Raw genomic sequence first — 72,089 nt, 5'->3', positions numbered from 1 at the left:
CAATTATAGCATGGATAATAAACGATTATCTTGATACAGGAATTATAATAATAACTATATTTATTATTGCCTCTAGGGCATAATTCCAACAGATACCAGATCTTGAGATCTCCACCATGCTTGCCAACTACACTTTTAAAGGTGTAACTCCTAAGAAACTTGGCGATCCCGGAGTGCCCACTATACCTTGCTCAATTAAAGGAAACTACGTAAGAACTGCCTTATGTGACCTTGGGGCCGGTCTTAGTGTTATGTCGCTCTCTCTTTATCGTAGACTTGAGTTGGATAAGTTGACACCCACTGAAATTTCTCTGCAAATGGCCGACAAATCAACTACTTTCCCTATCGGCGTTTGCGAGGATGTGCCTGTTGTGGTTGCTAATACCACTATCTTAACAGACTTTGTTATCTTGGATATCCCCGAGGACGATGCCATGGCTATCATTCTCGGAAGACCCTTTTTAAACACTGCAGGGGCTGTTATAGATTGCAACAAAAGCAATGTCACTTTCCATGTCAATAGTAATGAGCACACAGTGCACTTTCCAAAGAAATGATATCCAGTACATTGCATCAACGCTATCGAAAAGACTTCATCGATTCTCATTGGGAGCTTTGAATGCCCTATTCCTCGTGTCAAGATGAAGTATGATTTGCTTGTTGGGGAGATACATATCCCCATTGAGGTGACTTACTGGCTATTCGAAAATTCTCCGTTCTCTCTTGCGATTCGAGAAGGTCTTGTCATAAGGACTTGATCAACCCCATTGACGGATTTCTTCCGATGACCATGAAACGGATGAATCAAAAAGTCACATACCTCCGTTTTGAGCTTTCCTTTTCTGTTGCTTAGAAGAAAAATGATGAAATTAGTTTAGCTTTTCCTGTTTTCTGTTTTAGCGTCCCGGAGAAAAATACCTCGAAAATAAAAGTTCTCCGATGGTCTTGAAAATTTAGTATGATTTTTTCTGGAATTTTTGAAAATTTCTGGGCCTGAGAGCTGGCCTGGGCCCCTAACTAGTGGGCCACAAGTCCCCCCCCCCCACCGCCACCTACCCCCCTGGTGGCCGGGTGCAAGCTTGTGGGGCCCACAGGCACCCCCTCCACTCATTCCAGCTCCCAGCCTCTTCTTCCACCTCCAGAAAAAATTGTTTCGCAGCTCAAACCCGTGTTCTTGCTCTTTTGGCTGTGATTTTCGATCTCATTGCTCAAAGCACCATTCTCCGAACTGTTTTGGGGAAATTGCTCCTTGGTAAGTGACTCCTCCATTGGTCCAATTAGTTTTTTCTCTAGTGCTTTATCCTTCACGAATTCTTGCTACCTTGGTGACCCTGTTCTTGAGCTATAAATGTTGATTCTAGCTGGTTCCAAGTAGTTTTAGCGCGTGATACGGTCTCTAGGCACTAGTAGGAGTAGTTGCTACAATTTGGGTTGATCCTTGTTCACTTTTCTTTCGAAGTCTCTAAAAATTTTAGAATTTTTCAGAGCTAGAAAAAGGAAAAGATGAGGAGGTTCTTGAGAGGCTCTTCAAGCCATGACCACAAGGAGGATGAGAAGAACCACCCCAAGTACGTAGTACCTCGAGTCACATAAGTTCGAGCGTGCGAGTGGCCAAGTGATGAATTTTTGCGCGCCGCCGAACTTTATGAAGACTTTTCTTACTTGGTGGAGAACGCAGGTCTTACTGCGTTCGTTGAAGATAAGTGCCCACAATATCTCCTCCTCACCAATATTTTCATTCAAAGCTTCAACTTTTATCTGAGGAAGAATCCTCCCATGGTAGAGTTCATGATATACGATGTCCCCCAGTGCATGACGCTGCAGGATTTTTGCAATGTATGCAAATTACCTTATGTTGGGGATATCCGTGACCCTCGTCCACGGGACTTGGAGGATCTCATTGGTTCCATTGTTGTTGGAGAGGAGAGAGGAGTGTCTCGCGGTAGAATTGCTAGCATACATTTTCCTGTGCTTCGGTACTTCTCACTATTTGTGGGAAAATGTTTGATTCTCTGTGGGGAGGCTGCATCACTTAGTTCTCCAGACCTTGCGGTTTTGCGCGAAGGCCTTTATAACGATAAGACTTATAGCTTGGGCGCTATAGTCGCTCAACGGTTGAACCTGAACCATTCCAAGGGTGTTTTCTATGGAGGTATCTATGCTGCCCGTCTTGCGAGACACTTTGAGATTCCCATTAGACTAGGAGAGGAAGGAGAGATGCTTCTCCCTGAGAGATATCTAGATTATGACAGCATGGTTCGCCATGATTTTCTGGATAGATATGCTAGTAGACGGATGATTTATAACCTGGTGTTTAGTCAGGGTACTCGGGAGACTATTACTTTGCCTGCTCCTTCTTTGTTTGATCTTCATGCAGGAAGGTACACTATTATGCCCGCGGATATCTACGCATATTGGGGCTTGGCCCAACCACAGGCGCCCGCGCCCGAGCCGCCAGTCGAGTACCAGACGCCAGCTTATCAGTGGGAGCCAGAGGAGCTTACACACCAGTGGCATCCGCAGTCTGCTCCGGAGTATCCTGGAGCTGGTTATTTCCCAGCATGGGAGTAGACCAAGCTAGGCCAAAAGCCTAAGCTTGGGGGAGTACGTGTTCTCACCGACTTTATATTCATGCTTATGCTTTCGCTTTGTTAGCCGGTGTTTACACTTTGCCACTGTATTATCCATGGTAGTTTCTTTTTGTTTTCTTGTTTTGTGCCCTTTTGAGAAAACCCAAAAAGATTTTTCTTTCTTCTTTTGCTTGTTGGGAGCTTTCCCGTGTAAATAGTTTTCTTTTTTCTTTGTGTCAAGGTAGAAGATATTGGTTACAATGCTTATTGGTTCTTGCATGCTTACATGTTTAGCTTTCAAAGAGCCATATTATTTTGTCTTCTCTTTTGTGTTTGCCTGCAGATTCAGTTTAGTCCAATGCGCTTATTATGGTTTTCATCGTTCGATCGTGCAAATGAAAGGCAACAATGATGGTATATGATGAAGTGACTGAGACTGAAAAGTTGGTATGAACTCTATCTATTTTGTTTTTGTAAATATGACTAGCTTGTCGACCCAGATTTAGCTTTGTTGTGAGAGAACCATGTTTGCAATGAGAACTTAGAGATCATAGTTTCTGATGACATGCTTATTTAGCTGAGAGCTTATAATGGTTTGTCTTGAATGCCAACATAGATTTTGAGATGACTATGATGTAGTATGATAGGATGGTATTCTCCTTTGAATGTTTGAAGTGGCTTGACTTGGCGCATGTTCATGCATGTAGTTGAAACAAAATCAACATAGCCTCTATGATGTTCGTGTTCATGGTGATTTATATCCTGATCATGCTTGCATTCAATGTTAGTCAAACTCATTGCATATTGATGACTGTTGTCGCTCTCTAGTTGGTCGCTTCCCAGTCTTTTGCTAGCCTTCACTTTTACTAAGCGGGAATACTTCTTGTGCATCCACTCCCATAAACCCAAAAGTTTTTCCATGAGAGTCCACCATACCTACCTATTTGCGGTATCTACCTGCCGTTCCAAGTAAATTTGCATCTGCCACTCTCTAAACCTTCAAGAAATAAATCTGTTTTGCATGCCCGAACCGCTCATGTGGTGACATAGGGCTATTGGTATCTTCCATGCTAGGAGTGTTATCCTCGACATGTGTTTATTCACAGTCATTCACGAGAAAGGGGCCGGTATTTGGGATGCCTAGGTCCATGCTTAAATCGAAAACATAACTGTAAAACAAGACTCCCCCCGGATTGATGTTAGTATGGACGGTACCCGAGGATTCGGCTAGCCGTGGAGTGTGATTGATTGGTGGTGGGGGAGTTAAAACTTTACTTTTCTGTTCGGGAACCGCCTATAGCATGAGTAGCATGGAAGATATTGAGAACTCTTGGTCATTGCGTTGACAATGAAAGCATGCCACCCAAAATTATTATCTCTGTTTTCAAAGCTTGAGCTCTAGCACCTCTGCAAATCCATGCTTCCCTCTGCGAAGGGCATGTCTATTTATTTTCCTGTCGAGTCATCCTCCTCTTTTATAAGCACCAATTAGAGAGCACCGCTATCATTTTTATGCTTCGCTTTTGATTGATATTGAGTATGACTATGACTGGATCTTCGTTGCTATGAATTACAATGTTTAGTCAGCCCTTGATCTTTGAAAGTGCTCTGCATTTATGTTTTGCGGTCTCAGAAAGAGCTAGCGAGATACCACTTATTCATACTGCTTCATGCTTGTTTTGATTGAAGTGTTGGTATTTGAAACTCATTATTATTTGCTCGTTAGCTGATTATGCCATTGATACTAGTTTACCGTGAGACCTTTGTGTCATTTGCTTATATGGTTAACTTGTGATCTTGCTGAAATTCTGGTTATGAGTTAGACATAGTTGCAACAACAAGATCAAACAGAGTTTGTCAAAGTTTTTCTTTCTCTCTCAGTTTGTCAACTGAGTTGCTTGAGGACAAGCAAGGTTTTAAGCTTGGGGGAGTTGATACGTCTCCATCGTATCTACTTTTCCAAACTCTTTTGCCCTTGTTTTGGACTCTAATTTGCATGATTTGAATGGAACTAACCTGGACTGACGCTGTTTTCAGCAGAATTGCCTTGGTGTTATTTTTGTGCAGAAATCAAAGTTCTCCAAACGTACTGAAAATTTACGGGGAGCGGTTCTGGAAAATATCAAAAATATCTGCGCCAAGTTCCACCTCAGGGTGTGGGCCAGTGGGCCACAAGCCCCTGCTCCGCCACCACCCCCTGGTGGCGGTGGGCACGCTTATGGGGGCCACAGGCACCTGCCGCCCCCAACTCCAGCTCTATAAGTTGTCTTTCGTCCCAGAAAAAAATAAAAAAGAGAAGTTTTTGTCGCGTTTTCAATACGGAGGCGCCGCCACCACCTGTTCTTCATCTGGAGGGCAGATCTGGAGTCCGTCTTGGGCTCCGGAGAGGGGAAATCGTCGCCATCGTCATCATCAACCTTCTTCCCTCTCCAATTCCATGAAGCTCTTCGTCGTTCGTGAGTAATCTATTCGTAGGCTCGCTGGGCGGTGATGAGTAGGATGAGATCTATCATGTAATCGAGTTAGTTTTGATGGGGATTGATCCCTAGTATCCACTATGTTCTGAGATTTGATGTTGCTACTACCTTGCCATGCTTAATGCTTGTCACTAGGGCCCGAGTGCCATGATTTCAGATCTGAAAATATTATGTTGTCACCAATATATGTGTGTTTTAGATCCGATCTTGCAAGTTGTAGTTACCTACTATGTGTTATGATCCGGCAACCCCGGAGTGATAATAACCGGAACCACTCCCGGTGATGACCATAGTTTGAGGAGTTCATGTGTTCACCAAGTGCTAATGCGTTGGTCCGGTTCTTTATTAAAAGGAGAACCTTAATATCACGTAGTTTCCTTTTGGACCCCGCTGCCACGGGAGGGATGGACAATAGATGTCATGCAAGTTCTTTTCCCTAAGCACGTATGACGACACACGGAATGCATGTCTACACCACATTGACGAACGGGAGCTAGCCACTTATCTCTCCGTGTTATAGTTGTTGCATGATGAATATCATCCAAACAAATCACCGACCCATTGCCTACGAGTTTGTCCTACTGCTGCTACTGTTGTTACTTGTCTTGCTCTGCTGCTGCCACTAATGTTGCTACTTTTGTCACTTGTTTTGCTCTGCTGTTGCTGCTACTACTGTTGCTACTGCTGTCGCTTGCTACTGTTGTCACTACTGTTGTTCCTTGCCACTGCTATTGCTCCTTACACTGCTACTACCTGCTACACTTTTGATTCGCCAGATCGTTGACGGGAATTGACAACTTCCGTCAACGCGGCAACGGAAGCGCCATTGATACAATCGTTAGGAATAGTCTGCTGTCAAAATATCGTTTCTGACACCGTTGTTATCATATTACTTTGTTGTTACTACTGTGCTTGCAGATACTAATCTTTCAGGTGTGGTTGAATCCGACAAATTCAGCTGCTAATACTTGAGAGTATACTCTCACCTCCCGACGGGATTATCAACAAATTGGGTCGAATACTCTACCCTCGAAAACTGTTGCGAACCCACGCGCTGGTGGGTCATCAACAACATTCTTCCAGTTTCATTGCCGGGGATTGCTACCAGCATTCTTCGGGTGCCGTTGCAGGAGAAGGTTTGTTGTTATAAGCATTCGTCTAGTTAACGCCAGAGATTGCGCGATCACTCATGCATCAACGTGTAGCCTAGTTACAGCATCTCTAGTGGAAGGTGTAAATTTGGACGTGTATATCTCCATATACACGTCCATATACACCTTGCTAAATTATACACCTTCTAGTTTTCGGTGGAACGTGTAAATTAGGACGTGTATATTCCAATGGCTATATTTTCAGACGGGTATATTTCCAACGGCTATATTTTCAAACTGCTATATTTCCAACGGCCATATTTCTGACCTATATAAACCACCCCTATAACATTTCTTCCAGCATACTTCTACCTGTGACTTCTCTTCTCACCTAGATTTCTCTATCGTCTCTCACGCAACACAATGAACACATCCACTTGGGACATGAGTTCTTCGTCACCTTCATCTGGCGACGATGAACTCATACTTGCAGCATTCGTCGAGCGCGAGGAGGAAGAGAGGAAGAATGCTCGACGCCATGGCGGTTCCAAGCATGGACGTCAGTCAATCGATCGAGGAAGAGATGCCAGATTTCTTCCTCTGTGGAACGACTACTTCAAAGAAGTTCCTCGCTTTCCCGAACATTTGTTTCGACGAAGGTTCGTAATTAGTACACTTCTCTGCTTTGGTCCATTTTTCATTTCCCTGTCTCATTGACTTTTTATGCATAGATTTAGGATGTCACGTACTTTGTTCAACCGCATAGCTGATGGTATACTTGATCATGACTATGATGGTTATTTTACGCAAAAAAGAAGTGCTTCTGGAGCTCTTGGGTTACATCCTCTACAAAAGATGACCGCGGCAATGCGGATCCTCACATATGGAATAGCAACTGATGGTGTTGATGAGTACATCCGGTCCGCTGAGGCTACTAATTTAGAGTCTTGCAAGAAATTTGTGATCAAAGTTTGTGAAGTTTTTGGGAAAAAGTACCTGAGATCTCCAAATGAAGAAGAGATTGCTAGGTTACTTGCAATAGGGGAGGAAATAGGATTTCCCGGTATGTTAGGGAGCATAGATTGCATGCACTCGTGGTGGAAAATTGCCCCAAAAATGGCATGGCATGTTTAGAGGCCATGTGAACGAGCCCACTATGATCTTGGAAGCAGTTGCTTCACAAGATCTTTGGATTTTGCATGCTTATTTTGGTTTACCACGATCTCCGAATGATATAAATGTTCTTCAACGTTCTCCTGTTTTTACAAAGCTAGCCGAAGGCCACACTCCTCCAGTGAATTATAGCATCAATGGCCGTCAGTACACACCGGGGTATTACCTTGCAAATGGTATCTATCCACGGCGGGCAACATTTGTGAAGAGCATACTGCTATCCCACAGACAACAGCGCCAGAACTTGACACGTTGACAGAGGCTGGGCTTGCGTTGGTTTTTCCCTTGAAGAGGAAAGGGTGATGCAGCACAGGAGCAGTAAGTTTTTCCCTCAGTTTGAGAACCAAGGTATCGATCCAGAAGGAGGGTCTCGTCAAGTCCAGAGTACCTGCGCAAACACAAACAAGCTTGCACCCAACGCTTCAAAGGGTTTGTCAATCCCTTCAAGATTGTTTGCAAAGTGAGATCTGAAGGCGGAAAGTGCAACAAAGTAAAAAGTGTAAGGCTGAAAATATGGTGTGGAGTAGACCCCAGGGGCCATAGTGTTCACTAGAGGCTTCTCTCAAAATAGCAAGTATTACGGTGGGTGAACAAATTACTGCCGAGCAATTGATAGAACCGCGCAAAGTCATGACGATATCTAAGGCAATGATCATACATATAGGCATCACGTCCGAGACAAGTAGACTGATACTTTCTGCATCTACTACTATTACTCCACACATCGACCGCTATCCAGCATGCATCTAGTGTATTGAGTTCATGACGAACAGAGTAACGCTTTAAGCAAGATGACATGATGTAGAGGGATAATCTCAAACCAATGATGAAAACCCCATCTTTTTACCCTTGATGGCAACAAGACGATGCGTGCCTCGCTACCCCTTCTGTCACTGGGTGAGGTCACCGCTCGGTATGAACCCAAAACCAAGCACTTCTCCCATTGCAAGAATCATAGATCTAGTTGGCCAGACAAAAACCACAAATCGAAGAGAATTACAAGGATATGAAATCATGCATAAGAGAGATCAGAAGAAACTCAAATAAGATTCATAGATAATCTGATCATAAATCCACAATTCATCGGATCTCGACAAACACACCGCAAAAGAAGATTACATCGGATAGATCTCCATGAAGATCATGAAGAACTTTGTATTGAAGATCCAAGAGAGAGAAGAAGCCATCTAGTTACTAACTATGGACCCGTAGGTCTATGGTGAACTACTCACGCATCATCAGAGAGGTCATGGTGTTGATGGAGAAGCCCTCCGTGTCCGAATCCCCCCTCCGGCAGGGCACCAGAACATGCCCCAGATGGGATCTTGCCGAGACAGAAGCTTGCGGCGGCGAAAAAGTACTTTCGATGATCTCCTGATTATTTTTCTGGAATTTATGGTAATATATAGGCGAAAGACCTAGGGCAAAGGGCGTCCAGGGGGCCCACAAGCCTGGATGGCGTGGCCTCCCCCTGGCAGCGGGGTGGGGGCTTGTGGGGCCCCTGAGGCTCCCCTGCCTTGGCTCCCAAGCTTCCCGATCTTCTACTGTTCCAGAAAAAATCTTTTCGGGGATTTTTTCTTCCGTTTGGACTCTGTTTCAAAATCTCCTCTGAAAGGGGTCAAAAATATGGAGAAAACAAGAACTGGCACTTGGCACTGAGTTAATAAGTTAGTCCCAAAAAATATATATAAGTCATGCAAAACATCCAAAGTTTGACAAGATAATAACATGAGACCATCAAAAATTATAGATACGTTGGAGACGTATCAAGCATCCCCAAGCTTAACTCATGCTCGTCCTCGAGTAGGGAAGTGATAAAGAATGAATAGGTCATAGGAACAAATACTTGACACGCAGAAAACAATAGCAATAAAACGACATGATCAATATGCTACATTCATAGTTTGGGTCTAGTCCATCACATGATTCTCCTAATGATGTGATCCAGTTATCAAGCAACAACACTTGCACATAGTCAGAAAACCTTGACTATCCTTGATCAACTGGCTTGCCAACTAGAGGCTTGCTAGGGACATTGTTTTGTCTATGTATCCACACATGTATCTATGTTTTCATTCAATACAATTATAGCATGGATAATAAACGATTATCTTGTAACAAGAAATATAATAATAACTATTTATTATTGCCTCGAGGGCATATTTCCAACAATCGAACGGCTCACGTTCGGACCTAGGGTTAGGCGAAACCCCGTGGGGTTTAGAGGTGTTTTGAGCTGGTCAACGGGGTTTCAAAGGCTTTGACTGAGCATAACTAATTTAAAAAAATCGAAAAAATATGAAACCTTCGCCGTTCGTTGTTTTATAAGACACACTAACGAGGAAAATACTAAACTTGGTCTATGGTCATTTTCATGAAAAAAAAACTAGCTGGCACAATCGAGGTAAAATGAGCACCATTAATTTAAAAAAATCAAAAAAATATGAAACCTGCGCACAATGTTGTCTTGTGTGACATGTTACCAACCAAAAATCATAAACTTTGTCTATGGACATTTTCATTGAAAAACCTTCACACATATGAGCTATCAAGTACAACGTTTCATAGAAACCAAGGAGAGGAGGTAGGGTTTCCCTTCGGTTTTTGAAAATTTAAAAAAAAATCAAAAAATCACGAAAGCTTGATTTCAAAGTGAATAAGAAGGATCTGAACTTAGTTTTCCATTTTCATATTGTAAACTTGTTTTTAATGGTTTTTCTATTAAAGTATATTTTTTTGAAAAAAAAGTACAAATAGAAAGATTAATTCAATAAATAGTGATTCTTCGAACCTACACTATATAGATTGATTTGGTGTTAATGAAAAATATTTGGCTCATTTGGAGTAGGTCCAAAAAAAACTTGATTACAACTGGGGTTGTTTACCCTAGCTTGGGAGCTCATTTGGAGTACATTTCTCATGACTACAAGTTTTGTAGACGCAAAAGAGAACGGATTGATCACCTAACTCACACCACACGGGAATGGACTCAAGTGTTGGTTCAAATTCAAAGTTTACCTAAAATTCAAAGTTTGCCTCAGTAGTTCAAACTCGAAGTTTACATATAGAATTATTACACCTTACAAGTTTTCACAGTACTTCAAATTGACGACAAAATCCTTATTACAAATCTTTAAAGTTCAAAGTTTATGACTTGCATTCAAGTTCAAATTCAAATCTTTGTCTTGCTCCTTGTGTTCCGGGATGGGTTAACCGTCTTGCTTCTGGTTTCCCTGGCTGGGATATTTTGTGCTTTTGAAAGCTTTGTCTTGTTGGTTCTGATCTTCACTTCTGATGGTGGCGGTTTTGTTGATCTTTGACTGATCAAGCAAGTGATGACCAGTTGACGGCCATCTGTGGGCTCACTAATCTTTAAAGGAACTTCACACAAAATAACTTCCTCCTCTCTTATAGCTTCAAAACCTTCGTAAGCCATGGATTCAACTTCCGCATCAGATGATGGTTCAACCGAAGTTTCTTCCTCTCTAGGTCTTTTCTCTCTTATAGACAAAATAACTTCCTCCTCTCTTATAGTTACTTCAGTTGCTTCATTCTCTAAACTTGCTGCATTCTCCTCTACTGCTTCATTATCCTCTAAACTTGTTGCATTCTCCTCTGCTGCTGCATGCTCCTCTGCATTTGCTGCTGCCCATTGTTCCTCTTCTCCAAATGATGCATCAACTGGATTGGTACAACGCCTATCAATATGCCCTAAGATACCACATCTTTTGCACTTACACTGTTTTTTTACACGGCCCTCTTCACCAGCTCTTATCCTATTTTTCCTTGGTCTTCCTGGTGGTCTAGTCAGTACAGGAGAATGGAGTTTGAACCCTAGGTCTACTATGTTCCATTGGTCTTTTCCCAAGAGTGTAGGCACAATTTCAGCATAAGCAACCCTAAATTTGGCAACAGAGAAATATTCAGAGCAATACTGATCAACTTCACCATCTTCACCTCCAATAACAGTCATGAGATGTAGGGCATGTATGCACGGCTTCCCACGGATCTGCCATTGCCTACAGCTGCATTCATTGGTTGCAAGGTTCACTGGATATCTCCATTCCCTATTTTTATTATCAGTGTATGTCACCTCAGCCTCGTATGTTGATGGTCGAATGCATTTCATTCTTAGTCCTCTTGCCTTGGCATGCAATGCATCAATCAGAGATGGGAGCATAAGATGGCCAACATATTGTGTTTCTGCAATTCTTTTACGTAGAGCCATCTTTACCATGATCATCTGCCTGATCTTATCAAATGCTTGCCACAACAAAAGCTCTTTCACTGACTTGAACTTTGCATTGAAACACTCAGCGAGGTTATTGGTCACATAGTCTACTTTGCAGATTTCATTGAATTTGCTTCTTGACCATAGCTTTCCATGATGATCATCCATGTACTCCTTCACCAAAGGATTAGGAGCATACAACACTCTCAAATGGTACTCATGCTTCCTCAAGCTGCATGTGTATGATGCTGGCCATAGATTCTCATCATAAACTTTGCCTTTGAATTTCTTTTTAAAATTATGCGCTAGGTGTCGCATACATTCCCTATGTTCCACTCGAGGGAATACAATTTCTACTGCAGTTTCTAAACCCTTGCAAGCATCTGTGTGTATAACTAAACCTGAGGGTGTACCTATAATGTTGCGCAACTGCTGCAGAAACCAGACCCAACTATCCTCACTCTCTACCTCCAATACACCAAATGCAACTGCGAATAGCCAGTTGTGTCCATCAACTGCAGAAGCTGGTGCTAGATGGCCTCTCCATCTTCCATTCAAAGCAGTCGCATCGACAGCCAAATAGGGCCTACAACCATTCAGAAACCCCTTCCAGCAAGACTTGAAACAAACGAAAGCCCTCCTCAAGCACTCCTTCTCCATTGTCTTCCCTTTTAATTTGTACTTAACTGTATGCTTGTCAATCTCTACAACACTCCCTGGACTAGCCGTCTCCACTTCAACTTTGAAGGTGTAAAGCAACTGAAAACTCTCATTCCATAGACGATTAATCCTATCAAGAGCCCTTTCCTTAGCATAGAAAATCTTCATGTATTGTACATTAATCTTGTACTTCTCAAATAGCTTCACATGGAGTGTTGTTGGACCAATTGTTGGTGTTTCCCTCACCCAATCCAAGATTGCATCTGCCACTCACCTAGTATTTGCAAGCTTAGATTTGTCCTTTCCCCTCCCCCTCCAGGTGGTCAAGTGTGCCCGTGTGGGTTGCTTTTTATCTGAAACAAAATGAAAAATGATGTCAAATACAATTAATAAACAATACAGTTAATATTCAGTTGTAATACGTGAATCAATTTGCTCTTTCGCATAGTGCATGCATGCAACCTCCACCTACACCTATCATAAGGGAAATGAATAGTGAATCTTCCTGGCTCACTCCTATCAACCTTATAAGAGTTTTCAGTGACAATGCAATATGTAGTCACTGCATTACGACAGTCCACCATCGATTCGAATACGGTTCCTGGAGTAAGGTCAGGATTCTCCCTGTTCCACTCAATTGTTGGCATGTCCTCACCATAATATTCTTGTAAAACTAAGGAGTCGATGTTCTCCTCCCTCTCTTCATCATCAGTGTCATCAAATCTAGCACGGCTGCTAGGCTCCTCTGCATATTCATCTTCCACTGCTTGTTGACTGACTCTATCTACCAGTTCAGGGAATAGAATCTCATCCTCATCATCATGTCGAGGCACTTCCTCGTCAGGCTCTGCATCTACTTCTACATCAGGTGCAGAAGGGAGAGGAGAAGTGGAAGAATTAGCGGCAGCCGACATGTTGTGGCTTTCAGAACCACTAGGTTTACTTGGTCTCGACCTACAAGGAGTGCGAGGACGCTCGCTATTAGCACAGACAAATGGTGTCTGAACACCCTTCGCGATACGTTGTTTGCGTGCCTGAAGCACACGGATATGGATTTTACCGAAACGGTTGTCAGCATTCAAACTAAATAGCAATCCCAGATGCTGATCACAAGTTAATGGGAGAAATCTCTGCTCGGTACTGTCGAAATATCTCAGTTCAACAGCATCGGCAGGGCTCCACGTATACTCACAGTAGAGTGCCTCACGGAAATCTTTGAACGAAATGGTGGTTTCTACCACTTTAGGATAGAAAAATCCAGAAATTGCATACGGTTTAGTTGTTGGAGCACGTAGCATAAATTCAAAAAAATTCCTACGCATGTTCAGATCTTCCTATGGAGAGACCAGCAACGAGAGAGGGGTAAGAGCATCTTCGTACCTTTGAAGATCGCTAAGCGGAAGCGTTGCTAGAACGCGGTTGATGGAGTCGTACTCGCAGCGATTCCGATCTAGTGCCGAACAACGGCACCTCCGCGTTCAACACACGTGCAGCCCGGTGACGTCTCCCGCACCTTGATCCAGCAAGGAGGAGGGAGAGGTTGGGGAAGAAGACCAGCAACACGACGGCGTGGTGTTGGTGGAGAGACGAGGTCTCCCGGCAGGGCTTCGCCAAGCGCCGGCAGAGAGGAGGAGGAAGAAGTGCAGGGCTGCGCCGAGGGAGAGGGAAAACTGTGTCCTCCAAAGGCCAAAAGTGCCCACTATATATAGGGGAAGGGGAGAGGGGGTGCCACCCCTAGGGTTCCCACCCTAGGGGGTGCGGCAGCCCTCCCAGATGGGGTTTGTGGCGGCCAGATGGGGAGGAGGGGCTGGCGCACCCCTCTGGTGGGCCTAAGGCCCACCTAAGTTAGGGTTCCCCCCCTCTTTTTCTTTCCCCTGCGCCATGGGCTGAGTGGGGAGGCGCACCAGCCCAACTAGGGGCTGGTTCCCACCCCCACTTAGCCCATCTTACCTCTTGGGGTCGCAGCCCCCCTTCGGTGGTCCCCCGGGACCACCTCCGGTGGTCCCGGTGGTCCCGGGACGTTACCGGTGATGCCCGAAACACTTCCGGTGTCCGAAACCATCCGTCCTATATATCAATCTTTACCTCCGGACCATTCCGGAGCTCCTCGTGACGTCCTGGATCTCATCCGGGACTCCGAACAACTTTCGGTAATCTCGTATAACAATTCCCTATAACCCTAGCGTCATCGAACCTTAAGTGTGTAGACCCTACGGGTTCGGGAGACAGGCAGACATGACCGAGACACCTCTCTGGCCAATAACCATCAGCGGGGTCTGGATACCCATGGTGGCTCCCACTAGCTCCACGATGATCTCATCGGATGAACCACGATGTCAAGGATTCAATCAATCCCGTATACGATTCCCTTTGTCTGTCGGTATAGAACTTGCCCGAGATTCGATCGTCGGTATACCTATACCTTGTTCAATCTCGTTACCGGTAAGTCTCTTTACTCGTTCCGTAGCACGTCATCGTGTGACTAACTCCTTAGTCACATTGAGCTCATGATGATGTTCTACCGAGTGGGCCCAGAGATACCTCTCCGTCACACGGAGTGACAAATCCCGATCTCGATTCGTGCCAACCCAACAGCCACTTTCGGAGGTACCCGTAGTGCACCTTTATAGTCACCCAGTTACGTTGTGACGTTTGATACACCCAAAGCACTCCTACGGTATCCGGGAGTTGCACAATCTCACGATCGAAGGAAAAGATACTTGACATTAGAAAAGCATTAGCATACGAACAACACGATCTAGTGCTAGGCTTAGGATTGGGTCTTGTCCACCACATCATTCTCCCAATGATGTGATCCCGTTATCAATGACATCCAATGTCCATGATCAGGAAACCATGATCATCTATTGACTAACGAGCTAGCTAACTAGAGGCTTGCTAGGGACACATTGTGATCTATTCATTCACACATGTATTACTGTTTCCTGTTAATACAATTATATGAACGATAGACGATTATCATGAACAAGGAAATATGATAATAACCATTTTATTATTGCCTCTAGGGCATATTTCCAACAGTCTCCCACTTGCACTAGAGTCAATAATCTAGTTACATTGTGATGTATCGAACACCCATAGCATCATGGTGTTGATCATGTTTTGCTCGTGGAAGAGGTTTAGTCAACGGGTCTGCAATATTCAGATCTGTGTGTACTTTACAAATATCTATCACTCCAGTTTGGACATGGTCCTGGATGGAGTTGTAGCGGCGCTTGATGTGCTTCGTCTTCCGGTGAAACCTGGGCTCCTTGGCTATGGCAATGGCTCCAGTGTTGTCACAGAAGAGTGTCATAGGACCCGACGCGCTTGGAACCACTCCAAGGTCGGTGATGAGCTCCTTCATCCAAATTCCTTCATGAGCCGCTTCTCAAGCAGCTATGTACTCCGCTTCACATGTAGATGCTGCCACGACTTCTTGCTTGCTGCTGCACCAGCTCACTGCCCCACCATTCAACACATATACGTATCCGGTTTGTGACTTAGAGTCATCCGGATCTGTGTTGAAGCTAGCGTCGACGTAACCCTTTACGACGAGCTCTTCGTCACCTCCATAAACGAGAAACATTTCCTTAGTCCTTTTCAGGTACTTAAGGATATTCTTGACCGCTGTCCAGTGTTCTGCACCGGGATTACTTTGGTACCTCCCTACCAAGCTTATCGCAAGGTTTATATCAGGTCTGGTACACAGCATGTCATACATTAGAGAGCCCACGGCTGAAGCGTAGGGGACAGAACTCATCTTCTCTCTATCTGTTGCCGTGGTCGGCGACTGAGTCTTACTCAATCTCATACCTTGCAAAACTGGCAAGAACCCTTTCTTTGAGTTTTCCATATTGAACTTCTTCAGTATCTTGTCAAGGTATGTACTTTGCGAAAGACCTATGAGGCGTCTCGATCTATCTCTATAGATCTTGATGCCTAATATGTATGCAGCTTCTCCAAGGTCCTTCATTGAAAAACTCTTGTTCAAATAGGCCTTTATGCTCTCCAACATCTCTATATCATTCCCCATCAACAATATGTCATCCACATATAGTACGAGGAAAGCTACAGAGCTCCCACTCACTTTCTTGTACAGACAGGCTTCTCCGTAAACCTGTATGAACCCAAACGCCTTAATCACCTCATTAAAGCGAATGTTCCAACTCCGAGATGCTTGCACCAGCCCATAGATGGAGCGCTGGAGCTTGCATACTTTGTTAGCACCTTTAGGATCGACAAAACCTTCTGGTTGCATCATATACAACTCTTCCTTAAGATTCCCGTTAAGGAACGCTGTTTTGACGTCCATTTGCCAAATTTCATAATCATAAAAGGCGGCAATTGCTAACATGATTCGGACTGATTTCAGCTTCGCTACGGGAGAGAAAGTCTCTTCATAGTCAACTCCTTGAATTTGTCGAAAACCCTTTGCGACAAGTCGAGCTTTGTAAACGGTTACATTACCGTTTGCATCAGTCTTCTTCTTGAAGATCCATTTATTTTCTATGGCTTGCCGTTCATCGGGCAAGTCCACCAAAGTCCATACTTTGTTCTCATACATGGATCCTATCTCGGATTTCATGGCCTCAAGCCATTTGTTGGAATCCGGGCCCGCCATCGCTTCTTCATAGTTCGAAGGTTCACCGTTGTCTAACAACATGATTTCCATCACAGGGTTGCCGTACCACTCTGGTGCGGAGCGTACCCTTGTGGACCTTCGTGGTTCAGTAGTAACTTGATCCGAAGCTTCATGATCATCATCATTAACTTCCTCTTCAGTCGGTGTAGGCACCACAGGAACAACTTCTTGCGCTGCGCTACTTTCCTGTTCGAGAGGGGGTGTAATTACCTCATCAAGTTCTACCTTCCTCCCACTTACTTCTTTCGAGAGAAACTCTTTCTCTAGAAAGGATCCGTTCTTGGCAACAAAGGTTTTACCTTCGGATCTAAGATAGAAGGTATACCCAATAGTTTCCTTAGGGTATCCTATGAATACGCATTTCTCCGCTTTGGGTTCGAGCTTTTCTGGTTGAAGTTTCTTCACATAAGCATCGCAGCCCCAAACTTTAAGAAACGACAACTTAGGTTTCTTGCCAAACCACAGTTCATACGGTGTCGTCTCAACGGATTTAGACGGTGCCCTATTTAAAGTGAATGCTGCAGTTTCTAATGCGTATCCCCAAAATGATAGCGGTAAGTCGGTGAGAGACATCATAGATCGTACCATATCTAATAAAGTGCGATTACGACGTTCAGACACTCCGTTGCGCTGCGGTGTGCCAGGCGGTGTTAGTTGTGAAACGATTCCATACTTCCTTAGGTGTGTGCCAAACTCATGACTCAAATATTCTCCTCCACGATCAGATCGTAGACATTTAATTTTTCTGTCACGTTGATTCTCCACCTCACTCTGAAATTCCTTGAACTTTTCAAACGTCTCAGATTTGTGCTTCATCAAGTAGATATACCCATACCTACTCAAATCATCGGTGAGAGTGAGAACATAACGATAACCACCGCGAGCTTCAACGTTCATTGGACCACACACATCAGTATGTATTATTTCCAAGAAGTCGGTGGCTCTCTCCATTATTCCTGAGAATGGAGTCTTAGTCATCTTGCCCATGAGGCACGGTTCGCATGTGTCAAATGATTCAAAGTCAAGAGACTCTAGCAGTCCATCAGTATGGAGCTTCTTCATGCGCTTAACGCCGATATGACCAAGGCGGCAGTGCCACAAGTATGTGGGACTATCATTATCAACTTTGCATCTTTTGGTACTCACACTATGAATATGTGTAACATCACGATCGAGATTCATCAAGAATAAACCATTCACCAGCGGAGCATGACCATAAAACATATCACTCATATAAATAGAACAACCATTATTCTCTGACTTAAATGAGTAGCCGTCTCGCATTAAGCAAGACCCTGATACAATGTTCATGCTTAAAGCTGGTACTAAATAACAATTATTGAGGTTCAAAACTAATCCCGACGGTAGATGTAGAGGTAGCGTGCCGACGGCGATCACATCGACTTTTGAACCATTCCCGACGCGCATCGTCACCTCGTCCTTGGCCAGTCTCCGCTTATTCCGCAGTTCCTGCTTTGAGTTGCAAATGTGAGCAACAGCACCGGTATCAAATACCCAGGAGCTACTACGAGCGCTGGTAAGGTACACATCAATAACATGTATATCAAATATACCTTTAACGTTGCCGGCCTTCTTGTCCGCTAAGTATTTGGGGCAGTTTCGCTTCCAGTGACCCTTTCCCTTGCAATAGAAGCACTCAGTCTCAGGCTTGGGTCCGTTCTTTTTCTTCTTCCCGGCATCTGGCTTACCGGGCGCGGCAACAACTTTGCCGTCTTTCTTGAAGTTCTTCTTACCCTTGCCTTTCTTGAAACTAGTGGTCTTGTTGACCATCAACACTTGATGCTCCTTCTTGATTTCTACTTCTGCAGACTTGAGCATCGAGTACAACTCGGGAATTGTTTTCTCCATCCCTTGCATGTTGTAGTTAAGCACAAAGCCTTTGTAGCTTGGTGGGAGAGACTGGAGGATTCTGTCAATGATAGCATCATCCGGAAGTTCGACTCCAAGTGAAGTCAAACGACCGTGTAACCCAGACATTTTGAGTATGTGCTCACTGACAGAACTGTTCTCCTCCATCTTACAGCTGAAGAACTTGTCGGAGACTTCATATCTCTCGACACGGGCATGAGCTTGAAAAACTAGCTTCAGCTCTTGGAACATCTCATATGCCCCGTGTTGCTCAAAACGTCTTTGGAGCCCCGTTTCTAAACTGTATAACATGCCACACCTGACCAGAGAGTAGTCATCACTCCGCGCTTGCCAGACGTTTAGAACGTCCTGGGCTGCTGCGGGAGCGGGAGGGTCACCTAGCGGCGCATTAAGGACATAAGCCTTTTTAGCTGCTTCAAGGATGAGCTTCAGGTTGCGAACCCAGTCCGCATAGTTGCTACCATCATCTTTCAGCTTGTTTTTCTCTAGGAATGCGTTGAAGTTGAGGTTGACGTTGGACATCTACAATATTTATAAAGACAACTTTTAGACTAAGTTCATGACAATTAAGTTCATTTAATCAAATTAAGTATGAACTCCCACTTAAATCGACATCCCTCTAGTCATCTAAGTGATACATGATCCATGTTGACTAACCCGTGTCCGATCATCACGTGAGACGGACTAGTCACCATGGTGAGCAACTTCATGCTGATCGTATTCAACCATACGACTCATGTTCGACCTTTCGGTCTCTTGTATTCGAGGTCATGTCTGTACATGCCAAGCTCGTCGAGTCAACCTAAGTGTTTTGCGTGTGTAAATCTGGCTTACACCCGTTGTATGCGAACGTTAGAATCTATCACACCCGATCATCACGTGGTGCTTCGAGACAACGAACCTTCGCAACGGTGCACACTTAGGGGAATACGTTCTCGAAATTTTAGGAGGGATCATCTTATTATGCTACCGTCGTTTTAAGCAATAAGATGTAAAACATGATAAACATCACAATGCAATCATATAGTGACATGATATGGCCATTATCATCTTTGCTCATTCGATCTCCATCTTCAGGCATCGCATGATCATCATCGTCACCGGCGTGACACCATGATCTCCATCATCATGATCTCCATCATCGTGTCTCCGTGAAGTCGTCACGCCAACTACTACTATCACTACTACTATGGCTAACCGTTAGCAATGAAGTAAAAGTAGCAAGCACATGGCGTTGCATCTCATACAATGAATTAAGACAACTCCTATGGCTCCTGCCGGTTGTCATACTCATCGACATGCAAGTCGTGAAACCTATTACAATAACATGATCATCTCATACATCATACATGCAACATCACAACTTTGGCCATATCACATCACATGTCAAACCCTGCAAAAACAAGTTAGACGTCCTCTAATTGTTGTTGCAAGTTTTACGTGGCTGATTTGGGTTTCTAGCAAGAACGCCTTCTTACCTACGTGACAGCCACAACGATGATATGACAAACCTATTTACCCTTCATAAGGAACCTTTTCATCAAATCCAATCCGACTAGAGTAGGAGAGACAGACACCCGCTAGCCACCTTTATGCACGATGTGCATGTCTGTCGGTGGAACCATTCTCACGTAAGCGTACGTGTAAGGTCGGTCCGGGCCGCTTCATCCCACAATACCGCCGGAAAAGAATAAGACTAGTAACGGCAAGCAAATTGACAAACCATCGCCCACAACTTTTGTGTTCTACTCGTGCATAGAATCTACGCATAGAAAACCTGGCTCGGATGCCACTGTTGGAGCACGTAGCATAAATTCAAAAAATTTCCTACGCATGTTCAGATCTTCCTATGGAGAGACCAGCAACGAGAGAGGGGTAAGAGCATCTTCGTACCTTTGAAGATCGCTAAGCGGAAGCGTTGCTAGAACGCGGTTGATGGAGTCGTACTCGCAGCGATTCCGATCTAGTGCCGAACAACGGCACCTCCGCGTTCAACACACGTGCAGCCCGGTGACGTCTCCCGCACCTTGATCCAGCAAGGAGGAGGGAGAGGTTGGGGAAGAAGACCAGCAACACGACGGCGTGGTGTTGGTGGAGAGACGAGGTCTCCCGGCAGGGCTTCGCCAAGCGCCGGCAGAGAGGAGGAGGAAGAAGTGCAGGGCTGCGCCGAGGGAGAGGGAAAACTGTGTCCTCCAAAGGCCAAAAGTGCCCACTATATATAGGGGAAGGGGAGAGGGGGTGCCACCCCTAGGGTTCCCACCCTAGGGGGTGCGGCAGCCCTCCCAGATGGGGTTTGTGGCGGCCAGATGGGGAGGAGGGGCTGGCGCACCCCTCTGGTGGGCCTAAGGCCCACCTAAGTTAGGGTTCCCCCCCTCTTTTTCTTTCCCCTGCGCCATGGGCTGAGTGGGGAGGCGCACCAGCCCAACTAGGGGCTGGTTCCCACCCCCACTTAGCCCATCTTACCTCTTGGGGTCGCAGCCCCCCTTCGGTGGTCCCCCGGGACCACCTCCGGTGGTCCCGGTGGTCCCGGGACGTTACCGGTGATGCCCGAAACACTTCCGGTGTCCGAAACCATCCGTCCTATATATCAATCTTTACCTCCGGACCATTCCGGAGCTCCTCGTGACGTCCTGGATCTCATCCGGGACTCCGAACAACTTTCGGTAATCTCGTATAACAATTCCCTATAACCCTAGCGTCATCGAACCTTAAGTGTGTAGACCCTACGGGTTCGGGAGACAGGCAGACATGACCGAGACACCTCTCTGGCCAATAACCATCAGCGGGGTCTGGATACCCATGGTGGCTCCCACTAGCTCCACGATGATCTCATCGGATGAACCACGATGTCAAGGATTCAATCAATCCCGTATACGATTCCCTTTGTCTGTCGGTATAGAACTTGCCCGAGATTCGATCGTCGGTATACCTATACCTTGTTCAATCTCGTTACCGGTAAGTCTCTTTACTCGTTCCGTAGCACGTCATCGTGTGACTAACTCCTTAGTCACATTGAGCTCATGATGATGTTCTACCGAGTGGGCCCAGAGATACCTCTCCGTCACACGGAGTGACAAATCCCGATCTCGATTCGTGCCAACCCAACAGCCACTTTCGGAGGTACCCGTAGTGCACCTTTATAGTCACCCAGTTACGTTGTGACGTTTGATACACCCAAAGCACTCCTACGGTATCCGGGAGTTGCACAATCTCACGATCGAAGGAAAAGATACTTGACATTAGAAAAGCATTAGCATACGAACAACACGATCTAGTGCTAGGCTTAGGATTGGGTCTTGTCCACCACATCATTCTCCCAATGATGTGATCCCGTTATCAATGACATCCAATGTCCATGATCAGGAAACCATGATCATCTATTGACTAACGAGCTAGCTAACTAGAGGCTTGCTAGGGACACATTGTGATCTATTCATTCACACATGTATTACTGTTTCCTGTTAATACAATTATATGAACGATAGACGATTATCATGAACAAGGAAATATGATAATAACCATTTTATTATTGCCTCTAGGGCATATTTCCAACAGTCTCCCACTTGCACTAGAGTCAATAATCTAGTTACATTGTGATGTATCGAACACCCATAGCATCATGGTGTTGATCATGTTTTGCTCGTGGAAGAGGTTTAGTCAACGGGTCTGCAATATTCAGATCTGTGTGTACTTTACAAATATCTATCACTCCAGTTTGGACATGGTCCTGGATGGAGTTGTAGCGGCGCTTGATGTGCTTCGTCTTCCGGTGAAACCTGGGCTCCTTGGCTATGGCAATGGCTCCAGTGTTGTCACAGAAGAGTGTCATAGGACCCGACGCGCTTGGAACCACTCCAAGGTCGGTGATGAGCTCCTTCATCCAAATTCCTTCATGAGCCGCTTCTCAAGCAGCTATGTACTCCGCTTCACATGTAGATGCTGCCACGACTTCTTGCTTGCTGCTGCACCAGCTCACTGCCCCACCATTCAACACATATACGTATCCGGTTTGTGACTTAGAGTCATCCGGATCTGTGTTGAAGCTAGCGTCGACGTAACCCTTTACGACGAGCTCTTCGTCACCTCCATAAACGAGAAACATTTCCTTAGTCCTTTTCAGGTACTTAAGGATATTCTTGACCGCTGTCCAGTGTTCTGCACCGGGATTACTTTGGTACCTCCCTACCAAGCTTATCGCAAGGTTTATATCAGGTCTGGTACACAGCATGTCATACATTAGAGAGCCCACGGCTGAAGCGTAGGGGACAGAACTCATCTTCTCTCTATCTGTTGCCGTGGTCGGCGACTGAGTCTTACTCAATCTCATACCTTGCAAAACTGGCAAGAACCCTTTCTTTGAGTTTTCCATATTGAACTTCTTCAGTATCTTGTCAAGGTATGTACTTTGCGAAAGACCTATGAGGCGTCTCGATCTATCTCTATAGATCTTGATGCCTAATATGTATGCAGCTTCTCCAAGGTCCTTCATTGAAAAACTCTTGTTCAAATAGGCCTTTATGCTCTCCAACATCTCTATATCATTCCCCATCAACAATATGTCATCCACATATAGTACGAGGAAAGCTACAGAGCTCCCACTCACTTTCTTGTACAGACAGGCTTCTCCGTAAACCTGTATGAACCCAAACGCCTTAATCACCTCATTAAAGCGAATGTTCCAACTCCGAGATGCTTGCACCAGCCCATAGATGGAGCGCTGGAGCTTGCATACTTTGTTAGCACCTTTAGGATCGACAAAACCTTCTGGTTGCATCATATACAACTCTTCCTTAAGATTCCCGTTAAGGAACGCTGTTTTGACGTCCATTTGCCAAATTTCATAATCATAAAAGGCGGCAATTGCTAACATGATTCGGACTGATTTCAGCTTCGCTACGGGAGAGAAAGTCTCTTCATAGTCAACTCCTTGAATTTGTCGAAAACCCTTTGCGACAAGTCGAGCTTTGTAAACGGTTACATTACCGTTTGCATCAGTCTTCTTCTTGAAGATCCATTTATTTTCTATGGCTTGCCGTTCATCGGGCAAGTCCACCAAAGTCCATACCTTGTTCTCATACATGGATCCTATCTCGGATTTCATGGCCTCAAGCCATTTGTTGGAATCCGGGCCCGCCATCGCTTCTTCATAGTTCGAAGGTTCACCGTTGTCTAACAACATGATTTCCATCACAGGGTTGCCGTACCACTCTGGTGCGGAGCGTACCCTTGTGGACCTTCGTGGTTCAGTAGTAACTTGATCCGAAGCTTCATGATCATCATCATTAACTTCCTCTTCAGTCGGTGTAGGCACCACAGGAACAACTTCTTGCGCTGCGCTACTTTCCTGTTCGAGAGGGGGTGTAATTACCTCATCAAGTTCTACCTTCCTCCCACTTACTTCTTTCGAGAGAAACTCTTTCTCTAGAAAGGATCCGTTCTTGGCAACAAAGGTTTTACCTTCGGATCTAAGATAGAAGGTATACCCAATAGTTTCCTTAGGGTATCCTATGAATACGCATTTCTCCGCTTTGGGTTCGAGCTTTTCTGGTTGAAGTTTCTTCACATAAGCATCGCAGCCCCAAACTTTAAGAAACGACAACTTAGGTTTCTTGCCAAACCACAGTTCATACGGTGTCGTCTCAACGGATTTAGACGGTGCCCTATTTAAAGTGAATGCTGCAGTTTCTAATGCGTATCCCCAAAATGATAGCGGTAAGTCGGTGAGAGACATCATAGATCGTACCATATCTAATAAAGTGCGATTACGACGTTCAGACACTCCGTTGCGCTGCGGTGTGCCAGGCGGTGTTAGTTGTGAAACGATTCCATACTTCCTTAGGTGTGTGCCAAACTCATGACTCAAATATTCTCCTCCACGATCAGATCGTAGACATTTAATTTTTCTGTCACGTTGATTCTCCACCTCACTCTGAAATTCCTTGAACTTTTCAAACGTCTCAGATTTGTGCTTCATCAAGTAGATATACCCATACCTACTCAAATCATCGGTGAGAGTGAGAACATAACGATAACCACCGCGAGCTTCAACGTTCATTGGACCACACACATCAGTATGTATTATTTCTAAGAAGTCGGTGGCTCTCTCCATTATTCCTGAGAATGGAGTCTTAGTCATCTTGCCCATGAGGCACGGTTCGCATGTGTCAAATGATTCAAAGTCAAGAGACTCTAGCAGTCCATCAGTATGGAGCTTCTTCATGCGCTTAACGCCGATATGACCAAGGCGGCAGTGCCACAAGTATGTGGGACTATCATTATCAACTTTGCATCTTTTGGTACTCACACTATGAATATGTGTAACATCACGATCGAGATTCATCAAGAATAAACCATTCACCAGCGGAGCATGACCATAAAACATATCACTCATATAAATAGAACAACCATTATTCTCTGACTTAAATGAGTAGCCGTCTCGCATTAAGCAAGACCCTGATACAATGTTCATGCTTAAAGCTGGTACTAAATAACAATTATTGAGGTTCAAAACTAATCCCGACGGTAGATGTAGAGGTAGCGTGCCGACGGCGATCACATCGACTTTTGAACCATTCCCGACGCGCATCGTCACCTCGTCCTTGGCCAGTCTCCGCTTATTCCGCAGTTCCTGCTTTGAGTTGCAAATGTGAGCAACAGCACCGGTATCAAATACCCAGGAGCTACTACGAGCGCTGGTAAGGTACACATCAATAACATGTATATCAAATATACCTTTAACGTTGCCGGCCTTCTTGTCCGCTAAGTATTTGGGGCAGTTTCGCTTCCAGTGACCCTTTCCCTTGCAATAGAAGCACTCAGTGTCAGGCTTGGGTCCGTTCTTTTTCTTCTTCCCGGCATCTGGCTTACCGGGCGCGGCAACAACTTTGCCGTCTTTCTTGAAGTTCTTCTTACCCTTGCCTTTCTTGAAACTAGTGGTCTTGTTGACCATCAACACTTGATGCTCCTTCTTGATTTCTACTTCTGCAGACTTGAGCATCGAGTACAACTCGGGAATTGTTTTCTCCATCCCTTGCATGTTGTAGTTAAGCACAAAGCCTTTGTAGCTTGGTGGGAGAGACTGGAGGATTCTGTCAATGATAGCATCATCCGGAAGTTCGACTCCAAGTGAAGTCAAACGACCGTGTAACCCAGACATTTTGAGTATGTGCTCACTGACAGAACTGTTCTCCTCCATCTTACAGCTGAAGAACTTGTCGGAGACTTCATATCTCTCGACACGGGCATGAGCTTGAAAAACTAGCTTCAGCTCTTGGAACATCTCATATGCCCCGTGTTGCTCAAAACGTCTTTGGAGCCCCGTTTCTAAACTGTATAACATGCCACACCTGACCAGAGAGTAGTCATCACTCCGCGCTTGCCAGACGTTTAGAACGTCCTGGGCTGCTGCGGGAGCGGGAGGGTCACCTAGCGGCGCATTAAGGACATAAGCCTTTTTAGCTGCTTCAAGGATGAGCTTCAGGTTGCGAACCCAGTCCGCATAGTTGCTACCATCATCTTTCAGCTTGTTTTTCTCTAGGAATGCGTTGAAGTTGAGGTTGACGTTGGACATCTACAATATTTATAAAGACAACTTTTAGACTAAGTTCATGACAATTAAGTTCATTTAATCAAATTAAGTATGAACTCCCACTTAAATCGACATCCCTCTAGTCATCTAAGTGATACATGATCCATGTTGACTAACCCGTGTCCGATCATCACGTGAGACGGACTAGTCACCATGGTGAGCAACTTCATGCTGATCGTATTCAACCATACGACTCATGTTCGACCTTTCGGTCTCTTGTATTCGAGGTCATGTCTGTACATGCCAAGCTCGTCGAGTCAACCTAAGTGTTTTGCGTGTGTAAATCTGGCTTACACCCGTTGTATGCGAACGTTAGAATCTATCACACCCGATCATCACGTGGTGCTTCGAGACAACGAACCTTCGCAACGGTGCACACTTAGGGGAATACGTTCTCGAAATTTTAGGAGGGATCATCTTATTATGCTACCGTCGTTTTAAGCAATAAGATGTAAAACATGATAAACATCACAATGCAATCATATAGTGACATGATATGGCCATTATCATCTTTGCTCATTCGATCTCCATCTTCAGGCATCGCATGATCATCATCGTCACCGGCGTGACACCATGATCTCCATCATCATGATCTCCATCATCGTGTCTCCGTGAAGTCGTCACGCCAACTACTACTATCACTACTACTATGGCTAACCGTTAGCAATGAAGTAAAAGTAGCAAGCACATGGCGTTGCATCTCATACAATGAATTAAGACAACTCCTATGGCTCCTGCCGGTTGTCATACTCATCGACATGCAAGTCGTGAAACCTATTACAATAACATGATCATCTCATACATCATACATGCAACATCACAACTTTGGCCATATCACATCACATGTCAAACCCTGCAAAAACAAGTTAGACGTCCTCTAATTGTTGTTGCAAGTTTTACGTGGCTGATTTGGGTTTCTAGCAAGAACGCCTTCTTACCTACGTGACAGCCACAACGATGATATGACAAACCTATTTACCCTTCATAAGGAACCTTTTCATCAAATCCAATCCGACTAGAGTAGGAGAGACAGACACCCGCTAGCCACCTTTATGCACGATGTGCATGTCTGTCGGTGGAACCATTCTCACGTAAGCGTACGTGTAAGGTCGGTCCGGGCCGCTTCATCCCACAATACCGCCGGAAAAGAATAAGACTAGTAACGGCAAGCAAATTGACAAACCATCGCCCACAACTTTTGTGTTCTACTCGTGCATAGAATCTACGCATAGAAAACCTGGCTCGGATGCCACTGTTGGAGCACGTAGCATAAATTCAAAAAATTTCCTACGCATGTTCAGATCTTCCTATGGAGAGACCAGCAACGAGAGAGGGGTAAGAGCATCTTCGTACCTTTGAAGATCGCTAAGCGGAAGCGTTGCTAGAACGCGGTTGATGGAGTCGTACTCGCAGCGATTCCGATCTAGTGCCGAACAACGGCACCTCCGCGTTCAACACACGTGCAGCCCGGTGACGTCTCCCGCACCTTGATCCAGCAAGGAGGAGGGAGAGGTTGGGGAAGAAGACCAGCAACACGACGGCGTGGTGTTGGTGGAGAGACGAGGTCTCCCGGCAGGGCTTCGCCAAGCGCCGGCAGAGAGGAGGAGGAAGAAGTGCAGGGCTGCGCCGAGGGAGAGGGAAAACTGTGTCCTCCAAAGGCCAAAAGTGCCCACTATATATAGGGGAAGGGGAGAGGGGGTGCCACCCCTAGGGTTCCCACCCTAGGGGGTGCGGCAGCCCTCCCAGATGGGGTTTGTGGCGGCCAGATGGGGAGGAGGGGCTGGCGCACCCCTCTGGTGGGCCTAAGGCCCACCTAAGTTAGGGTTCCCCCCCTCTTTTTCTTTCCCCTGCGCCATGGGCTGAGTGGGGAGGCGCACCAGCCCAACTAGGGGCTGGTTCCCACCCCCACTTAGCCCATCTTACCTCTTGGGGTCGCAGCCCCCCTTCGGTGGTCCCCCGGGACCACCTCCGGTGGTCCCGGTGGTCCCGGGACGTTACCGGTGATGCCCGAAACACTTCCGGTGTCCGAAACCATCCGTCCTATATATCAATCTTTACCTCCGGACCATTCCGGAGCTCCTCGTGACGTCCTGGATCTCATCCGGGACTCCGAACAACTTTCGGTAATCTCGTATAACAATTCCCTATAACCCTAGCGTCATCGAACCTTAAGTGTGTAGACCCTACGGGTTCGGGAGACAGGCAGACATGACCGAGACACCTCTCTGGCCAATAACCATCAGCGGGGTCTGGATACCCATGGTGGCTCCCACTAGCTCCACGATGATCTCATCGGATGAACCACGATGTCAAGGATTCAATCAATCCCGTATACGATTCCCTTTGTCTGTCGGTATAGAACTTGCCCGAGATTCGATCGTCGGTATACCTATACCTTGTTCAATCTCGTTACCGGTAAGTCTCTTTACTCGTTCCGTAGCACGTCATCGTGTGACTAACTCCTTAGTCACATTGAGCTCATGATGATGTTCTACCGAGTGGGCCCAGAGATACCTCTCCGTCACACGGAGTGACAAATCCCGATCTCGATTCGTGCCAACCCAACAGCCACTTTCGGAGGTACCCGTAGTGCACCTTTATAGTCACCCAGTTACGTTGTGACGTTTGATACACCCAAAGCACTCCTACGGTATCCGGGAGTTGCACAATCTCACGATCGAAGGAAAAGATACTTGACATTAGAAAAGCATTAGCATACGAACAACACGATCTAGTGCTAGGCTTAGGATTGGGTCTTGTCCACCACATCATTCTCCCAATGATGTGATCCCGTTATCAATGACATCCAATGTCCATGATCAGGAAACCATGATCATCTATTGACTAACGAGCTAGCTAACTAGAGGCTTGCTAGGGACACATTGTGATCTATTCATTCACACATGTACTACTGTTTCCTGTTAATACAATTATATGAACGATAGACGATTATCATGAACAAGGAAATATGATAATAACCATTTTATTATTGCCTCTAGGGCATATTTCCAACATTAGTTCCATGCAGCTCGCTAGTTTCCATTCTAACCGCCAGCCGAAAAGAAAGTGCAGGATCAACCCTACTCGTTTGAAATAAGATAAAGGGCGCAGTTAGGCCTAAAATTTTCACATAAATTGCGCTGATTCACGCTAACGGTGGTCAAATACAGCCTAATTTACGGATCTCCTAATCAATTTGAGAGGAAACGATGCTTACCCAGGTGGAATCCATGAATTATCAGCCTCTGATTCGACCCAATCATCTCCATGGTCGATGGGCTGGACGGGGTGCCCCCCCCCCCCCCGACATCGCTTCCTAATCCTAGATGGGGAGAGAGGGTAGATGTGGCGGAGGCGGCACGACTGCGGTGGATGCGGCAAGAGTGCGGCGAAGGCGGCACGACGGCTGTGGAGGCGGCACGACGGCGGCGGAGGGGGCGGCGCGAAAGCGACTGGATCTGATTCAGGTGAGTGTCAGTTTCACGGCCCCACTAGTTACCACGTAACGGTCAAAATGTGTGCTCTGCCATATGTGGCCCCACTAGTCAGAGTTAACGGTCAAGCCATTGACCCGACGGCAACATTCGCTGTGACCAGTTCTGAGGGTTTAGGGCAAGGGAGTGGGGAAAATTGAGCAAAAGTTAAGAGCGTGGGGATGAATGAGTAGAACTAACGAACCAGGGGCACAGAAATAAAAAGAACCTAAAAATAAAGATACCACACACTCCCCCAAGCTTGGAACAAGCTAAGGGAATGCCATTACCCATGAAGATTTCACTCTTCATCCTTGTTCTTGTTCCTCACGTAATCCTTAGCAAAACGCTTCCATGGCAGAGGTCCTCCCTCCACACAGGATTCTTCAGTCTCCAAGATCCTGCTTTTGGCAGATAAGCCTATGCGCAAAAACTTAAGTTCATACTCATAGTTCTGGTTTTGAAGGTCATAGATGTGCCCTTGAAGCTCGAACACTTTGCTTTCTAGTGCGGATATGATTGATTGCACTTCCTTCATCTCCTCCTCATGTTCCCTCTTTAGCTCGGTGATGATATCACAGTTGGCCTCGACACCACGCTCAATCATCAACTTGTACTTGAAGACTTCTTGCTCCTTGACAGGTCCCTTCAAGTCTTCTTCCAGCCTGGCATTGGAGTTCCCCTCCTTGGCAGGTCCCTTCAAGTCTTCTTTGTGGAGGACACCATCCTCCACCCAAAGTGTTTGAGGGTGTCTATTTACCTCTGCAGGTAAGGGTTGATGACGTTGACGAGGAACTTGTCCTTGGGAGATTTTGAGGAAGCCATGGCACCTAAGTTTGCTGAAAGTTCTCCTTGCACAAACAAATTGAAAAGAAAACGCACGGAATCGCAAGATACAAAGTCGGGACGATCCGGGAAAATATATAGCAAAATGTTTTGCACCAAAAGGAAGGTAACAAGCCAAAGTAGAGTCGGAGACGGACTCCGAATGGTCCAGGCGGCCTCCTGGTGTGGCCAGGGGCTAGCTGTAAGTGCATCTAGTGCCCCTTAGTGATTTTGGTGGTTTGAAGACTTATAGGTTAAGTATCTAATGTGTTTATAAGTGTACACAGGATCTATAAGTCATTGAGGAGTTTGAGATATTTGAAGAATATCGACCCCTAAAAATATATGTCTTCAGTTGAAGAATTTGGTCTGAAGCTGAAGAAATGAATCGTGAGGAATCTGCGATGAAATTGATATTCCTCATGAAGATATTGATATTAAGAAGATCGGTGGTTCCTGAAGAAAATTGTTCTGAAGAAATTGAAGCGTGAAGATTTACGTTTTCTGTTTTACTTTCGTCGCATTTGATGAATAGGAACACCGTACTGTTAAAGGGGGTCAAAGTAACACTATGGAATGGATTTCCTCATGATGCTCAACCCAAGCAAAATCCTACCAAAAGCCTCAAGTGAGGAATATGAGTGACATGAGGACTCTCACAGTTGAGGGTCCCGACCGTCTCGATAACCACGCCAAGTCACTGGTCTTATCCACTCCAACGGTCATATTATTTAAGGGCATTAGTGTCAAATCATGTCGGGATGCTCCCAGGCTATAAATAGCCACCCCCACAACCACTAGCTGGTTGGCTGCTCCGTTCGAAACTGACACTTGTCATAAGAGCAACCCAAATTCCTCACAGCTTTCGAGAGTAATTCATCAGTGAGGAAATACACCACCCACCGAAACCACAAACCAAACCTAGTGATTGAGCATCACTGAAGAAGTTGTTCCTGTGTGGGACTGAAGCCTTTTACCTTTGAGGACTGTGCATCCTCCAGACGGTTAGGCGTCATGGTCTAGAGCAATCCAGCAGTCAATTGTGGATCGCCGGGTGACCGAGTTTGTGAGGGTTTGGAAGTCTGCCCTGAAGACTTACCACGAGTGTTGGGCGAGGACTGTGTGTCCTTAGCTCAAGGAGAATACGGTAGGGACTGTGTGTCCCGGGACTGGGTGTCCTTTGGTTTCAATACCAAGCCGCTCCAAACTAGATGTACAACTGTCACAGCAGTTGGAACTGGGTCATCAACAACAGTCTTCACCAAGAATCGGGTTCTAATTTCTCAACTCTTTATCTTCTCTGTATTATGTGTTGATGACTTTCACCATGACTGTTTGAAGAATTTGCTGAAGACTTTCTCTGAATTTCCTCAACCCCAAATTCTTCACTTGAGTTAATCATCATCTGTATTCTGCGTGCCTGCTTACTATGCAATCCGTTTTTCACATTCTTCACTCTATAATACTGCTATTGTGAAAGTTTGCACGTCTGGTCCGTAACTGTTTCCGCTGTAAGTTAGTCATCAGTGAGGAATTTCCTCAAAAGGAATTTCCTCAACGATAAAATTCTAAAAATCTCCTATTCACCCCCCTCTAGTCGATATAACGCACTTTCAATTGGTATCAGAGCAAGGTACTCCCTTGTTCTATGTGATTTTGGTTTAACCACCTGGAGTTTTAGTTATGTCGACTGCAGACATGTTTAAGGTGACTGCAGCATGTCCTACCTACGAGGGAAAGAACTTTCCCTTCTGGAAGAACAAAATGCAAATGCATCTACAAGCTATTGACAATGATCTCTGGTATATTGTGGAAAATGGTGTCCCCATCATTTCTGCCAGTGTCACTGCAGCTGATGTGAAGAAATTCAAGCAACTCGATTCTCAAGCGAATAACATCATCTGTGGTCATCTGAGCCCTGGCCAGTTTGGAAGAGTAAGTGCCTTAGGCTCTGCAACACTGATCTGGGAGAGACTGTGCAAGGTAAATGAAGGAGTATCAACCCAATGTGACTCTCGTGTTGATATTCTTCGCAATCTCTTCAATCGCTTCAAGAGACATGACAATGAAAGCTGCCAAGACACCTTTGATCGCCTCACTGACATATCAAATGAACTGCAAGCACTAGGAGCTCCAGACATCACTGATCACGAAGTTGTGAAGAAACTGCTGAGATCCTTAGATTCTTCATTTGACACTCTAGTTCTGATGATTCAAGAAAGACCAGACTACAAGATGCTAGATCCAGCTGATATCCTCGAAAGGCTAAATACTCATGAATTCCAGCTAGAAGAAAAGAGAGATCTATATGGACAAAGCTGTTCCAGACCACGTGCACTGAAGGCAAGAGCAATTTCCTCATCTGAAGAAGAAGACACGGATGACAGCAGTTGTGACCCTGAAGAATTTGGTCAGGAGCTTGCAATGCTTGTGAGGAAATTCCAGAGATTTACACGACGAGGCCAGTTCGGTAAATCATCAAGAAGAGATATGAGGAAATCAGAATCTGCATCTGAGGATTACAAGAAACGAACCTGTCACAAGTGCAAGAAATCAGGTCATTACATTGCTGATTGTCCCCGCTGGGGAAAGGAATCAAAGAAGAAGAAATACAAGGATGACAGTTCTGATGACTTGAAGAAGAAGAAGAAATCTTCAAAATCCTCATCTTCAAAGCCCTCATCGCACAAGAAAACCAGTTTCAGAAAGGCTCGGGCACTTATTGGCAAGGAAATGGACTCCGAGGCAGAATCAGAGGAATGTGATGAAGAAGAGGGTTCTGATGAAGACTCAGAATCAGGACAGGCTAGTCTTGCACTAGCAACCACTTTCGTCAGCAAGTCAATCTTCAATCTTGAAGAAAATGATTGCACCATCCATACTGATGACTATGCTGATGATATCGCTCCAACCTATTGCTTCATGGAAAAAGGTTCAAAGGTATCAAATAATGCCTCCTCCTCTGATTCAAGTGACTGTGAACCTAATGATTATAAGAAACCCAGTTACAGTAAACTTGCTATTATTGCCACTAAACAACAAACTGCTCTGGAAAAGCTTCAGAAACTGCTAGACAAAAGTGATGATCTGTTGAATGATGAAATGAATCTTACACAAATTCTCACTGATGACATGAAAAGTCTTCAGTCTAGATTTGATAATCTTCAGGATCGTTATGATACACTCCTCACTGATCATGAGAAGCTTTCCTACGAATTTCTTCAAAGGAAGCTTGATCTTGAGAAGCTGAGGATGTCTCATGATGATCTTCGTATGGAAAATGATTCATTACTAGCTCAACAGATCAGCGCTAGTCAAGTTGAATTTATTCCTCCATGTCTTAAATGCATTGAACGCGAAACTGCTGATTCTTCACCAGAATCTTCAAATGCTACCATTACTACAAATTCTTCAACTGCACCTGTTGTGTCTATTTCCTCACTTGAGGAAAACACAAATGTCACTGATGAAAATGCAGGGTTGAAGGAATTGTACTTGACAGGCATGTACAAAAGCCTCAAAGGACATCAAATCCTTTGTGATCTGCTCAAAAAGAAGATCTTGAACAGGAACCCGAGGAAAGAAGGAATTGCCTTTGAGAGGAAACTAAATGCTGATGGATCTTATTGGAAACCTGAGCAGTATCCCAAAACCTCATGGGTTGCTGCTACTGGGCCTCCTTTTGATCCATCTAATCTAACTGGCTTCTCATGTGAATTATCCTATTCCTCAAATGAATCATTTGTTTCCAACTATAAACTGTTCAAAAATCAATCCGGTGAAGTATTTTCTCGATATGTTGGAACTAACTGCAGGAATGGCCCTCCTTTGAGGAAAATCTGGGTTCCCAAAAGCTGTCTTGAAAATCTTCAGGTGAATGTCCTCATGACACCACCACTGAAGAATCTGAACCCCAGATCAAATTCCTCAGGAGGACCAAAATCTTCAAGAGGATCAAAGTCCTCAACTGGTCAAGACTATGCTCGTAACTATGCTCGTAACTATGCTCGTACCCGTGCTTATGCGTCTAACATGCAAGGAAACTATAAGGAATATGAATATGAGCGTTACTCCTCAAATCATTATGTTCATAAATCCTCAAACCAGTTCTCTGCATATTCATATGAGTACTTTAATCCCCCTACTGTTCAGAGAAGTGCATTAGCTTCAATGCCACCTTTCTCATATGGTGCTCGCAGGATGATGAACGCTTTGCCACCTCTTCAGATGTGGGTGGTGAAGAAATCAAACTAATCACTTCTGCAGGACAGGTCTCCAGATGAAAATCATCATCTGAAGAATTTGCTGGAGACCTGAAGAAATGCTTGATAGGACGCAAGCTAATGATTGATGAAATAGAAATATTTCACACATCCTTACATTTCTGTTATGATGAAATTACTGATCTGATGAAATTAGTATCATATTCTTCAAATCTAAAGCATATGAGATGGTAAGCTATACTAATTCATCTGCAGGATGACAAACCCAAAAATACTGAGTGGGTTCTCGATAGTGGCTGCACACATCACATGACTGGTGATAAAAGCTTACTGATGAATATGCCACTAACTCCATCACCTCTGAAGCAAATCACATATGCTGACAAAGGTAAAAGCAAGGTATTGGGACTTGGCAAAGTAGCTATTTCCAAGGATAGGCATATGGACAAAGTGATGCTTGTTGAATCCCTTGGTTTTAACCTCATGTCAGTCTCGATGCTTTGTGATCTTGATATGATTGTTATCTTTGGTAGATATAGAAGTGTAGTCATCATGGAATCTGACAGATCCAAAGTCTTCGAAGGTGTAAGAAGAGGGGATCTGTACATTGTTGATTTCTCTACAGGTCCTCAACCAGCCACTTGCTTACTAGCAAAAACCTCAGAAGGATGGCTGTGGCACCAAAGACTAGGTCATGCAGGCATGAGGAATTTGCACACACTTGCAAAGAAGAAGCATGCCATTGGCATCGAATCAGTCAAATTCCTCAAGGATCATCTCTGCGGTGCTTGTGAATCTGGGAAAATGACCAGATCCAAGCATCCCTCCAAAACCATCATGACCACTACACGTCCATTTGAATTGCTTCATATGGATTTATTTGGACCTATTCACTATGCCACACTAACCAATGCAGCATCTCTATATGGCTTTGTCATAGTTGATGATTATTCCAGATACACTTGGGTGCATATTATAGTGTATAAAACTGAAGTGCAGGAAATCTTCAAATGATTTTCTTCAAGGGCCTCGACGAACTTTGGCATCAAGATCAAACACATCAGGAGTGATAATGGAACCGAGTTCAAAAACACTGGTCTTGATGATTATCTTGATGAACTTGGTATTACTCACGAATTGTCTGCTCCTTATACTCCTCAGCAGAATGGTGTCGTCGAAAGAAAGAACAGGACTCTGGTTGAAATGGCAAGAACTATGCTTGAAGAATATCAGACTCCTCGTCGCTTCTGGCCTGAAGCAATCAACACTGCATGCCATATCATCAACAGGGTATATCTTCACAAATTCCTCAAGAAAACCTCATATGAACTCCTCACTGACAAGAAACCCAATGTAAGTTATTTTAAAATCTTCGGTGCAAAATGCTGGATTAGAGATCCTCATCATAGCTCAAAATTTGCACCTAAGGCACATGAAGGTTTTATGCTCGGTTATGGAAAGGACTCGCACACCTACAGAGTCTTCAACAACTATCACAACAAAGTTGTTGAGACTGTAGATGTGCGGTTCGATGAAACTAATGGCTCGCAAAGAGAGCAATTGCCTTCTGATCCAGATAAGCTGTCTCCTGAGGAAGCAATAAAGCTTAAGCCCACTGAAGACATTGTCCCCACTGAGGAAATTGGTGAAGAAACGATCCCCATCACTGATGAAAATCAAGAAGATGCTCCTGAGGAAATTGCACCAGAACCACTTCCTCAGCCTAGACGAAATCCTCAACCAGCTCATCCAAGGATTGCAAATGAAGTAGAACTTGACAAAATCCTCAAGGACATCAACGCGCCAGGTCCTCTCACTCGCTCAAAAGCTTCACACTTAGTTAACTTTTGTGGGCATTTTTCCTTTGTATCCATCACAGAACCCTCAAAAGTAGCTGAGGCTTTTCTGGAACCGGAGTGGATCCAAGCCATGCAAGACGAACTTCTTCAATTCAAACTGAATGACGTATGGGAGCTCGTCAAACGACCAGATCCTGGCAAGCACAACATCATCGGCACCAAGTGGATTTTCCGAAACAAGCAAGATGAGGACGGTCAAGTGGTGAGGAACAAGGCACGACTTGTAGCCCAAGGCTACACCCAGGTTGAAGGAATAGATTTCGATGAAACTTTTGCACCTGTTGCTAGACTTGAAGCTATTCGAATTCTACTTGCTTATGCTAATCATCATAACATCACCTTATATCAAATGGATGTGAAAAGTGCATTCCTCAATGGTAAGCTTGAGGAAGAAGTATATGTTGCTCAGCCCCCAGGTTTTGAGGATCCAAAGAATCCAGACAAAGTCTTCAGACTCAAAAAGGCTCTGTATGGCCTCAAGCAAGCCCCTCGGGCATGGTATGACACATTGAAGGAATTCCTCATGAAGAAAGGCTTCAAACCTGGTTCACTCGATCCAACTCTTTTCACAAAATCTTATGATAATGAGTTGTTTGTATGTCAAATATATGTTGATGATATCATATTTGGTTGTACTGACAAAAGATACAGTGATGAATTTGCCTACATGATGAGTGAAGAATATCAGATGTCCATGATGGGGGAGCTGAAATTCTTCTTAGGTCTTCAAATTCGTCAACAAAGCAATGGAATCTTCATATCACAGGAGAAATACCTCAAGGATGTTCTGAGGAAATTCGACATGCACAAATGCAAAGGTGCCAAGACTCCGATGCCTACCAACGGCCACCTCGGCACTGATAAAAATGGTAAAGATTTCGATCAGCAGGTATACCATTCTATGATTGGCTCTTTATTGTATCTATGTGCATCTAGGCCAGATATAATGCTTAGTGTTTGCATGTGTGCACGTTTTCAAGCAAAACCGAAGGAATCACACCATAAGGCTGTGAAACATATTCTTCGATACTTAGCTCACACACCAACACTAGGATTATGGTATCCAAAGGGCTCCAATCTTCATATGGTAGGATATTCTGATTCAGACTATGTTGGTGACCATGTGGATCGCAAGTCAACATCTGGCACATGCCATTTCCTCGGAAGATCACTAGTTTGTTGGTCCTCAAAGAAGCAGAACTGCGTATCACTCTCCACTGCCAAAGCTGAGTACATTGCTGCTGGTTCTTGCTGTGCACAATTGCTATGGATGAAGCAAGCCCTCAAGGACTACGGCATCAATATGAAGAATGTGCCTCTCTACTGTGACAATGAGAGTGCTATCAAGATTGCATATAACCCAGTACAGCACTCGAAGACCAAGCACATCCAGATTCGTCATCATTTTCTTCGGGACCATGTCCTCAAGGGCAATATCCTCATCGACCATGTGAAGACTGATGATCAACTGGCAGATATCTTCACTAAGCCCTTGGATGAGAAAAGGTTTTGCAAGTTGCGGTGTGAGCTAAATATCTTAGAATCTTCAAATGTTTTGTGAAAACATGCACACATCCTAACACTTATGCAAAGTTGATGACTTAGATGTGCAACACATGATGAAACGATTTTCTTCAACTAATGAAGAAAGTCACTCTAAATGTGAAGAAATTAACGAAGAAATTGATTCTCAGGGCCCTACGACAATTGTACGCGGCGTCTGTAATCAACATTCTTATATGGTGGGTAACGCCACCGCCCAATGTGAAATTCCTCAAGTTGATTTTCTTCAAATGATCAATTTCCTCACAATGCATTTTCTTCAAAACAGTTAGTCTTCATTGTGATGATCTATTACAAAATCTTCAAAAACACTTGATGACTTTCATTTGCCTAGGTAGACTGTGATTTCTAGTCCTCAACAGCATTCACTTATTGCTATTTCTTCAAGTTGATGTTTCTGCTAAGTGAATGTGATCGGACCCTACTTTCCCTCTATGCTATACTTATCCAGTCTATTCAATTCTTCATATGCGTTCTACTTGAAACTTTGTTCAAAATCCTCACTGCATCCTTGTCAGTTGATGATTTTGTAACGAAAATCCTCAAATCTTCAAAAATTGTTTTCTTCAAAGGAACAGTAACTGAACCCCACTTCCCACGATCGGATAACCACGATCTCCACTATATCCACCGCATCGTACGGGAGCTACACGTGTCCTGCGGAGACGTAGAGGCAGGGGCTATTCGGTCCGAAACTTTCGCGCCAAACAGTAACTTTCGGGCTATAAATAGATCCTTATCCCCCTCAGTATCGTCTTCTTCGCATCATCGCTCTCCTGCCACAGCACACTCCACCGAACCCTAGCGCCACCGATGGTAGTCTTGTCGCCGGTAAGGAAGAGCTTCACTGCCTCGACCTTTTCGTCGCCAGGATCACGCCGGAGTCGGAACATCTACGTCCGCCGCCGTCGTAGACGTCCTCTGCCACCAAGTTAGGGTGCATTGGACACTCGACCGAAGAGCCTCTCCAACACTACTTTCTGTGTTCTTCGTTCGCACCTTCCAGGGTAAATATATCCCATTTTTACAGCAGATTAGATCTGAAATTTTACCCCTTCTATGAGAAATCTGTTTTTCCTCAAGATACAATGTGCACGTGATTCCTCAAACACTATCTATCACCACAATCATTGATGAACTAACTAAGCATCTAAGATTTTCACGAGATTCCTCAATTGTGCAAATTTTCGGATCTGTACAACTCTGGAACCCAAGAACAGTATGCTTAGGCAAATTCCTCAACCACTGGTTATATTCCTCAAACTGTCAAACTTTTTCATTTTCTTCAAATCTGAGAACGCATATGACCTCTCCAAATTCCTCGCAACTATACTCTGTTCACAGGTACACACATGTCAGCTGATGAATCTCTCGGTTCTCATCACATTAACTCATTTGCAGCGTTTCTGGAAGAAACTCTTCAAGGCTCATCAGAATCCTCAAGAGTTCAAAATCATCAGCAAATTCCTCGTCTGAAGAAAATGGAGGAAGAAAGGAAACAGAAGGGAGGAAAGAAACTGGAGCAGAACACAGCTGCTGATATTCCTGAGGACATATACATGGACTATTGTACGCCTAATGAAGAACCTGAGACAATGGCCAAGAGAAAGATTAGGCTGCAGAAGATTGAACGCAGATGGGCGAAGGAATGGAAGGAGTACCGGTTTGTGACTCCAAAATATGCGAAGAAATTCGCTTTGAAGCCTCCTGGCAGAAGGGTCCCACTTGAGGATCATCAAGAAGCACATCCCTCAAGCCTTATGACACTTGATGACTACCCAGATGAAAAAAAAGGCATCTGGCCAAGCTCAAGAAGCAAGCAGAATCTGCAGTGAGGAAATTTAATGAATCCTCAGCTGCTGCCTCCGGTGTTGCTCATTCCTCAGCAGCAGAAACTTCAGGCTCAGAGATTCCTCAAAAGCAGTCTGCGCCAACAAAGCCAAAGGCTCCAAAGCCTCAAGAGAAGTCTGCACAGGCTTCTGTCACAAAACCCTCAGCTCCAAAACCCTCAGTTCCAAAACCGTCAACACCAAAACCATCAGCGCCAAAACCCTCAGCACCCATCTCATCCACACCAAAACCCTCAGCTCCACCTCCAAAGCCAGTATAGAAGAATGTCGTGAAGCCTACGACAACAAGCTCCAGCTCCTCTCTCCCAGCTGCGACAAGCTCGGAGACAAAGTCTTCAACACCACCTGTGAAGACTTTGACAACTACTGAACGTGCACCTCTGCCCAGCCCCAGCAAAATCATCGCAGTCCCGTCTGCATCAGAGGGAAGTGATGAGTATGATGATGAAACCCTGCAAGCCATCATCAGAAACAAGCAAGAACGGGTAGCACAAGCATCAGGCAGTGCTATTCCTCTGGCCATGGACCCCAAGGTCCTCCTCGACTACATCAATATATGGTATGAGGACCCAAACACACCCATTGATGATTTGAAATTTCCTCCTGGCATCAGCCACATGGTGGCCACCTTCATAAACGAGGCCAAGTGGAAGGAACAGAAGGCCAAGCAGGCAAAAATTGCAAAGGCCAAAAAGGAGAAATTCCTCAGGCAAAATCTCCTCAATCTGACTCCTGAAGCACTGGTGTCAACCAGGCAGAGCTGCAAGTCTTGACTGACAAGTGTGACAAACTGTCAGACCGCAAAAGCATCAAACGCAATTTCATCAAGCTAGCCACTAGTGTTGTTGATGACTACAACAAATGACACCCACAACCAGCACCAACTCCTCAGCCCCTGGTTGAGCAGCCAGAAGATGCATCTCCTGATGAGGAGGGAATTCCTCAAGCTGAGGAACAACACCAAGAGCGTCGTGCTGATGAGCCGGCCATTGAAGAAATCATCATCGAGACCGCCACTGATGAAATTGCAACCCCTGATGCAACTGCTCCTGATCCAGCTGCTTCATCAAAGCAGGCTGATGACTCTGTTCCAGCTGGTTCCTCACTACCAGCTGAAGAATCTGTAGATAGAACACCTTCACCAAAAGCTTCAAAGATGAAGAAGATAATCCCGTCTGCATCAGACGCGAAGAAGACAAGAGCTGCTGAGAAGGAAGCAAAGAAGAGAAAAGCTTCCTCAGCAGAAGAAAAGATAGAGGCAAAGCGCCTCAAAGAAACTGAAGAATCTGTCCCTCTGGACCCGGTGCCTCTAAATGTTGCACCTTCATATGAAATGGTTGTCATTGGTGACCAAACTACAAGGGCAGATGAGGAAATGAAGGATGCTGCCTCTGAGGAACATACTGATGACGAAATCCAGATTGGTGACAGTCCTCAACCTCATGTTCCTCAGACAGAGACTGCTCAAGCCTCAGCCGCCGCAGCTGATGAATCTGCTTCTGCCACAAAGCCAGCTGAAGAAAAACAAGCTGAGGAAAATGCACATGCTGAGCAGACTCCTCATTCTGAACAGGCTGACCAAACTCCTCATGCTGAGAAAGAAGCAGAAATTCCTCAGCCTGAAGCTCAGCCAGAGCAAGAAGTACCAGCTGATGAAATTCCTCAACCTGAGGAAAATGCAGAAGAAAATGTTCCCGCCCCTGACAATGACTTCATTGTACTCAACCCAGAGACTGCCATGGTTGTTTCCCCTCCCATTCCTCAGCACAATATCAAGCCAGTTCAGCGCCAGCCATTCTCGAAGCGGCCAAAGTTTCAGAAAGAAAATTTCTTTGAGGAACGCATGTATTTCATCGGAGAGAACCCATATGACAAGCCTCAAATGAGGCATCTGAAGTTTTGGACAAGGACTCAGATGAACTACTATGCTTCTGTGCTCTGTGGACGCAACAAGATATTCCAGCACAGGCACATTCCTCATGATGAGCTTGAAGCAATACCCTGCATGGAACCAGTCCTCAGTGTACTCCACGATGCAGGTTTGCTCCCTATGTGCTCAGATATAACAGACTGGAACAGTGAACTTATTCTTCAGTTCTATGCAACTCTGCACATCTCTGGCGATGCTGACGACATCAACACCTGGGTGTTTGATTGGATGACCCAAAACACTCACTACAAGGCTCCTGCTTCTGAACTCCTCAGAGAACTGCCCGTACCAATTCCTTCAGATGGGGCAGTGAAGCTTTATGGTGAGCGTGAGCTGCCAAATGGAATGATGGAAGTACTCATGAAGCCTTTGGTTGCAGGAAAACCCTCAAGAACCACATTCCTCGTCCATGAGCTCAAGTACACACCCCGGTCTGTCTACCGCATTCTCTGCAATGTGCTCGCGCCAATCAAAGGCCATGACGATGAAGAAGATGTTGTCAGACTCATGAAGAATATCCTCTTCAACATCATTCACGGTATTCCTATGAATATCCATGATTTCTTCTTGAGGACTTTGGCCGACAATGCCATGTGCCCCTTTGATCACAAAATTTATGCCCCATGGATCATGAGATTCATCAGGACAAGGACAGGCATCAACTTCCAAGCTGATTTCCAAAACCATGTTGGTTATATGCCTCCTATCCGGGTCAACAAGAAGACTTTAGAGCCCATTGAGGGAAAAGGAAAGTCTGTGATTGACGAAGGCAGCAGGCCCCTTGATGGTCAGTTCAAAGAGCCAGACGCATATTCTTCATGGGACGATACTGAGACTCGTCCACCAAGCCCTGTTCCTCCTCGTGTGCTAACCACCAGAGAGCTTCTCCTCAGTCTTCATCAGAAGGTGGATCACAATCACAAATGGGTCAAACGCCAGTTTGGTGCCATTGTGAAAACCCTCACTGAGACTCAGAACTCTGTGAAGCTTAATCATCACTATCTGCATGAGGTTTTCGATCGCACCTGGGCTACCCTTGCACATCTGAAGACCCAGACTGAGCTTGAAGAAATGAACTTTGCGCAGGACTTTGACTGGTCGTGGCCTCCCAAGAAGAAGTTCAGGCCCATTCCAGTGCCAGATCTTGAAGACAGCTCCTTCTCTTCCTTCCGCACCGCCGAATCTGATGAGGAACAACTCGACACAGCAACCGGCCCTAGGAAGAAGACTACACCCAAGAAGCGTCAAGGATCTTCATCAACCGCCAAGAAATGAAGTCTTCACGGGCGTTAGTCCTCAGTTTGTCCCTTTTTGTCACTTGATGACAAAGGGGGAGAAACTCGAGAGTTAGTCTTCAAGCGGGATATTTTTGGGGCCTATGAACTATATTTAAGTTACAAACTCTTGGCTCTTCTGAAGTTTTTATGTAATGAGTTGTAACTTAAGCCCGATGGTACTCTGACATTTTTGAACGTTTTTCTTCGCATGCTTATTCCTCAAGTTTTTAATGCACGCATGCTGGAATTCATCAGATACCATTTGCCATCATGCATCTTCATTTTCTTCATATGATATGTTATATGTATGCATGATTTATAAGATTCAGGGGGAGATCTCCATGATATAAATCATAAATGTGCATCTGCTATAAAAGCAGAATCCTCAAGGTATGCACATCTTCAGGGGGAGTCTCTGTGAATCTTGTTTTCAAATTCCTCAAATGAGTATTTACACTTCATATTTTTTATCCCTGTTGAAGACTTAACCTAATTGTCATCAACCACCAAAAAGGGGGAGATTGTAAGTGCATCTAGTGCCCCTTAGTGATTTTGGTGGTTTGAAGACTTATAGGTTAAGTATCTAATGTGTTTATAAGTGTACATAGGATCTATAAGTCATTGAGGAGTTTGAGATATTTGAAGAATATCGACCCCTAAAAATATATGTCTTCAGTTGAAGAATTTGGTCTGAAGCTGAAGAAATAAATCGTGAGGAATCTGCGATGAAATTGATATTCCTCATGAAGATATTGATATTAAGAAGATCGGTGGTTCCTGAAGAAAATCGTTCTGAAGAAATTGAAACATGAAGATTTATGTTTTCTGTTTTACTTTCTTCGCATTTGATGAATAGGAACACTGTACTGTTAAAGGGGGTCAAAGTAACACTATGGAATGGATTTCCTCATGATGCTCAACCCAAGCCAAATCCTACCAAAAGCCTCAAGTGAGGAATATGAGTGACATGAGGACTCTCACAGTTGAGGGTCCCGACCGTCTCGATAACCACGCCAAGTCACTGGTCTTATCCACTCCAACGGTCATATTATTTAAGGGCATTAGTGTCAAATCATGTCGGGATGCTCCCAGGCTATAAATAGCCACCCCCACAACCACTAGCTGGTTGGCTGCTCCGTTCGAAACTGACACTTGTCATAAGAGCAACCCAAATTCCTCACAGCTTTCGAGAGTAATTCATCAGTGAGGAAATACACCACCCACCGAAACCACAAACCAAACCTAGTGATTGAGCATCACTGAAGAAGTTGTTCCTGTGTGGGACTGAAGCCTTTTACCTTTGAGGACTGTGCATCCTCCAGACGGTTAGGCGTCATGGTCTAGACCAATCCAGCAGTCAATTGTGGATCGCCGGGTGACCGAGTTTGTGAGGGTTTGGAAGTCTGCCCTGAAGACTTACCACGAGTGTTGGGCGAGAACTGTGTGTCCTTAGCTCAAGGAGAATACGGTAGGGACTGTGTGTCCCGGGACTGGGTGTCCTTTGGTTTCAATACCAAGCCGCTCCAAACCAGATGTACAACTGTCACAGCAGTTGGAACTGGGTCATCAACAACAATCTTCACCAAGAATCGGGTTCTAATTCCTCAACTCTTTATCTTCTCTGTATTATGTGTTGATGACTTTCACCGTGACTGTTTGAAGAATTTGCTGAAGACTTTCTCTGAATTTCCTCAACCCCAAATTCTTCACTTGAGTTAATCATCATCTGTATTCTGCGTGCATGCTTACTGTGCAATCCGTTTTTCACATTCTTCACTCTGTAGTACTGCTATTGTGAAAGTTTGCACGTCTGATCCGTAACTGTTTCCGCTGTAAGTTAGTCATCAGTGAGGAATTTCCTCAAAAGGAATTTCCTCAGCGATGAAATTCTAAAAATCTCCTATTCACCCCCCCCCCCCCCCCTCTAGTCGATATAACGCACTTTCACTAGCCCGCGCCACCAGGTCGCCTGGAGCACCTGGAGCTCCTCTCCGACTCCGCTTCGGCTCGGAATTTTCCTAATTTTGCAAAAACACATAATACGGAACTTTTATTGATGTTCGCGAAGTTTCCTTACCGTATTTCATACCTATTCTTATTCTGCTTCTGCCGGTGTCTGATACAGTGTTGCGATATGTTCTTCGTGAGTGGCTACCTGTATCACATCCACCTCTACATTGATGGGGTCTCCAGCCATGTAATGCTTGAGTCTTTGCCCATTCACAACATGTGGTTTTGTGCCTTCAAAATTATTAATCTTGATTGCACCGGAGCGGTAGACTTCTTCGATATGGTATGGTCCTTCCCACTTGGAAAGTAATTTACGTGGAGAAAACCTGAAACGAGATCTATACAACAAAACTTTGTCACCAATATTAAATTCACGTTTCAAAATTCTCTTGTCATGCCACTTCTTTACCTTTTCTTTAACATTTTTGCGCTCTCATAAGCTTCACTTCTCCACTCATCTAGAGGAGTCAAGTTCATGAGACGCTTTTCACCAGCAAGCTTTGGACCAACATTAAGCTCTCTAACAACCCAGAAAGCTTTGTACTCTAACTCTGGAGGTAGTTGCCATAGACCATCTTATACGGAGACATCCCCATGGGATTTTTGTAAGCAATTCTATACGCCCACAAGGCATCTCCTAGCTTATTGGACCAGTCCTTTCCAGAACTGTTCACTGTGATTTGTAAGATCAGCTTGATCTCTCTATTTGTGAGCTCAACTTGCCCACTTATTTGAGGGTGGTAAGGTGAAGAAATTCTATGATTAACATCATATTTGGCTAGAGCTTTTCTAAAAGCACCGTGTGTAAAATGTGATCCCCTGTTGATCATGAGGTACCTAGGTACACCAAACCTAGGGAAGATTACATCCTTGAGCATCTTCAAAGATGTCTTGTGATCAGCACTTTCAGTGGGGATTGCTTCAACCCACTTGGTCACATAATCAACAACTACTAAGATGTGAGTGTACTTGTGTGAAGGAGGGAAAGGACCCATAAAATCAAAACCCCACCAATCAAAAGGCTCAATGACTAGAGAATAATTCATAGGCATCTCATTCCTCCTACTACATTACCAACTCTCTAGCACTTATCACAAGATAAAACATAATTTCTAGCATCTTTAAAAAGAGTAGGCCAATAAAAACATGATTGCAGAACCGCATGTGCGGTCCTCTCACCGGCATGGTGTCCTTCATAAGGACTGCTATGACATTATCTCAAAATATCCTTCTGCTCATGCTCTGATATGCATCTCCTCACAATTCCATCCTCACCTTCTCTAAAAAGATGTGGGTCATACCAAAAGTAATACCTCAAGTCGTGGAAGAACTTCTTTCGCTACTGGAATGTTAAACCTGGAGGCAAAAACTTTGCAACAATAAAGTTAGCATAATCTGCATACCATGGATCTGAATTAGATTTCACCTGCAAAACAGCTAACTGTTCATCGGAAAACTATCGTTGACCGGAATAGGATCATGTGGTATGTCCTCCATCCTGGAAAGGTTGTCTCCTACAAGGTTGTCTGCTCCTTTCCTATCAACAATCTGCAAATCAAATTCTTGAAGAAGAAGGACCCATCTGAAAAGCCTTGGTTTGGCATCCTTCTTTTCCATAAGATACTTAATAGCAACATGATCAGTATGAATGATGACTTTAGAATCAACAATGTAAGGCCTAAACTTATCACAAGCAAACACTACCGCTAAAAATTCTTTCTCAGTAGTAGCGTAATTATTTTGAGCACTATCAAGGGTTTTGCTAGCATAATGGATAACATTCAATTTCTTATCAACCCTTTGTCCTAAAACAGCTCCAACCGCAAAATCACTAGCATCACACATGATTTCAAGAGGCAAATTCCAATCAGGTGGTTGGACTATAGGGGCGGTTATCAAGGCTTTCTTAAGAACTTCGAAGGCTTCCTTACAATCTTCATCAAACACAAAAGGAATATCCTTCTGGAGAAGATTCGTGAGGGGTTTCGAAGTTTTAGAAAAGTCTTTAATAAATCTTCTATAGAAACCAGCATGACCGATGAAACTATGAATACCTCTGATATCCTTTGGATAAGGCATTCTCTCGATTGCTTCAACCTTTGCCCTGTCCACCTCGATTCCTTTTTCAGAAATCTTGTGTCCAAGAACAATTCCCTCATTGACCATGAAGTGGCACTTCCCCCAGTTGAGTACCAAGTTCGTCTCCTCACATCTCTGCAAAACTTTATTAAGGTTGTGGAGACAATGGTCAAAAGAGGTTCCATAGACGGAGAAATCGTCCATGAAGACCTCCACAATTTCCTCACAAAAACCATGAAAGATAGCAGACATACACCTTTGAAAAGTAGCAGGAGCATTGCATAAACCAAAAGGCATACGTCTATAAGCATAAGTATCAAAGGGAAAAGTAAAAGTGGTCTTCTCTTGATCGACGGTGTTAATCATGAATTTGAGAGAAGCCAGAGTACCCATCAAGATAGCAAAAGTGGGTGCTTTTGCATAACCATTCAAGCATTTGGTCGATGAACCGCAACGGGTAGTGGTCCTTCCTGGTTGCCTTGTTCAACTTCCTGTAATCAATACACATTCTATATCCAATAATAATTCTTTGAGGTATTTGTTCATTCTTATCGTTAGGAACCACAGTTGTACCTCCTTTCTTGGGAACACAATGTACCGGACTTACCCACTTACTATCAGCTATAGGGTAGATAATACCTACGTCTAGAAGCTTGAGGATTTCGGTCCTCACAACATTCCTCATCTTCGGGTTCAACCATCATTGGTGATCAACAACCGGTTTAGCATTAGGCTCAAGATTGATAGTATGCTGACAAATAGATGGACTAATCCCCTTAAGATCATCAAGGGTATAGCCAATAGCACCTCGGTGTTTACGAAGGACTTCCAATAATCGCTCTTCTTCATATCCTGAAAGGTTAGAATTGATAATAATAGGATACACTTTCTTTTCATCTAGATAAGCATACTTGAGCGTACTGGGAAGAGGTTTAATATCAAACACAGGGTCTCCTTTAGGTTTTGATAAAATTCCCAAAGGCTCAACCGGAAGGTTGTGCTTCAGGATAGCAGGTTGTCTCAAGAATATGTCATCTAGCTCATTCATTTCCTGCATATGCATATCATTCTCGTGGTTTTCCATAAATTGCTGCAAAGGATCGTTAGGAGGAATAGCAATAGAAGCAATCTCTTCAATAATTTTATTATTACTAGGCAGATCAGTACCACGAGTTTGCTTCGAGAACTTAGAAAAGTTAAATTCATATGGCTCATTATTAAATTCAACAGATAGTTTTCCTTTCTTGCAATCTATAATAGCTCCACAGGTTTTGAGAAAAGGCCGACCAAAGATAATAGGGCAAAAACTATCTTGCACTGAACTAAGTACTAGAAAGTCGGTAGGATATTTTACCTTTCCACATAGAACTTCAACATCTCGCACAATTCCAATAGGAGAGATAGTTTCTTTGTTTGCAAGATGAATAGTAACACCGACTTCTTCAATTTCACATGGTAGAATCTCATTCATGATCTCTTGATAAAGTGAAAAAGGAATAGCACTAGCACTGGATCCCAAATCACATAGCCCATAATAATTATGATCTCCTATTTTACCAGATACAACTGGAGTACCTGAAATTGGGCATTTATTCTTGGTTGTAACAAGGTTAGCGGAAACAGCACAAAAATTTATATTGGAATCCTCAATATTACTAGTAACAAGATCCTTGACTAATGCAACTTCGCGTCGACTTTAATCAGGTTATCATGCTCATCAGTCGTTCTTTCACTTTTATTCAGGATGCATGTGACAAAGGAATGCTCCCTCATCCTTGCGGGAAAAGGGGGCTTTTCATATTCAACTGCAGGCAAGATAGGGTCAACAACATTAATATCAACAGGTAATTCCTTAAAAGGTTTATGGTGTTGATCCTCCTTCTTCTTAGAAGAGTCAATATGAGAGGCAAAGTCTTTGCAAAAATCGATTAGAAGTTGGGTATCAAGACCAATCTTAGCACAAAAGGTATTGAAGTAATCAGTTTTCACATAGCTCTCAATGTAATCACGCTCATAATTTATAATGGGTTCAATACCTTTATCAATCTCCCAGTTTTCAGTGTTCTTCTGGATCCTTTCAATAAGATCCCACTTAGCTTCAGTGCTATTGTTGGAGAATGCCCCACTAGAGGAAGCATCAAACATCTATTTATCTTGACGAGAAAGCCTTGCATAAAACTTTGTAAGAATAATTTCTTTGGAGAACTCATGATTGGGCCATTTGAGCATTAAGGACTTCAATCTCCCCCAAGCTTTAGCGATGCTTTCTCCGTCACGAGGCCAAAAGTTGTAAATATAATTCTTGTCTCGATGTATTTCATGAAGAGGATAAAACTTTGTATAAAAGAGAGGCATAAGATCTTGCCAATTTAGTAAATGAGAGTCATCAAGAAGCCTATACCAATCCAAAGCCTTATCTTTTAATGATAGAGAGAATAGCTTTCTCAGAAAAAAATCTATCGATATACCTGCAAGCTTAAATAAGGAACATAGTTGTGAAAGATATAGCAAGTGTTCACCTGGATGTCTATCTCCTGCATATCGATTAGCCAAAACACAATCAATAATACCAGTTGGTATTTTAAAGGGCACAATTTCAGTAGGTGGGGAAAGCTTCTCCACCACAATAGCGTTGGGGCGGTTCCCCACAAGCAACAACGAGAGCAGAGTTGTCCATAGGGACAAAAAGCGGAAACAGTAAAACAAAAACAACACGTACAGCGTAAAGGTTTCCTTACCAATTTCACTTGCCAATAGCGCTACACTCCTCGGCAACGGCACCAGAAAATGGTCTTGATGACCCACAAGTGTAGGGGATCTATCGTAGCCCTTTTTGATAAGTAAGAGTGTCGAACCCAACGATGAGCAGAAGGTATTGACAAGTGATCTTGTGCAAGGAATATCTGCAAGTACTAAAAGGTAACTTTTTATGGGTTTTCTAGTATAAGCAACAACGAAATAAATGCAAGTAAAGTAAATGGTGCCGAGGTGCAGCAAGTGACCCAATCCTTTTGAACACAAAGGATAAGACGAGGGACTAAACTTATAAAGACTAAGGCGTTCCTGAGGACGCATGGGAGAGATAGTTAAGTGCTTTCGCCATATTCCGTCTAGTACTATGTTTTGTATTGATAAGTGTTATGTGGGTGGATCTTAACTAGTGCACCGTCTAGGCTAAGGCAAGTACACTCTTATGATTAATCCCTCTTGCAAGCATCCGCAAATACAAGAGAGAAATTAAGGCAAAGTCTAACCTTAGCAATAAGCTTTAGGATCCAATACTCCCTCATGCAACAGTATGCGAAGTGGGGTTCAGGTTTCTGTCACTCCGGCAACCCACCATAAGCATTCTTTATACACGATGCATTCCCCTAGGTCCTTAAAAAGGCGAAGTGTTATGTAGTCGACGTTCACATAAAACCACTAGAAGAATAACACCATAACTTAAATATCAATCAACACATATTACTTCAACATCATATGACTACTAGCATCTAGACTTTTCCCATGTCCTCAAGAACTAATGGAACTACTCACAAGACATAAAGTAGATCATGATCAGAGGTGATGAAAATATGATTAACAATCTGGTCATAACAATAATCCTCCAACAAAACTCAATAGCATTCACCACAAAGGAGTAATCAACACCGGTAGAGTAGAGGAGATGAATGGTGCAAGGTACAACTCCGATTGCAATAGTGAAGCAGACGGGATGAAGGTGGAGATGGTGCTAGTGTTGGTGATGATGGTGTTGATGATCTCAATGATGCCCGTGATGATGGTGATGACGATGAGGACGATCTCCCCTTCCGGGAGGACTTCTCCCCGGGGGGAATCTGCCCGCCGGAAAGGTCTTTTCTTCTCTGTAGGTTTCCACCGCGGAGCGGCGGCAGAACTGCGAAAACTCTTCCATCCCCCGTAACTTTTAGGTCAAGAGAAACATATAGGCCAAAGGAGAGCACCGGAGGCGGGACCCACCACCCAAGCGGCCTCCTGGCGCGGCCTAGGGGTGGCCCGCGCCAGCAGGTCGCTTGGGTGACATGTGGCCCTCCTCCGGTCCTTCTTCGGCCTGTCTTCGAGATCTGTTCGGGAACTTCTTCCCTCAAATTTTCAGTGTAGTTGGAGATGTTATGATATGGTAACTCTTCGTGCTATTTTCTCCGTTGAATCCTGCGTCTGCTGTTTCGGCACCGGAAAGTTGTAAACTGTGTAAAATAGGCCAAAACACTATAAGTGCATCATCATAATGTGAAATATATCAATGAATAGAGACAAATTATGATACAAAATAGTGATGCATTTTGGACGTATCATGTGGGCGTCGACGGCGCGAGCCAAGCCGTCCGTGGAGGAGGAGGTGGAGGCGGGCACCCGGGGGCGGGGCACGCGCGGCTGCAGACCCGTGCGCCGCAGGGGCGCTCGGGCCGGCCACCAGCCAGGGGTCGAACCCCACCGGCGTAGGGCTAAGGGCGCGAGGAGCACCGCAGTGGGCACATCCGGCAACGTGGCGGCCGCGTCCAGAGGCGTAGTAACCTCCACGCACACCCCTCCCAGTGCCATGGTAACTGCGTCCGGCGGCATCGCGACCGAAGCGGCGGATGGCTTGCATCCTGCGATGGAAGCGTTGAAGTCCACCTACTCCATGGCAGCGACGGGCTATGAGGCGGTAGCGGCGACCGTCCTCGTGAATGAGGCGAAGGAAAAAGGAGACGAGGCCTGGCATCTCGCCGGCGGCGAGTTCTCCTTCCCTTCTCTCCTTCTCTGTTCTCTTTCGCTCTCTCTGGTAGGCAAGTGCTGATAACGTGTTTGAGGAAAATGAAATCCTTGATTCAATGATTGCAGGAATCTGCAATTTATACGGAGGGAGGAGACGCGACCATCCGAGGGGATGCGTCGGTTCCAGTGGACGGGGGAGAGAGCTGTTTGTTGCGGGCGGAACCGCGTGACGGTTGGACAAGGGGAGATTCCCCACTAATTACATGTGCTAATTAATCACAACAGCCCTAAAGGGTTCTGTATACCCTGTCGCCCATGATCGAGAGCGTTGACCTACCCGACAAACTGGGCCACAGGAAGAACACGACGGGTCATGGAGGAAAACATACCTCCACGAAGGTCCATCTCCACTGGAAAATGAAACAAGCCTCCACTAGGAGCACACCAAACACACATTTGCTCACACACCGCCACACATACCCAAAACAGTACCTCCAAGAAGGCGATGATGCTGAGCATCGTCGCCGCCCAAATCCAAGGATTGAGGGTTTCAATTGGTTGCACGGGAGGGAGAAGGGGGATATCTACCTCGACATTGTTTTCACGGGGGTGGGGGTGAAGGGCAATGTGCCCAAAGTGTTATCGACATCGTGGCCGCCACCGCCAGCCAAGATATTCCTTGTATACATACCTCCCTATTTCCCCTAGCAATCCATTGGATTCAGTCAAACCCAATGAACGAAGAGAGCAACACGCATCTAAGATGTCGTCTTGAGATTAGCACTGGAGGAACACGGGATACCCTACGCACCACAACCCACACTCACCGCCGCTCGCAGAGACGGGGAAGCGACCTCTCGGGCAAAATTTTGTGTTTTAACCTTTTAGACAAAGAAAATCCAGTTTTGACCTCCGTTTGAAAACAATTTCAAATCTGACCTCTTTACGTGACGCCAACGTCCCTGGCGTTTGGGTTGCACGGGAGACGCTAGGGACCATGGCGTCTGGTAGGGGGCCGCTCGATCCGCCCCGCCGTTGACCAAATGACGTGGCAAAGGGCCAGACGCCAGTGGCCATGGCGTTTGGTCCCTAGATCCAAACGCCAGGCACCCTCGCGTTTGGCTCGGGTAACTTACACAGCCCACGAGAGAGTGGGTGGGACCCACCCCACTCACTCTCCCCAATCCAGCCCGAGCTTTCTCCTCCTACTCTCATTTTCCCCTCTCTCCAAATCTCAACCCCTCAAATCCTCTCCAAAAGGTTGTTTCCTTCGGTGGATCTTTCCATCACCTTGTTGCTTGTGGTAATCTCCTTTGATTCATCCAATTTGTTTTTGCTTAAATCTTGTTATTTGCACAGATTTTTGAAATGTTGGAGAAACCCTAGTTCATGCTTTTTGCCATAATTTTGGTGTACTTTAGGGTTAGCTTGTTTTATAGCTTGTGGTAATATGGATGAGCTTGTTGTAGCTATAAATATTAGCTTCATGAGTAGAAAGTTTTTAATTTAGGGTTAATTAGTGTTTAGGGTAATGTCATTAGTGTATCTTAAATAATCTAGAGAAACCACAATTTTCATTGATGTGTTTAATTCATTCATGGTGTCTTTAGACGGGGCGACTTGTTAATGCTCATTATATGGACAAGGAGGCATTCTTGACTAACAATGCCGACGCCGATGAGGAAGCAATTGTTTTCCATACAAGTCCTAGCTATGATGACCTTGTCGCAAAAGTGAGGCATGTCTTAGAGTGGATGGACCCCAATGATTGTGTTAAGTTAATAGGAAGGTATGATGTTGAAGTTGGAGCCAAATCTCGCTTGAAAACTTTGCCTATCACCTCTAACTTGCATTGGGATGTGTACAAGGAAAAAAAATCCCAATCAGAAGACAAGTCACTTGAACTATTTGCCACCAAGGTTGAAGCTCCGCGGTTTGCAATTGACTTGAACCGGCCTGTGTCTTCCCCAATGACCGAGAGGAGAAGTGTGCCTTTTGTTGAGGATAGAATTGTGATTGATGCCTCCAATGCTTATAGCCAACCACCAACTAGCCAAGAAAATAAGGTTGATTTGTATGGCCCTAATGCTTGTAGCCAACCACCAACTAGCCAAGCAAATGAAGTTGATGTCATTGCTACTGAGAAAATAATTCAAGAGGATGGTGATGTTGGTGATGATGATGTTGATATGAATGAAGTAGAGGAAGGGTTTCATGGTATTGATGTTGGTAACTTGGATGCGTACATAGCGCAAAAGGATATGGATCGTGAGTTACCTTTTAGGCGTCTATATGGGTATGACTCAGATGACGAAGGTCCTCAGGAAGAATTGGACGAGGATGGATTCACGAAGGAGGAAAACGAAATTCACTTCGAGTTGACCGGCTTGAAAAAAAGAACGTGCTTGTTTCGAGACCTCAGTCTCGCTCATAAAGCCGTAGTTGACGGTGAAATGAGAAACATGACGATTGAGCCAACACCTTGCCCTGATCCAAGCGAACCAAGGGATGAGGATGAGGACGAGAATGCTTATTTGAAGAAAGGAGTGAAGTTTCTCACTTTCGATGACATGAAGGTTTGGTTGTCTGACTATGTCATTCGAAACCACAGACCATTTTATGTTGAGCACTCCGATATAAATTTACGATTCACCGTGAAGTGTGAGAAAGAAGATGAAGGATGTCCATAAAAGGTTCGTGCAAAAAAGTTAGGAGAAACCGAAAAATAAGTGTTAAGAAGTTATGCTCCCACTCATTTTTGCAAACCACCAAAGACACACCACCCCCTATCTGATGTACACCGTCCTCTCTGCCTGAGGTGCTGCCTCGGAGTCCACGTCGCCCCGAACAGCGAAATGGCTCGCCGCCACCTTCACCCGCGTAATGGTCAACAAAGTCTACTCCAGTTGGTTCAAAAAAAAAAGTCTACTACAGAAAGGAAAGAAAAGAAAACACGACTAAAAAGGATTACATCATGTGATTCACATGACTTACTCACATAATCTATTATTATCCGTAATAATCAACCTCTGCGCACGTCCATCTAAAAACATACTCCGGGGGCGAGCATGGAGGAGGCTGGGAGCGACGACCGCATCAGCGGCCTCCCGGACGACCTCCTGCGCGACATCCTCCTCCGCCTCCGCTCGCTCCCCGCCGCCGCGCGGACCAGCATCCTCTCCCGCCGCTGGCGCCACCTCTGGACCAGCTTCCCGGAGCTCGTCATCGACGAGCTCCATGCGCCGGGCCGGCCGCCGAGCTCCTTCCTGCGCGCCGTGGAGGGCGCCCTCGCCGCCTACTCCGCCTCCAACGTCGACATCGCCGCCCTCACCATCGCCGTTCCCGACGTCAGGTTCTGCCGAATCGAAGCTCGCCGCGTCTCCTCGTGGCTGCGCGTCGCCTCGGAGCGCGTCGCCGGCACGCTGTCCGTCACCCTGCCCCGCTCCAGGCCCGCCACCCACGGCGGACAGGAGATCGAACTGCCCCCGTGCGGGAGGGCGACGGAGATCGCGCTCTCCCTCGCGGACCCGTTCGTGCTCCGGCTCCGGCCGGCGGCCTCGTTCGCGGCGCTCACCGTCCTGACGATACAGTCGGCCGCCATGGACGGCCGGGAGCTCGGGGCCTTCGTGTCGTCCATGTGCCCGCGCCTGACGGACCTCACCCTGCGCGTCAACCTCGTCGCCTGCTCGGACGTCTCCATCCGCTCCGCCTCCCTCAGGCGCCTAGAATTCGACGCCGGAGCCGGGTACGCCCAGCGGCTCGCGGTCGCCGCCCCCATGCTCGAAGCGCTCGTCGCGTCTTTCGTCCACCACGCCCACGTCTCGGCCCCGAGGCTCGCCGAGGCCAAGGTCCAGCGCCTGCACCGGCACCACTTCGCCGACGACGTGCCCCGTCGTCTCCGGCGGCTGGACGCCACGCAGCTGTACCTAAACGCGGCGGCGCCCCCGAGGGTGCGGCGGTTCGATGCGGTCGACGAGCTGAGACTCTCTGCGCTCATTGTACGTCCAATTAATTGGCTTCTGTATCCTTGAAAACTACTCCTGCTCAAGCGATCCATGTGAATTGGTCCTTTGATTTTTGATGATTCGTTTTCGTGCTTCCGATTTTGTTTTTCAGGGAATGGAGGGATACACTAGCTTCTTGGACGATGTAAACAATTTTCCCGTGTGTGAGAGCGTATTATCGATATCGTTAACAGGGGGTCACCACGGGTTTGTTCCAACCATGCTGCATCTCCTCAGGAGAAGCAACGTTATAAGGAAGCTTGTGCTGGAGTCATACACTCAGATGGTACGTAATTTCTAGCTCTTTGCCTAATGTAGTCAATGTATTTTGTCTAAAAATGTAGCTCACAACTAATATTGCACCTACCTAATTTTTCAGAAAGAACCATGCTCGACGGCTTGTCCATGTCGCTTGCCGGAGAGTTACAGGGCCAACGACATGACCCTCGATTCACTTGAAGAGATAGAGATCAACACGTTCATGGGAGCAGATGACCAGGTGGAATTCCTAGAGCTGCTAGTATCCAGATGTAGTGCAACAAGGCCTATAAATGTGGTGCTCAACAAGTCGTACCTTGTTCCTTTACCAACCGAGAAAGTTTCCGAGATGATCCACAGCATTTCTCGTCCGAATCTCACAGTTGGATTACATTAAATCTCCAACGAGAGGTTTTTTGAAGTGGTACTACTGTTGGAAGTGGATCCTATGCATGTTCTGGACTATTGGTTAGTTAGTGGACATCTCAAAAAAATACTGATGATTGATGAACTTCGTATCATAGATGTGTTCTCTAAAATCTCGATTTCAAGTCTAGCACGGTTGATATCCTTTGCAGCACGTTTCCAAACAGACCGCTGCGTGGTCTCTGCACTCTCGACATCAGCCACTGGTAGTCACCCACCGCTTTGTCCGATAGAGGTTCTAAGAACTCACATTTTTCCAGGATTTCAGGGGGAGGCACTCCCCTGACAAGGTTAGTCTCCAGCTTTGGCTGCTTCTTGTTCCGATCTTGAGGAACATCCGGCGCTGGGTGCTCAAGGAACAGCGGCGATGCTCCTGGGATGATTTCCTGGCGAAAGGGTAAGCTTCTGGCACTCTGCAAGCAGAAATCAAACCACTGGTGGATGAGTGGAGATGGGCCTCTAGTTCTGCCTCCGATTCGATCAGTCTGAAACCTTGTCGCACAAGGTATCGCCTGTAGTGCATAAAACCAATGCAACCAATAAGACACTGGGCTCTATTGCAATGAAGCAACAACAACAGCGACATACCCCGTGGATTGACAGTCACAGTAATAAGCGTCGGAAAATCATAACATACCCATAAATCAGCCCAGAGGCTACTGCCTGACTTTGGAACAACAACAGCGACATTGGACATTCGCTTTGCAGCAGGGATGACATCGCTGCTCCAACCCACCGTGACCCAAACATCCCCAACTCCAAACGATTTCAGATAGTTCATGCTGTCAAATAGCTGGACCTAGAGAAGGATACCAAAATTAAGTCGAACGCAGCACGTCATAATTCAAGACTTTGTTAATTGCTGTTCCTAATATTAAAGGGCCATCACTTCAGTTGCCGGATTAAACATATGTGGAATGCAAGAAACATACGCAGAAGATAAGTTAGGTGGCGCAGACCTGCTTTTGTAGCTGTGTAAAGCTGTTTAGGACTGCTTCCCTGCCACCATTGACTTCCGTTTCCATGTCAATCGTGTTATATGATGATCCCAACTGCTTAAGGACTGCACCAATCACCTCTCTAGGAGAATCAACCATTGAAATCTTTCCAGCAAGTTCAGGCCTCCACAAATCCTCCCAATCCTACAGATAATACATCTATATGAGTAAGTAAAACCTAAGCACTCACAAAGATGTTATAAATAGAAAAACAGTCAACGTCAATAAGTACTCCCTCCGTTCCTAAATATAAGTCTTTTAAGCGATTTCACTAGATGTCTACATACGGAGCAAAATGATTGAATGTATACTATAAAGTATGTCTATATACATCCGTATGTAATCCACTAGTGAAATCTGTACAAAGACTTATATTTAGGAACGGAGGGAGTAGTAACCAAAGGCATGTTTCAGTACTACGTTACATCTTTTTATTAACCTCAAGGTAAGCTCTTAGGGACAATTTAATCACTGTATAGTTGACATTGTATCTTCAGCATAATGCTGCATGTTCTCTGAAGAAAAAAAGTTTACCTGTATTGGCTTCAAATTGTGCTGCTTAAACTTGCTTTTCTTGTAAGCAATGACAACTGTGCCCCACCTGTATGGCACACCCCATACTGAGCCACTAGAATCTGCCTCTCCATTCTGGTTCCTGCACAAATGAACCTGATAGACTATAATGAAAATGGAAACTACACCTCGGGACATCTTCGTTTGAATTGATTAATTCATTTCAGCCTATTCCAGGGAGTGTGCTTAAGAAAATGAGCATGACCAGGAGTAAATAACGAGCATGGGAGATTTTATTCTGGTTAAGAAGATTGCACTAGCATCTAGTGAAAAGTAGACCTACATGTCATTGTGATTCACATGATAGAATATCGTTCTTACAATTTCTGTCATATAAACAAATTCAAGAACACTAGCATACAAGGAAACACAAGGTTAACAACAGGGACCGACCAGTTCAACCATTAGAATTGTTATAAGAGAGGAAGGATGCTTCAACTGTCGATTCTCACCTTCCATCTGTCACTCAGGCTCCGATACCAATCCTGCTCCTCAGCATTGCTGATAGGCTCTACCAGTCCCTTACGGATGGCGTAGCCGAGCCAAGAGTCCCCAATAGAAACGAGGTCGGCCGCCATCGCGGATTTGGGCTGAACCTGACCTTTGTCCACGCATTTTGACAACTCAGAGAAGAGCGCGTCGATGCTAGGGCGGAACTCGGGGCTGAACTTGAGCCTCTTCCCCTCCGCTTCAACGAAATCCTACACACAACAAACCGAAATTATACTAATCGCCTAGTAGCCCAAAGCAAAATGCTGTGAAGTGCAGGGGAGGAGAAGGGGCCGAGACCTTGATCCATGCGGGAGGGAAGGATCCGCGGAGCGCGACGACGCGCAGGGGCACGGAGAGCGCGTAGGTCTTGGACTTCCACTGCCGCAGCGCGGCCTCCCACTCCTCGTCGCCCTCCTCCTGCTCCTTGGCCTCCACGGCGGCGGGGGGAGGGGGTGGCTGCGCGCACGCGCGTGCCCCCGGGGCCGGGGCGAGGAAGAGGATGAGGAGGGAGCAGGCGGCCAGGTGGAGCGCCAGCGCCGCCGCCGCGGAGGCGCCCCGCGCCCACTCCCAGCCTCCGCTGCCGGGCGCGTCCGGTTGAGTGTTGGGCGGCCGGGAGCAGGCGAGCTGTTTCGCCTTCGGGTCGCGGTGGTGGAGGGAGAGGCGGTGGCGGTGGCGGAGGCGGGTCCCGGGGAGGGGGGATGGGGCTGGGAATGGGAGGCGAGGGTGGAGGAGGAGGAGATGCAGCGGCTTCCCCTCCATCGCCGATCAGGCTGCCGCCTCCGCCTCCGCCTCCGCCTCCGACCTCCGCGGCTTATCCAGTGCCCTACCAGAACGTGTCAACTGTCAAGTGGTGATACCTGCAGCCCTGCAAATAGCAGCTCTCAAGCCTGAAGAACCCGGCCAGACTTGGAACTTGTGTCTCAACACACACAATTTGTATACCAATGTTTCTTTTTAGATGCACACCAATGCTCTCTTGAGTTTGATTGAATGGTTTCACGAGAAAATGAGCACACTGATTTTGGAGAGGGGTAGACAAGAAATGAAATAGGGGTTCTTATTTTTAAAACAGAGGCAAAACTCATCGATTAATAAAGAAAAAGAAAATTGCTCGGCTAATTAATCAAAAACCATGCAAAAGCCGATACAAACCATTCACATGCAGGCTACTCATGGACCATGAAACCCATACAAACCATTATGTGCCCTGTAGCGAGGTGGCTGCACAGCGTTGTCGTCTGCCGCGCGCGGAAGTGATCGCTAGCCTCGATTCTGAATGCCCTATGACCTCCGTGCCTCACGGACGCACTAGCGCTCCGACGAGCTGCACAACAACACCACCACGTTGAAATCCTCCAGGGTGCAGAAGTTGACCACCCTCCAGCTCTCCTCCGCGATGTGCACAAGATGCTTGAAGAAATGTATGAGAGAGAAAAGGGGACTATAGATGCTGACATGTGGGCCATGCATCAGCCTAGCGGTTCAGTTCAAATGGTCTAACGTCCGTCTCGGATGGCCGTTACCCTGTGCCACATAGTCCTGCTGAATGAGCCCCACTGTCATTTTTCATGTCAAAACGTGGTTTAAGCGTTGTTTTTAGTGTTTTCATCAAACAATTACTCAAAATCGGTGTTTTCGATAAACTTTTCTGAAAACGATGGTTTTTTGCACCGAGGGACGCAATTGTGGTGTTTTTTGGTAATTTACTCATCGAAAGATCACGAGTGGGTGACCGTAACGTCAGAACCTCCACTGTCCAGAAAGGCGAACGACTTGCTGGCCCCAAAGGATCAGATGCCAACTTGTCGCCCACCTCGACATCATCAACCATAGGTATCACCGAAACAATGGACTCCGATGATGGTGGTGAGGATGTCGTGGGCACTGTCAAGGTCCCTAGTGAGTCAATCTCCTTTGAAAGCACCATCGATACAAGTGAAGTAGGGGCGCACATAGCCTGGGTAGCTGAGGCATAATTTGCAGAACTAGAGCCACGACTTCGATAATGGCTGTTGTTGGGGAACGTCGCATGGGAAACAAAAAAATTCCTACGCGCACGAAGACCTATCATGGTGATGTCTATCTACGAGAGGGGATTTGGATCTATGTATCCTTGTAGATCGCACAGCAGGAAGCGTTAAGAAACGCGGTTGATGTAGTGGAACGTCCTCACGTCCCTCGATCGCCCCGCGAACCGTCCCGGGATCCATCCCACGAACCGTCTCGCGATCCGTTGCACGAACCGTCTTGCGATCCGTCTCACGACCCGTTCTGATCTAGTGCCGAACGGACGGCACCTCCGCGTTCACCACACGTACAACTCGACGATGATCTCGGCCTTCTTGATCCAGCAAGAGAGACGGAGAGGTAGAAGAGTTCTCCGGCAGCGTGATGGCGCTCCTGAGGTTGGTGGTGATCTATCCCAGCAGGGCTCCGCCCGAGCTCTGGAGAAATACGATCTAGAGGAAAAACCGTGGAGGTATGTGGTCGGACTGCCGTGGCAAAGTTGTCTCAAATCAGCCCTAATACCTCAGTATATATAGGAGTGAGGGGGAGGGACCTGCCTTGAGGCTCAAGAGAGACCCAAGGGGTCGGCCGAAGCAAGGGGGAAGTCCTCCCCTTCCAATCCTAGTCCAACTAGGATTGGAAGGTGGAGTCCTTCTCCACTTTCTCACTTCCCCTTTTTTTTTCATTTGATTTCTTTATCCCCTGCGCATAGGGCCTCTTGGGCTATCCCACCAGCCCACTAAGGGCTGGTGCGGCATCCCTAAGGCCTATGGGCTTCCCCCGGGTGGGCTGCCCCCCCCCCCCCCCCCCGGTGAACATCCGGAACCCATTTGTCACTCCCGGTACATTCCCGGTAATGCCGAAAAGTTTCCGGTAATCAAATGAGGTCATCCTATATATCAATCTCCGTTTCCGGACCATTCCGGAAACCCTCGTGACGTCCGTGATCTCATCCAGAACTCCGAACAACATTCGGTAACCAACCATATAACTCAAATACGCATAAAACATCGCCTAACCTTAAGTGTGCAGACCCTGCGGGTTCGAGAACCATGTAGACATGACCCGAGAGACTCCTCGGTCAATATCCAATAGCGCGACCTGGATGCCCATATTGGATCCTACATATTCTCCGAAGATCTTATCGGTTGAACCTCAGTGTCAAGGATTCATATAATCCCGTATGTCATTCCCTTTGTCCTTCGGTATGTTACTTGCCCGAGATTTGTTCATCGGTATCCGCATACCTATTTCAATCTCGTTTACCGGCAAGTCTATTTACTCGTTCCGTAATACAAGATCCCATGACTTACACTAAGTCACATTGCTTGCAAGGCTTGTGTGTGATGTTGTATTACCGAGTGGGCCCCGAGATACCTCTCCGTCACATGGAGTGACAAATCCCAGTCTTGATCCATACTAACTCAACGGGCACCTTCGGAGATACCTGTAGAGCATCTTTATAGTCACCCAGTTACGTTGTAACGTTTGATACACACAAGGCATTCCTCCGGTGCCAGTGAGTTATATGATCTCATGGTCATAGGAATAAATACTTGACACGCAGAAAAACAGTAGCAACAAAATGACACGATCAACATGCTACGTTCATTTAGTTTGGGTCTAGTCCATCACATGATTCTCCTAATGATGTGATCCCGTTATCAAGTGACAACACTTGCCTATGGTCAGGAAACCTTGACCATCTTCGATCAACGAGCTAATCAACTAGAGGCTTACTAGGACAGTGTTTTGTCTATGTATCCACACAAGTATTGTGTTTCCAATCAATACAATTATAGCATGGATAATAAACGATTATCATGAACAAAGAAATATAATAATAAATAATTTATTATTGCCTCTAGGGCATATTTCCTACAGCTGCAACTCTCAGAGGCAGTTGGCATCACACGCATTGGCGAGGGGCTAGCACGTGGGGAGAAATCTTCATAGAGACATGTTTCCTCTCCGTCAACAGCTTACAATGGCTTCAACTCTTGCCAAAACTCATCTAAAAAAACCCTTGCCAAAACAGTCCCAACACAGGCAATGCGAAGCTCGGTGCGGAGCAACTCGGCCTCCTTGACAAGGGTCTGCTACAAAGGTCGTCCGATTTTGCCTCCTTGATAAGGGGCTCCTCTGATTACAATGAATTTTATAAGATTCTTGAAGGATTTTGTTCCTCCAGATTTTCTAAACATAGGTCATTTGAATCAAGGACTGGAATCCTATAGAATTTTCCGTGAAGACCCCCCCCCCCCTCCCCCCAAGAAAAGATGACCTCCAACATCTTGCTACAAGTCATTTGTTTCCCATGTGGTGTCAAGCACTCTTTGATCCAGTTTTATGAAGTTTTACAATCATACTAGATTTAAAACAGATATGCCACTCAATTCATTCATTTTTGTTTCCTACAATTTGGTAATCTTGCGAACCAAAGTGTCTCCAGGTTCCTACGGAATGGAGATCAAAGGAATGCATTCTATAGAAATTTGACAACCACTATGTGATTTAACGGCTCTTATCAGAAAATTTCTTACAAAGATTATAGGGTTCCTACAAAGTTCTACATCCAAAAGGGCCCTAACTAAAATATCTTGGTTTGAAATTCACGTGTTTTCTGTTCATGTTTAAACATGAACAAAAGAATGAAAAGAAATTAATGTGTTTCCACAGTCACATTTAGCTCATAAAAAGGTGAGAAAACTTTACTGAAAGGGATTGCCAAGACTGATGAGTTTGAAACTCTTTTTCACAAACCAAACTATTTTTTAGGTAAGGTCTCTTGTGGGCTAAAACCAAACAAGCTCCATTCGGTTTACATGGCACATGCATCACAGATTCACCATTGTAGGAGCAGCAACATAAATCCAGTCTACATTACAAGTTTACAACATAAAGGACAACGACATGAAGATGCAAGATGACTGATGGGCTGAAAGTCTAATGTCTTTGAAAATCACACAAATCAGTAGACCACCTATCTGGCATCTCATACTTACATCTCTAATAAATTAGTTTACAAATATAACCCCGGTAAAGAATCGGAAATGAGCCCTATAAAGTTAATAAGCTACATTAAACATTTTCTTCTGGACAACAACATGTGGCAAGAGCTAAAAAGAATCGATGAAACATGGTAAGAAAAATGATGTCTAGTACATTATCTACCCGTTGACGAAGAAGCTTCGCCTTCTATAGATCTTCTTGTAAGAGTTTGTTCAACAGGGTGGTCATGAGCGAATCCCTTTTCTGAGCTCTTGCTTCTTCTCTCATCCTTCGCTTTTCCTCTTGCTCTATCCATGACTGCTCCAGCATCAGCCTCTCCTGCTCCAGCTTCTGCATCGACTGCCTCCATTCTTGTTCGAAAATGAGCCGCTCTTGGGCGCGCCGCTCCATTGTCTCATGCCATAGCATATCGACATTCTGTTGCTGCACTAGAAATTCCTGCAACAGATCATGGACGCTTGAACTGCCTGTCCTTGAGTTTTCTGCAATTCGTTGCGATGGCTGCCCCTTATCACCAGCCTTCTGCTTTTTGCTTATAATGGGTTTCTCATCATCGCTGACTTCAACACCATATCTGTCATGAGACTCCCCAGATGACTGGTCGCCATTAGGTCGCTTTAATTTCCCTTTAACTGAAGTTCCCGATTCAGACTGAAGGAGTTGACGTTGCATATTTCTAGCACGTTCGGTGAAGACTGCATGTAATTCTTCAAAGAAGGGACATTGTCTACCGGTTTCTGGGTCAGATGTTTCTTTTCCCTGATTAAAAAGATAAGAGTTATTACCCCATAAAATAAACAATGAAGGTACTATAATCTTAGTTGCAATCAGTTCACACAGCAAATTTATAATAGCAAAGGTGTCCAAACAAGAGTGTTGTAGTGGAATGTCGTTGTGACAAAGATAATACCGAAACAAACGCGACACATTGTAGGAACATCCTAATGGAACATTTTTACCTGAAAGCATGAAATTGGTTCCATAAGAAAACGAACCCTAAATCAGCGCCATTCCAAACCTAACATGGAAATTTCAAACCTCCTCTGGAAAAAATGTACTCCCTCCGATCCAAATTAATTGACACAGCTCTAGTATAACTTTGATACTAGAACTGCCTCAATTAATTTGGATCGGAGGGAGTAGTACTAGTACATATGTATATCCCCTGAAATTTCAAATTTGGTCCTGGTTCTTTCTCAATAAACCTAATTAAACCATCTAACCCCCCCCCCCCCCCCCCCCAACTTCATTCTCCATCGTTTTTCTGGGATGCCCCTACCTAATAAGCAATGAAATTAGTTCAACAGACAGAGGCCGCACACAAAAATAGGTACTGTGTCTTTTTCTGAAAAAACTTGTGACCTCCATTCTGGATAGTTTGTTACTGAAGTTTCCCTTAAAGCAAAGAGATTCCACCGACTTTTCCTTTACACTTACCAATCTGACCATATTCACCTGAGCTGACATGTTTTCCCCTTTCTATCAGGAGCAATTATCCATTATTGTTGATGATTCCTTGGGTTATCCTAGCCTCATACGGAACAGCCGTGTCATGTTGGATTAGCTTTTACCCCAAGATACAAAAAAAGTGGAATGCTAAAAAAAGAAGCTGAATACTACCCTTGTTCGCATACCAATTAAACACAAAAATACTCAGAATCGCCGCAGTCCCAGTCCTAGGGCATATCTATAAGAAGAAGACGGAAAAACAAAACGCCTTGCAATTTAGCATTACAGGCAACTGCATTAGGCCGACATAGATTTTTAAGCTCCAGGTATCTATGATATGTCTGCGAAATTAAAGGTGTGCAATTCAACACATCACTCGTGAAACAATGCTAGTACTCCATGACGTTCATTAGTCATTTCAGGTTGCCTAGGGCCAAAAAGCATCGAACTTCCCTTCCAAAATTAGAACGGATAAAATAACTAATTCAATGGGACCAAAGATTCCTCAATGTCCTCCCTTGGTTGAAGCGTCACACCATTTAACCAGCACAAGGGGAACTCGTCCTACCAATCCCAAAAGGAGGTCTTGAGAATTGAGATAGTAGAAGAGCCCATTTGGGGACCCAGAGCAAAAGCAAAAAAATTGCCAGGTAAGAACATTACATGAGAAATCGTTGCTCGGAGAAGAACCCGGAACACAATAATTAGTACTGGTAGCATAACAAAATGGAGGTGCAAGGGAACGGCGGCAGGCAGGGGATAACGCGCTGGTACCTTGTATCGGTTGACGAGGTTCTTCCACTTGCACTTGCACTGGTCGGCGGTGCGGCGGTACCCGCGCGCCCGGAGCGCGTCGGCCACGGCCTCCCAGAGCGTCTTGGCGCTGCGCCCCGCGGCGGCCTCCCGCTCCAGCTCCCCGCGCGCCGCGATGAGCTCCCGCGACTCCTGCACGCCCCACTGCGGCACCCGCTCGTCCCTGAACCCTCCTCCCCCTCCGCCCGCCTCCACCATCCCGCCGCCCGCGACGGCGAGCCTGGCCCTGGCAGCAGCAATCCCCGGTGCTACGACCCGTGACGCTCGCTCGCTTTCTGGCTTGGGTTTCTTGATTTGGGTTGCTTGCGCTGCCACGCGACCTTCTTCTGGCCCGTGGCCACGGCCCGCTTTTTCGTTCCGTTTTTCCTCTCGGTCTCGCCGGTGGATGCCGCCGCTGCTGCTGCTGCTGCAGCTGCCTGCCGTTTCCTACTTTTTTCTGCCCATTCACACGCCACTCTCTGCGCGGAGACGACGGAGCGGGGCCCCTTCCGTTCACACTAGCTGTCCGTCCGTCCACCTGCACCGCGGTTTTAATCATCGTTTTACCTCTTTTTTTTCGAGGATCTAATCATCGTTTTACTGGACTGGCATTTTTTTTATCAGGCTGGCCTTGACTGGACTGGACCTGGCCCGGGCCCGCTGCCGCCCACCCCACTCACTGACCCACTGGCCTCCCATCCCCAGGAACAAACAAAAGATATTCCCCTCCCTTTTACTGTGCAGATTATTCTTCTGCCAAGCAAAATGATAATATTTTGTTCCCATAAAAAATGATTCTATTTTTTCACATTTGATTCTAAGACGCTGGCTCACAACCAGGAGTTTGCCATATGGAGTAGTGGAAAGGCAAAAAAAAAATGATCCAATGCTTGCTGGCACTGCATAGTCGAAGAACGCACAGGTCAGCTTGAGAACACGGTTGCTCAAATTGTTCAGTATATATTTGCATGGCATGCATGCCTGCATGGGCTGCTGGTAAACTTTATTCAAGATGAGAAGAATGCAAGCTTTATTCAAGGAAAACTTTTTTTCTTACAATGAAATAGAATAGATAGATCTTCATCTTCTTACCCGCAAAAAAGAAAAAAAAGGAAAAAAAAAAAAAGAATAGATCTCAGTCCTCCTCCACTGTGCCCTTTCTGCCGGATGCGCAGGCAAGCTGGCCCCGGCGCGGGTGGACGGTGGTGGTCACACCACACGGTAGCTTCTGCCGCCATGTGAACTTCCACGGCGCTTTCTGCAAGCTGCTGCGGTGGAACTACTGCTCGCCTCGGCGTTTCACCGCGGCCGCACGACTGTCGGCCAAGGCGCACCCTTCTTAATTTTCACCTCTATATGCTATATGCCTACCAAGATTTTTACCACGGCTCGGTTCCTTCTTGCTTGCCGGTCACCGGAAAATTATTGTAGGAGGGCTTTCTGTGGTTCCTACTACGCCGGAAACAGTCAGCTGCTTTGAAGTGCTTGCTGATAAAATGGTCATCACTTGCCGAACACCAGCTCCTTCAGAGAAGTCATGGGTGAGCTGTTGCCGTAGGCACCGGTATCTCTCGCGAAGGTGAAACCTGCGACACGGCGCGAGTCGCGGTTAGGAGACCGATTCCACAAAAGAGTTGCAGGTCATAAAGAAAAGTAACAGATTGATTAGAGATAGAGTGAGGAGGAAACCTAGCCACAGAAACAATCCAAATGTCGTCCCGAAGAAAAATTCTCTGCTGATGCTGTTGCAGCTGGAATGGGCAACACCTCAGGGTTAAGTCTTGTACAAACACTTGATATATACATATTAATCAGGGCTGTCGTAGCTGCGAAAACATACCAGTACATGCAGGCCAGGTTACCCCAACCTTGTAGGCCACATGCCCAAATAGAACCGGTGAACCTAGATGGATTAAGAGAATCAAGAGTGCCCCCGCCAAAAAAAAAGGAGAGAGAATCAAGTTTGAGTGGTCATATAAGAAAGAAACTGCGGATAGATAAAAATGGCATTTGATTGACGAAACATCAAAGAGAAATGGACTTCTTATCTTACAATGGAACTACATTTGACCTCTATCAGTGTCATGCTAATAGTTCTCTGAATCACAATTTCACAAAATAAGCAACCAACTTATGGCCTATCGTGGAATTGCGCGAGGATGTGAATGAAAATATCTTACTGGAGGGCTTTGGTAGAGTTCTATACACAGAAACTGGTTAGCTTAGTCATTTACCCTCTTTTGCAATGAGTTTCGCTACAGCACCTACTGGTCGGAAACTTCATAATCTGAATCACTTTCCTCTCTGGGTAGTAACAGTAACTTTAACATAACATCATCTTCTCTGTTTGCCATAATAAATAAGCCAAACTTATCTCGTCTACGGTGGATGTTTCTAGGAGATTGAATGCAACACAACTAGTAATTGGTCCAAGAGAGCTCCTGCTTCAGATACTTTTCTCATTAATCAGGCTTACCATAACACATCTGATTAAACTATAAATTTCGATGTGCAAAGCATGCAAAACTCTTAAATGGTGATTAGGAAGATATTTGACTGTTTCTGTTGGGGAAGTTGAAAAGCAGGTTGTGGAAGTTGACTCTTCACATGAGAATCATTCCCCTTTGTATATTCTCATGCAGTTGTGATTGGATTTTAAAAATGGGTAGGTTGAAACTGAACATACCACATCAGATCTCTGATAAATACAGAACGAGGAATCATAAGTCCATTTCCAATCATTGCAAGCAACATTGAGAATGCTGACAGCCCTTCGATGTTACTTGGGTTGAGGTAGTTTGTCCACTGCATTACCCACCAAATAAATTGTAAGTGAATGTCTTCCTGTTAAGGAATACTAAATACTTAAGATTCAAATGGTATGAGTGTAAAAGTTTGAGTACCATCTGTGCAACTGGCATCCACATGAACAAAAGTGTGGCAGTCCAACCAGACAACGACCCCACAAATTTAGTTCCTCCTTCGGAAAGCTTGCCCATCCTTGCCTGAATTTAATGTAACACGAAATCAAGGGCTAACATAAGCTAGGACAAATATAGTAGAAGTGGATATTGTGTCATTAGTCCTAAATTGCTTAGTTAGCAAGAACACTCTAATCCTTTTCTAAAAAAAAGCAAGAACACTCTAATACAGAGGCATATGAACAGAAATAGAAAGGATAGAGTAGAGTAAATACAATGGACATTCTTATACCTAGAATGTTAAGAAGCACTAGAAATTTTATTGAACATTTTTTTTTGGTGAAGCAAGTGGGCCTAAGTAGTAAGTACAGATCAAAACATCTGAGTAAACTAGTACCAAATAAAGAATCATTGATCAGATTTGTACTGTGCTAAAAGAGAAACAAACCTATCACACTTGAAGAATCTAAAACACCTGTAATATGAACTCTTATCATGATTCGTAATTTGGAACTGGGCTTAATTACTCTGCACTCAAGCTTCTTAAATCCAAAGGTTATTTTACAACCTCAAATTTATTATGAGGTACTAACTAAAGTCATGCAAGTGACAAAAGGTTGTCTATAATTGCCACTTTGTACAGTATAACTTAGATCTTACACATTTTCTAGTTTCCGTCAAGGCATTGAGATGGTACGAGAGCACACACACATTTAACTTCAGCAAAAACTGCTTTATGCAAGAGGATGTATCATACCAGCACAACAGCAGCAACAGCCAGAGAGCCACAGATTATGCCAGGCAGTATGCTACTGGGGACGAGGGGAACAAATGTTGACCACATGACCTGCATTTTCGATTCACCATTGAGATAATCAAGCTTAACATGACACTGGATGGCATAGAAGGAGCATCAGCTGGATCTGCACGATGACAAAGAAGAAAAGTAAGTGTCACCTGAGGGAGTACGGTAAGGCCGCCGATTGTCGTGAAATCCTCCCATAGCAGCCAGAGGGTCCCAGGGAGCCACCCAATGTAGTTGAGCAGGTTGAGGAGAAGCCCGGCGGCGACAACAGCTGAAGTGACCACAAAATGCGGCATCGGCATGGACTCCGCCATGGCAAGCTGGAGGATGACCACATAGGTGGAGAAAACGCCCAGCGTCTGCACGATGACAGCCTCCGTCTCCCTCTTCTTGGCGAAGTAGGACACGAGCGACAGGTTGCCGAGCAGCCCGGTGAGCATCCCCTGGAGCGACCAGACAGACAATGCTCGCCGTAAATCGACCAGTCAGAGCATAAGAAACTATAAGGAGGGGAAATGCGCTGGGACGGTTGGGGGCGTACGAGCCATGGGACGGCGTAGAGGGCGGTCTTGTTGCCGTCGACGAGGTTGCGGTAGTTGAGGAAGATCTGCGGGAGCTGGAGGAGGAGGAAGGGCAAGTTGGCGCTGCCGGCGAGAGTGGCCGTCAGGGAGTCCCAGTCCTGGTACTTCTTGGTGACCTGCGCGCGCCAACCGAAGTTTCGTCAGGCAGCAGGCAGGCAGGCTTAATGAGGCGACATTTCCCGCCGATGTCGGGAGGGGGGAGAGGAGGCCAGACCTTGGGGGTCGGTTCGGGGACGGCGGTCACCGCGGCGGACTCGGGCAGCGCATGGCGGCGACGGTGGAGGAGGAGCGCGGAGCGGTAGGAGCCGGATGCGGGCGCCTTGGAGACGAGGGGCTTGAGTGCGACGGCGACGGCGCGGGCGGGGGCGGGGGATGCCGCGAGGGAGCGAACGGGGCCGCCGCGGCGGGAGAGCGGCGTCGCTGGCGCGGCTGGGGACGGGCGCAGCGGGAGGCGCGCGGTGGGCAGCGACGGCGACGACATGGGAGCTGGGTTCAGGCGAGGCGGGAGGGGCGCAGGAGGTGGATTCAGGCGAGGCGAGGCGAGGCGAGGAGGGGCGCTTCACGAGGTGTGACGGTGGGAGCGAGTGGAGTAGTACTGTAAAAGGGAACGTGAGGACGGGAGGATGGGGAGGAGGGGGGCGGTGGCGCGGGGGACGCGCGCCGTGCTCGCGGCGGGGGAAGTGCCTCGGCCTGCGCACCGTGCGCTGCGATCCGATGGACCCGGGACCCCGCGCCGCCGTCCGTTCTCTCTTGTCGCCGTCCGTATATAATCTTCTAATTTTCCTTTTTTTTTGGATCTTCTAATTTTCCTTTTTTTGGATCTTCTAATTTTCCTTTTCTTTTTTTAAAAGAATATGTTTTTCCTTTTGTTGGGTCTTTACTGCTCTCTTGTAACTACTCCCTCCGTTTCAGAATATTTGTCACCGGGCAAAATTTCCGACCAAGTGAATTCGTGAAGAAGTACCAAACTATCCCTCATTTGAAAATCATGGAATCGTCGTCTACCTCCCCTCCCCAAGGCCCTTCCCGTCCGTCAGGCTCCTCCTGCCCGCTAGGCCCCTCCAGGCCGCAGCTCCCTCTGCCACGCTCCTCTCCTCCGTCAGGCCTCTCCAGTCCGCAGCTCCCTCATCTCCTTTCGTCTTCCTCGGCTCCAATCGAGAGCCTGAGGTACATCCCCGCTGGCCACAGCTCCCCCGCCGCCCCCGCCGGCCACAGCTCCCTCGTCGGCCGGCGCAACTCCAAAGTCCTTTTGGAATTGATCCTGTTGCTCCTCCGCTCCTCTCAACCCTCTGCTGCTCTGAATTGACCCTCTGTAGCTCGCAACATGAGGAGGAACCGTGTTACTTGCCGCCGGTAGTATCCCTTTTGCCACTGGAGTGAAAATCCTACGAGATTAGATCGATTTGAACTTCCATGCTCTGTTGGTCTGTTGTAGGTTGTGCTGCTCTGCTGCAGATTGGAGTACCTACGTTGTTCAGATAAGCAAATCAGCAAGGAGTACTCTCACAAATCACACTCTAATGTGTTCTGCAAATCGTGCTCTGCTAAGCAAATCAGCAAGGAGTACTCTCACAAATCACACTTTAATGTGTTCTGCAAATCGTGCTCTGCTAAGCAAATCAGCAAGGAGTACTCTCA

The 72,089-nt window shown here is 45.6% G+C and overlaps 3 protein-coding genes and 1 pseudogene across 3 annotated transcripts; 2 read left to right on the top strand and 2 right to left on the bottom strand.

Moving 5' to 3' along the window:
- Window positions 1–51,457: 51,457 nt before the first annotated feature.
- LOC123428735 lies at window positions 51,458–52,253 on the top strand (annotated as a pseudogene).
- Window positions 52,254–55,728: 3,475 nt separating this feature from the next.
- On the top strand, window positions 55,729–56,792 carry LOC123427717. Its single transcript, XM_045111830.1, has 3 exons — window positions 55,729–56,131; window positions 56,250–56,423; window positions 56,517–56,792. Exons 1-3 carry the CDS (start codon window positions 55,733–55,735, stop codon window positions 56,790–56,792), a joined length of 849 nt encoding a protein of 282 aa, XP_044967765.1. The 5' UTR covers window positions 55,729–55,732.
- LOC123427718 lies at window positions 56,692–66,618 on the bottom strand. Its single transcript, XM_045111831.1, is given in 10 exon segments — window positions 56,692–57,333; window positions 57,459–57,620; window positions 57,781–57,963; window positions 58,354–58,488; window positions 58,845–59,093; window positions 59,182–59,340; window positions 59,680–59,724; window positions 64,031–64,122; window positions 64,155–64,662; window positions 66,127–66,618. Coding segments are annotated over 10 exon segments (2,175 nt in total). The 5' UTR covers window positions 66,364–66,618; the 3' UTR covers window positions 56,692–56,928.
- Window positions 66,619–67,157: 539 nt separating this feature from the next.
- LOC123427716 (maltose excess protein 1-like, chloroplastic) lies at window positions 67,158–71,057 on the bottom strand. The gene is made up of 9 exons (XM_045111827.1): window positions 70,666–71,057; window positions 70,412–70,567; window positions 70,023–70,313; window positions 69,823–69,912; window positions 69,048–69,149; window positions 68,831–68,949; window positions 67,985–68,047; window positions 67,834–67,895; window positions 67,158–67,730 (listed from the first exon to the last, which is right to left on the bottom strand). The coding sequence occupies exons 1-9, from the start codon at window positions 70,930–70,932 to the stop codon at window positions 67,648–67,650; spliced, it is 1,233 nt and encodes a 410-aa protein (XP_044967762.1). The 5' UTR covers window positions 70,933–71,057; the 3' UTR covers window positions 67,158–67,647.
- Between the last annotated feature and the right edge of the window lie 1,032 nt (window positions 71,058–72,089).

This window comes from Hordeum vulgare, chromosome 2H (genome assembly GCF_904849725.1).
Source record: "Hordeum vulgare subsp. vulgare chromosome 2H, MorexV3_pseudomolecules_assembly, whole genome shotgun sequence".
Classification (NCBI taxonomy): Eukaryota; Viridiplantae; Streptophyta; class Magnoliopsida; order Poales; family Poaceae; genus Hordeum; species Hordeum vulgare.
Note: the sequence above shows the minus strand (reverse complement) of the source record. Positions and strands in the feature narration are given on the sequence as shown.

Bases quoted from the DNA above. Each gene is read 5' to 3' on its own strand.
- LOC123427717 (XM_045111830.1), top strand. From the start codon at position 55,733: ATGGACGGCCGGGAGCTCGGGGCCTTCGTGTCGTCCATGTGCCCGCGC. The intron at 56,132-56,249 runs GTACGTCCAATT...TTTGTTTTTCAG, and splicing joins TGAGACTCTCTGCGCTCATT to GGAATGGAGGGATACACTAG. The intron at 56,424-56,516 runs GTACGTAATTTC...CTAATTTTTCAG, and splicing joins TGGAGTCATACACTCAGATG to AAAGAACCATGCTCGACGGC.
- LOC123427716 (XM_045111827.1), bottom strand. From the start codon at position 70,932: ATGTCGTCGCCGTCGCTGCCCACCGCGCGCCTCCCGCTGCGCCCGTCC. The intron at 70,314-70,411 runs GTACGCCCCCAA...TGGTCGCTCCAG, and splicing joins TCTACGCCGTCCCATGGCTC to GGGATGCTCACCGGGCTGCT. The intron at 69,913-70,022 runs GTGACACTTACT...TCGAAAATGCAG, and splicing joins GCCTTACCGTACTCCCTCAG to GTCATGTGGTCAACATTTGT.